Genomic DNA, 55,807 nt, shown 5'->3' on the forward strand with positions numbered 1-55,807 from the left:
AGGGGGGAGGGAGGAGGAGCAGAGGAGGAAAGGGAGGAGGGAGGAGAGGAGGGAGGAGCAGAGGAGACAGTGCTGGAGGTGTCTTCCTCTCCTCAGACGGAGATGTAGAGCGGCTGCGCGCAGGCTGGGCGCTATAAGCGCGCGGAGTTGCTGCGCGCAGACAGAGGCGTCTGTGCGCACGTGAGTGTGACAACAGCTGCGCGGAGCTGTGACTGTGACTGAACCGTGAGGCGGGAAAAGTCCTGCGCAGACGTGTCGGCATGCTTCACCCGGACAACCGCGCGCCCGGAGGCGGCGTCGCGCGCAGCTCTGACCCCCGCGCGTGACGCTGAATGGACCCGATGCGACTCGTCGACCCCCGGCACCTCCCGCAACTGATGCCCCTGGAGGACCGGGAGCCCACCGCGGCGACGGGCACCCTGGGGCCCCGCAACTCCACGCCGGCCGCGGGAGGAGAGGCCCCGCAGCACCACGCCGTGCCCTGGGTGGCCACCCTGCTGGCCGGTGTCCTCATCGCGACCATCGTGGTGGATGTTATCGGGAACCTGCTGGTCATCGTCTCTGTGTTCAGGAACAGGAAGCTCAGGAAAGCAGGTACACGTGACCTCCCGGTAGATGCTCGTCAGCAGGATTTCTTTGAGTTTTTGGAACTTTGTGATTCCAGAACAGATGTGACCAGATGTTCGGTTACATCAGTGAATGTCTCTCTAAGAGTTCCCAGCATGAATCGTTTTATTTCTGTTCAATTTTATTGATTTCATTTATTGAACTCTTTTCTGCTTGAATAATACTACTTTTCTTTGCAGGTTGGTTGTTTTATATTTTTGTGCTGCAGACATTTTCCAAGTTTTCCAAGATAAATAAACTCTAGCTTTGCATTTTGCATGTATTTCTTTTGATTTTAAATCATCTTTTGTGTCATTTGTTCTGTTTTATTAGATATTTCAGTCACCTGTGAAGCGCCTATAACCTGCATGAAAAGCTAATAAAGTTTAATTGGCTGATGGATCCAATGATGAGATGAAAGCACTTCTCTTTGCTCCTGTGTTTGTCTGTGAGCACATAGGAATTTAATCATTTGGGAGTTAAAAATGAGTGGATTGATCCATTGGTCCATTTTTCTGAGGGCGATGGCTCCGACATGCTTTCATGTTTGTGTAGTTCAGTATGTTTGCGTGATATTTTGATGATATCCTAACTGATAAATCTTATAAAAACCATAAAACAGTCATAATCGTGCAGTTACTTGGTTATTGTAATATGCCTGCAAGAATATTTAGAGAAATAAAAAGAGCATGTGGTACCCCGGAGCCCTCACAGAAGCCACTCTAACATCAGCCTGAGAGGTTGATGAGTTCCTTTAATGGCTCTTTTGTTGTGAAAGTCTTGAAGAGTCTGAAGTTTGGCTCTCAGGCACTGATGAGCTGTTGCAGAGGATCAAACTCTCCGAGACTCCCCGACACGTTTGAGGTGTGAGAAAAACGAAGCGCTGGCAGCCTGACAGCTGACTCACTGTGATCGAGGAGTAAAACTCTGACAGCGACACACACTTCAGAAGCACCTGAGCACCTCCTGCTCATCAAACACGCCATCATCATCACAGGTTCTGATAAAGCACTCACACTCCTTCACTGCACTTTTCAACACTCACATATTTCCCCATGAGTTATTTGGCAGTTTTCACATTCTGGTGATGCATGACGTCCAGCAAGACCTCAGGAGAGTTAGTCCAGGCAGGAAAATCAATTCATCGGGGTTTCAATCAAAAACAGCTCAGATGTGAGAGGAGGTGAAGTCTGCTCTTAACACAGTTTGTGTTAGTCAGAGGAACAGCTCACAGACAACAGGTTTACATTAAACATGGTCGTTCATTTCATCGTGTTGAGCTTAAGAACTTTACTGAAGCAACAGTTTAAAAACCCGATGCATGAATGTGAAGCGTGCTCAGACTTGCTGCACCTGCTCGTAGTCTCTCCTCACAGCGATACGCAGCACAGGTCAGGGTGCTGGAGATCAACACATTTTACACAAACTGCGCCGCACCGCTGTTTAACCTCCAGAAAAATAAATTATGAAGAAAGTAACGCATACTTTACTTAGTCATTGCAGAAAGTAATTAGATTGCTTTTGCAGTAACAGTCTAACACTGAACTTTTTGCTTGTGGCCACACGTCCTGCTGCGTTTGTACGGCTCTGATGTCGTGTTGATGGACTGTTCTTTCAGGCCTGAGCTCAGTTAAATCTCCAGTGTCACATTTTTCTCCCTTGCTGCAAAAAACCAGAAGCAGTCATCACTCCAGTTAAAAAATGTGCATTGTTTTTGTCTGAAATGTGGCATGAAACAGCTCGCTTCATCATTTCCACCATCATTTCTTAATGTCTGGTAATAAAAGGCATTTATCACAACAGCATTTCTATGGATGAGGCTCCACGTGGACGTCCTCAATCTTTAAAATGTAATCTAAACTAATCAAAACCTGTCTTTGAACCTTCGTCTCTCAAGTCGGCCGATTTCATAATTTCGTTTAGCAGTTTTCATGGTGCTGTTCAAACTGTCAGCTGATCTGAGAGAGCATTACTACCTTTTTGTTAGTATTATCATGGACACCGTATCGTTACTACTCGATCACACAGGAAGACTGGAACAGATGAAGTTTAGTTTGAGATGGTTGAAGTAACCTGCTGCATCTGAGGTTTTTTTCTCTTTGTTGAAGGATCAGAGCGGTTAAAGTGTGAGCACTGCCACTGTGGTGGGTTTTCATCCTGCTGAGAAACTCCAGATAACAAAAAGACTTTCTTTTTCCAGTCTTTTTAAAATTCACACAAAGGTTGGTATAATTGCACATTTGAGAAATTATACCTTATAGAAGCTGGTAGATCTATAATGTCCACTTTACACTGTATAGCTAATTGATTACAAGATCATTCTGTACCCTCATCTTGTTTTTCTGTACTTCAAATAAGACCTCTGCACTGATCATCTTCTTTTAGAGGGTTATGATAAAATAATGCGACAAAATGCAGAAAAAGAGAGCGTTGTCTACAGATGTGAGCACACCTGTTAATGATCGATCCATCATTAACCCTCCAAACAGAACAAGTGTATCTGCTATGCAGCAAATATGAAAACAAAGAGCTACAGTTCCTCTAGTGTCCAGCAGAGGCAGCAGCAGAGAGTCAGTCGCATCTGGTGTTTAAGACGTCATTAGCTGTTTCTGGGTCCAAACTTTGCTTCAGGTCCCTAAATCAAACGAACACTGCAGCATCACTAAGAGTGAGATCACTGTATAAATTCTTGACTGTTTAAATGATCGGTGTGGCTGCTCTACCAGGTGTAACAGTAAAGTTTAACATCCAAGCATCCATGAAAACAGAATTTCTGAAGTTTAACGGAGTTAGAATTTAGCAGGAAGTTAGCTCACTTGTTTCCATCTAAAGATGATATACCATGTTCTGACTGAGGGATTTCTGTAAGATTAAAACGTACAGCTCTGTTATCACTTCAGACAGAAATGAAGACAGAAAACTAAACAGCAGTGACGTTAGTAGGGTTACTGAAGCTGCACTAGCTGGTATATAATGATGTGCTATGCGGTGGCTAGCTACACAGCTATGTTAGCATAATATAAACAGACTGAAGCTGGAGGATGAGCGCTAACTTTTTTCTACTCGATAAAAGTTAACGTGAGTGTTCCCAATGGTTAGGGACAAATGCATTCACATGGCAGGATGCTGTAAAGAGACCAAACTTCAGTCAGGAAAAACAACTGAGATAATCCATCCACAATACGAGGTTAGCCATTAATATACTCCTGCATGGGCTGGGATGTAGTTACATTGTAAGGGTTTAAAAGCTGAGCTTTAAAATGAATAGTGGTAATAAAACCCGAGAAAGGTAAACAGTGATTACTGACTTCAAGATACAAATCATTAAAACATGTTAAAAACACAACAGCCTTAATAAATGTAGAGTAGTCTGGACTCGGAAGCAGGATTCATACGTCATCACTTAAAAAACGGATAGACTCCCATGTAAAAATAAACGTATTTACAGCCTGATACACAAACTGTTTTAGTTTCTATAGATAATTTCCCCTTTCATAACACCTGTATGAGGAAGGATGTTTTTAAAATTCCCCTTTTGCATTATTAGGGGTGTGGCCTCTTTTTTACTTACAGGTAAAAGGCAATACAGAAAGCAGTAGCTGCTAGGTGTCTGCTAGGTTCCAACTGGATTTGGAACTGGACCTTTGGACTATGTTTCGTGCTGTTGGAGCATTTTTGGAGCATTTTAGTGCAACTATCAGACCAATAATATGGCTGCAGGAAGGTTACTGTGGTAACAGACTGTCCAAGACATCTGAGCTACAGTTTTGGTCAAATTAGCTCAAAACTGTGATCTCCATCCTCTCATCCAAATACCATACCCACAATTCCATAGGATCAGTAACCTGGAGCCTTTCTTGAGTTGTTGTTGCCTTTTTAGGTTGAAACAATGAAATTAACCACCTGTGTTTGTAAGTAAGGCCTCAGTCAAACATGCCTAGAAACCAGACAGCCCCTGGCAACTTATGGGTTCTAGGGAAAAATGTGTCTTCCCCAACTGTGTTGGTGAGTGGTTGTGAGTCACAAGGAGAGTGATGCACTGAAAACCTCATTGTGATCGTGCCACACTCACCTGTAGTTTGTATCAAAGACACCGTCTTGTCTGCCAGCTTACTAAATAGCCACAGAGCAATAGTGAATCTTGGACAAAAAAATGTGCAAACTGGGAACACTGCAAAACATTGCAGAAAAGTTGTTTCCTTCACAAAAAATATGAGCGGCTGCAGAAACCTGCTAGGGACCAAAGCAGCTGAGAGGAGGTTTACAGCAAAACATTGTATATGTCTTTGTGACTGCTGCCAGAATATGGCAGCGACCCCTCACTAACCACCAAATGTGGGAAATAAACATTTTTCCCTAGTGACTGGAGGTTGCCAGACTGTTGCCAGCTGGTCTTCAGGCCTGTGTAAGGTTTAAACAGGCACGTCTACATTTATCTGAAGAAGGTGTTCTGAAGATTAAAGATCTATTGGCATGTTATGAAGGGGTTCCAGAGGGCTCCATTCTTGGGCCAATTTATGCTTTTTTAACAACCAGCCTGATAAAAAAAATGCTTTATTCTCTCTCTCAAAAGTCAATGTTAGTAATTTTCATTTAAAGACCCTCCCATTTCACATACACCGACATCCAAAAAGTGCCAACCCAAAAGTTGGCTTCATTAACCTCAAGAGTTATTCCTTCTGTCTATCCCTAAAGCTTGCACTTAAACTGAAACTGGGTGTTTCCTCCACCTGGAATTATCTCTGTGAGCTGCTTGTGCCAAATGTTCATTTTAAGTGACCTGTAGTCTGTAAATATTCTGTCTGATCTTTTGATGCATGCTCAATCATCAAGGTAAGGAAGTCCCAAAAGGTTGATTCTGTTCATCTCAACGTTTTTAGTGGGAGAAATGTTTAGTCACTCATTCAAGTGACTTCTGCAGGTTTCCCCAACCTTATAAACAGTACATTTGCACATTAATAGATTCAAAATTCAAAACGTTTATTGTCATGTGTACAAAGAAAAGCATTTCTCTATGCAATGAAATTCTTTCTCTGCTGTCCACACACAGATGCCTGTTAATATGTACAAATAGAACTAGAACAAATAAAATACAAACAGTATGAATAAATAAATGGAGACAAAAATTGAAACATATAAATAGATTTATATGCAAAAGAGCTATGAGCTTAATATGCTGGTTTGATATGTAAGATGATGTGATGTGCAAAGGTTATTTTTACTGTTAAAATAGGTCAGCTGTTCAAGAGTCTGATAGCAGTGGCGAAGAAGGAGTTGTTCAGTCGGGATGTTCTGGACATTTCTGCCCTCAGGACAAAGGTTTAGAAGTGTGAACAGTCCGTGTTCGGGGTGTGTGGGGTCTTTGAGGATGGAGTTCAATTCAATTCAATTCAATTTTATTTATATAGCGCCAAATCACAACAAAAGTCACCTCAAGGTGCTTCATAGATACAGAGAAAACCCCAACAATCATATGACCCCCTATGAGCAAGCACTTTGGCGACAGTGGGAAGGAAAAACTCCCTTTTAACAGGAAGAAACCTCCGGCAGAACCAGGCTCAGGGAGGGGCAGCTATCTGCTGCGACCGGTTGGGGTGAGAGTCACCTCTCCTCTGGACTCTGCGATGGTATATGCTCTGCAGAGAGGGCAGCGGGGTGATCTTCTCCGTGGTTGTTATCACTCTCTGCAGGCGTTTGCAGTCCATAGCAGTAGTGCTGCCGGACCATGCACTGATGCAGCTGGTCAGTGTGCTCTCCACAATGAAGCTGTAGAACCTGCTGAGGATCTTGGCCAACATACCAAATTTTCTCAGCTTCCTCAAGACATACAGCCGCTGCTGAGCCTTCTTGACCAGCTGTGTGGTGTTCAGTGTCCAGGTGAGGTCCTCAGTGATGTAGACGCCCAGGTATCTAAAGCTGCTCACCCTCTCCACCTCAAAGCCCCGGATAAACAGCGGCTGGTGAGGTCTTGTGTCCACTATCATCTCTTTTGTCTTATCAGTGTTGAGGGTGAGGTTGTTGTCCTCACACCATGACACCAGACCGGCCACCTCTCTCAAATAAGCCACTTCGTCCCCCCCAGTGATGTAACCAATCCCTGCTGTGTTGTCCGCGAACTTCAGTATGGTGTTATCCCTATTGGGGGCGACACAGTCGTGGGTGTACAGGATGTAGAACATGGGACTGAGGACCAACCCTGTGGAACGCCAGTGTTTGTAATAATGCTGGCTGAAGTCCTTTTGCCGATCTTGACGGACTGGGGCCTGCCAGTCAAAAAGTCCTGTAGCCAGTCACAAAGGGTGGGGTGTAGGCTGAGTGTTGCCAGCTTGTGAGTGAGTTTGTGTGGGATGACTGTATTGAAGGCGGAGCTGTATTCAACAAAAAGTACCCTGATATTAATATGCAAATTGTGATGACCACTGATCAAAGACCATTGATGTATGTCATCTACATACCTGGGTAAGATAACAGAGGCCTCTTTTCCACTTCTTCCAAATTGGCCACAGTGGGTGAAACTGGGAAACCCATGTTTCCGTCTGTAGTACTGACCCTTTTATGTGAAATATGTGGAAAGAGGACCCAGTTCCAAAAGCGAACACACTTGGTCTGTGCTGAAAATGTGGTCTTGTTGCTAAGGTTGGGGTCATCCTGTCACCTCTTACGAGCTACCTCCAACGCTTCAGTGACTGGAACACAAGTGAAGAGAGATGTAACATCGTATGAGACCATTGTTTCATCTGCCTCCACAATGACATCTCTCACCTTCTTAACAAAATCCAAGGTGTTCTGGATGTGGTGTTCAGAGCTGCCTACCAATGGGTTAAGCATCGAAGCCAGAAATGAGTTGATCATACAGACAATTGGTCTTAAGGTGCACCCTGTTTATGTAACTTTAGTAAACAATAGACTTGGTGTAGATTCTCCTGGGTATAACCTGTGGTATGAGGTCCAGTCAGTGGCATTGTCTTGTTCTATTTCAGACAATTTATCATCCTCTTCCTGTAACCACTTCCTGGGTCTCCTTTCAGGGCCTCATAAGTATCTTTGTCACTGAGCAGCAAAATTTTCTCATGAACCTACCCTTGTCTGCCAGAGGGATGGTAATGTTGTTGTCATTACTAAGTGATGTGAGCGCCTTCCTCTCTTCCATGCTTGATGCTGGATACTGGGGGCTTTGCATTGCTGAGACAGGCCAAAACCTTTGTCCGTAGTTGCTCTGCTTCCACGTCTGCAATGTTGTTTCAAATTAATGTTTCTGTGGCTGTGATCAGTCCACTAGCGGGATTTGTCTCTGCTTGGGTGAGTTGTCTGTCAGACATATTTTTCACCCACTTGTCCACACTTCTCTGTGTGGCATCCATCTTTCTTCTGGCTGCTGAGAACACTCTTTGTATTTTGCTGGTGTTTCTGATGCTCAGCAAGTCAAACTTTCTTTGTTGCCTGGTCTTAGACTATGTCCACACTAGCCCAGATAGATTTGAAAACAGTGTTTTCGTCTGAAAATGCTCCGCGTCCACACTAGCGTTTTCAGTCGTTTTCACAGAGTTGTCCGTCCACATTGAAACGGCTGAAAATGCTTACGTTCCAGTACTGCGCATGCAAGAAGAACAAGAAGATTCGGCCTGCCTCATTTCTGTCTGCCATTTATTTACTTTCCGGCTCGTTGAAACGTCGCAGCAAAAGGTTGGGGAAAAGCACCGAGTTTTTTAAATGGAAAAACAATGAGGTGGAGTTGTTGCTGCAAGAAACACAAAAGTACAAAGTTGCCAAAGCGAGTGAGAATTAAATAATTTGAAGAAAAGGAACATGTACAAACTGATATTAATCTTTAATAGGGCTGTCAAAATTGAAAGCAAACAAAACAACTGCTGTATAATACCCTCCGCTATCTTTGTTTAACCCTCTCAGGCTCAAATTAAACTTTTTGTTGCTAATTCAATTCAATTCAATTCAAATTCTTTATTATTCCACAAGGGGAAATTAGTTTAGCAGCAGGATAAAAATAAACAGAACAATACTATAAAATAATAATAACAATAATAATGATAGAAAGTTCAAGGACAATTATTTGCCATTAAGGAGACAAGACGCAGTAGGGATAAAAGAGACCTGGAGTCTTTTAGTCCTCCTCAGAGGTACTCTAAAACGGCGGCCGGAAGGCAACAACTCAAACTCACTGTGAAGTGGATGGTTCACACAATTAATAATAGAATGAGCCTTTCTAAGCCCATTTCTATTGTAAATGGCCAAAAGTCCATCTTGCCAGTGCCCTGAAATTTTGCTAGCAGTTTTTACCAGAAGTAAAAAGAACAGTCTTTGTTGAACTTTTTTAGTAGTGGCATCAGCATGAGATTCAAAACACAGTTTATGGTCAAGTACCACACCTAGATATTTATAACTCTCAACAATCCCAATATCGGCAGTTTTAATGATAGTGGGTGATGAGCTATAAGAGGACTTCCTTAAACCAATAATCATGTCTTTAGTTTTAGACACATTAAGTGAAAGGAAGGACTCATCACACCAATTCACAAAATCATCTACAACCTGTCCATGGCCTGACTCATCCCCCACTAGAAGACTGACGATTACTGTGTCGTCAGCAAACTTCAGGATGTGTCTGTTCGTGAAATTGCTGCGACACTCATTTGTGTACAGAATGCACGACCAAGTCCTGCAGTGGTACTTCTGAGTAAAAAAAACTCATAAAATATGTATGTGGGGTAATCAGGTTGTTAGTTTTTAACTGTTTCAAATCGGCAGCGCCTGCCTTGAGAGGGTTAATTGGTCACATGACTGCATCACATGACTGAAATGCATCATCGTTTTCGAAAGTCTGCGTTTTCGAGTGTCCACACTGCGATGGGACAGCTTCGTTTTGAAATGTATGCGTTTTCGAGTGTCCACACTGCGATGGGACAGCTTCGTTTTGAAATGTATGCGTTTTCAAGAGCATTTTCAAAACCATGCGTTTTTCCTTGGGGAAAGCGTCGTCTCAGTGTGGACAGGAGGCCAAAACGGAGAGAAAACTATGCGTTTTCAAACGAAAAGGCATTAATGTGGATGTAGCCTTAGACTTTTCATGCTGTGCTAGACGAGCCTTCTCAGTGAATTTGAACACCTTTTGAAAAGTATTCTTATTTATTTATTCGCCCAGCTTCACCCAGGGTGGAGTGTGCCTGTGGCTTCTCTTCAGCTTCCTCCTACAGTCCAAACACAGGCCTGTGACCTTACCCCAGATTCTGAATCAGCTGTAGGTGCGAATGGTTGCCTGTCCACAGTGGATGGATGTATGGATGTATGGATCGATTACATATATCTCACGTACAGATGCATGATTACAGTCAGTCTCTCTCTGCTAATTCTCTTTGCTTTGCTTCAATGTTTAAACTGACAGAATGAGACTGAGCACAAAAATACTAAAATAATCTGCTGTGGAAGTCGAACTTCCAGCTCGAGGAGGAGATCTGATTCCTCTTTGTGTGTTTTGAATGCATCTCATGCTTTGGTGGCCATTCCAAATTGAATTGCGCCCTGTGGAGTTTTACTTTTCTCCACTAAAACACAGTTCAAGGATCTTATTTAGAAGCATTGTAAGACTTTGTGAAGCTGCCCCTAACTGACCTCACCGCCCATTCCCACATAGCAAGGAGGTCTGCCCCGGATCTGGTATCAAGTCAACACTGCTGGCTGACTTCTGGCATGATAAGACGTATGTCATCCCGATATGGCCCAGGTAGGCCTGGCATAGATGGCACTGTCTATGTGATGCCATATCTGGCTCGATTGTGGTTTGGGTCATGTGGCCCAGGCTCATAGAAAACAGGTCTTCCCTGGATCTGGCATCAAGCTGGCACTTCTGACTGACCGGTGTCATGGCAGGGTGTATGTCAACCAGATGTGGGCCAGGTCTGGCAATGATGGCACTATTTATGTTCCTATTTTCCTATTTTAGTTAGGAGACCCAAATGCCATGTTGCAATACTAAACTGCTATGGTAGGCAACGTTTCAAAGGCAGGTTTGACAGGTTTGTGAATGTATACTTTATCCAAAACCTAGCGACGGTTTACTGTTTACCACTGGGTGGCTGTAGCTCAGGAGGTAGAGCAGGTCACGTGCTAATCGGAAGGTTAGCGGTGTGTCAAGAGTGTGAATGTGTGGGAAGCACACAGTTTAGAGAAAGTGTGTGAATGTTGTATAGAGTACTTTGAGTAATCTGGGTACCTAGGAAAGTGTTATATAAGAGTCAGTCCATTCACTGTCTAAACAGAGTTTTGTCATGTTACTTTTGCACTGTTTTGCATGTTCTGACAACTGGCAAACATTCCCACCTACGGACAATTTAGAGTTTGCAGTTAACCTACCCCCACTAACTGCATGTCTTTGCACTGTGGGAGGAAGCCCGAGAACCCGGAGAGAACCGGGGAAGAACGGGCAGGGGAAGAACATGCAAACTCCACACAGAAAGACCCCGGCCTAATGGTGGACTCAAACTCAGTACCTTTTTGCTGTGAGGCAACAGTGCTAACCACCATGCCGCCCTTGTTTGAATTAGCGGCTAAATAAACACTGGGATGATTATCCAAGATCATTCTTTGTCACCTTCCAGTTATTCCATAACACTTGATCTCCAGAACATCACCTTGCTGTGGTGAAAAGTTATTAAACCAACACATTCTGTTGATCCCTGAGCCGGGGTTGTAATGATAAAAGTTGGAAATCTGGACGAATTATTCACCTCTGTCATTTATTCTTCTCACTGCCTCCTCAGATATCTGATCACTCATCCTCCCTCCTCTTCCTCCCCTTCCTCCCTTCTCTTCAGTAGCCTCATCTTCTTAATTTTCTTCTCGGTTCTTCTCCTGCATGTCCATTTTTCTCCTCTCTCCTGCCTTTCTTGGCCTTTTCACTTGATTCATCCTCTCCAACTTTTCGTCTTTCTCCCTCTCTCCACAGTGTCCTTTTTTCCTTCCTTTTCAATGATTCTCCTCTTCATTGCTCTTTTCTTTCCTCCTCCTGTCCCATCAGGTCTCTTATCGCTCAGATTTTCTCCTCTCGACTGCATCCTTCTCTTCTCTCCTGAGGGTAAATGATTCACCTCTTTTCTCCATTTTTTTGCTCTCCCTCTCCATCTACCCTGATCACTGGTGTTACACTTCATCACGTCGCCATCACCACATCTACACAAGCCCGACAGACTACCTTCATTCCTAACCTGCAAACTCTTCTTTCAGCTGCTCGTGCTGAAAAAGAAGCAGAGATTTTATATGTAAAGTAATTTCAGAGTTGGGCTGCTCTGCTCAGGTCTCAGAGGGACTGTTTAAACATGGGTGGAAGCGCAGTGTATCAGCGTCGATGGTTACTGGCTGACTGCCCAAACTCTACCTGTTCAGCTCATTTTCTGGCTCTAAAACTGTGCGCTGTGTCCAGCAATCAATTTGATTGAGTCACACTGTCCTGCTTGATCTCAGGTTCAGAACATCAGCAGAGCTCAAACTTTTCTGAGAACAGTCCCATTGGGCCGGAGCAAACCACACAAAGCTGCTTCATTCATGAATCTCATACATCTGCCCTTCATTAGCACTGCAGACGCAAATGCTCATCTCAAATATTCACGAGTAACAGCTCCAGTACAAAATGCTCTTACTGCAGGAAAAACACGTGGACGCATCTGCAAGTTCACTCACAGGTTTCAGAAGAAACTCTCTGACGTGCTTTTTTATAGGCTAGCCTGGAGGTTAGCCTCACCCTGGATTCATTAGCAAAAACAACTCAATTGGATTTTGCATTATTGCTAAAAAATGCTCTGTGGATAAAAATTTTCAGGATATGTTTGTTCAGGGCGGTTAGGCTAACTTTAGGCTGTGGTCACATGACTTCCATGATGCTAAGTTTCTTTTTTCTTTTTTTTTTTTGTGTCCCGTTTGGATCTTTAGCCATCAGAATTGTTGTCTTAAGGCCAAGAAAGATGCCAAGTGGATTTATTTTACCAAGTGGATCATCATGGCCTTGCCATATTGGTCCATTTGATTGACCTTTATTATAATTATGTATTTATTTTACAAACGGGACAGATGCTAAGTTTCATCTCATTAAGCCTCCTACTCTCTGGGATTTGCAAAACCTTTATGAGTCCGGTATTTAATAGACATGCGCACAAATACCATGACCATGCACAGTGTTGGGGTTCAAATCGCCCAGCTTCACCCAGGGTGGAGTGTGCATGTGGCTTCTCTTCAGCTTCCTCCTACAGTCCAAACACAGGCCTGTGACCTTACCCCAGATTCTGAATCAGCTGTAGGTGCGAATGGTTGCCTGTCCACAGTGGATGGATGGATGGATGTATGGATCGATTACATATATCTCACGTACAGATGCATGATTACAGTCAGTCTCTCTCTGCTAATTCTCTTTGCTTTGCTTCAATGTTTAAACTGACAGAATGAGACGGAGCACAAAAATACTAAAATAATCTGCTGTGGAAGTCGAACTTCCAGCTCGAGGAGGAGATCTGATTCCTCTTTGTGTGTTTTGAATGCATCTCATGCTTTGGTGGCCATTCCAAATTGAATTGCGCCCTGTGGAGTTTTACTTTTCTCCACTAAAACACAGTTCAAGGATCTTTACTACACAGCAAATAAAATGTTATTTTTTATGCTCAAGCTAGCAACGCTTAAGTAGAGTAAATTTGGAATGGAGTCAGGGCTATGCCAGGTTTTCTGCTTCCTTCAGACCTCTAATGTGACCATGAGCTGTGGTCATACAGCTGTGAGGATACAAAGAGCTAGAAACGAATCCTCTAAAAGGTGTCCTGGCTCATCCTCAAAGGCCAGGTGAGGAGCTCTGTCAGAGCCGGCTGACTTGCTGGACACCTCCTTCCCAGATAGCAAAATTGGTATGACCCAGATCTGGCCCACACAATGTGCTTACAAATGGCTCACATACTGCAAAGAATGACGGCCCTTTGGTGGCCCAGATCTGGTTTGCAAGAGGTGGCCCACACATGGGCCAGTACAAAGCCAGTTGCAGACATACTGGTGGTCCTGTGCTGGCCCATCTGTGGATCACCTCTGGCAAACCTGGTCTGGGCCACCAAAGGGCCGTCATTCTTTGCGGTATGTGGGCCATGTGTAAGTTGTGTGCAGCCACGGGCCAGTTGCAGACAAACTGCTGGCCCTGTGCTGGCCCAGAACAGTTTCAGCTCTGGCCCCAGATGTCAGCCTAATGTGTACTTTAATCAAGCCATGTAATAACAACATGTGCCCAAACGTAATAGTGCAAAAGTAACATGACAAAACTCCATTCAGACAGTCAATGGACTGATTCTTTTATAGTGCTTTTTCACTCTGTCAGATTACTTAAAGAGCTCTATACAACATGCCGCAGTCACACACTTTCTCTAAACTGCATGCTTCCTGACTGTATTCATACTCTTGACATACAGACTGGAGGAGGCAGGGATTGAACCACTAACCTTCTAATCAGCAGGTGTCCTGCTCTACCTCCTGAGCTACAGCCACTCTGCGGCAAACCCGTCAAACCTGCATTTGAAACGTTAGCTACTATAGCAGTATAGTATTGCAACATGGCATTTGGGTCTCCTAACTAAAATAGGAAAATAGGAACATAAATATTGCCATCAATGCCAGACCTGGCCCACATCTGGTTGACATACACCCTGCCATGACACTGGTCAGTCAGAAGTGCCAGCTTGATGCTGGATCCAGGGAAGACCTGTTTTCTATGTGGGTTAGTGAGGTGTTTCATGTCCTGCTGGGAGGAGCTGGATGTGTCTCCAGTTATTGTGCTTCCAGTCGTTGCCTGCATCTCGATTTCTGATCACCCGAGTGGAGGTGGGCTTTTTCTTGTTGCTAGTTTTTGGCTTCTGATCTGGATTTCAAATGCATGTGTCATATCACCCTGGATGTGCATGAGACACAGGAGCCAGACTTGCTGGTGCAATAAAAATATGTTAAATTTGTAAGAAACAATGATAGGTTCATCTAGCATAAACCTATTGCTGGAATGCCAAGACAATTCTACTACAATGGCAAAAACAAGACGCAAGTCACTAGAGCTCTTTGTGTTGCTCGTGCACGAGGGAGAGAACCGTGACGAGCACTGTTCCTGACGCTCGAACCTCAGTCACTCTCAGTTAGCTCCCCCGTAGCACTGCTCTTTATTGTGATTACATGAATATGCATAGTCTCATTAACATATGACGTCTTACATAGGCATACATGTGAACAAAGAGTACTGTTTGTGTGTATGTGTAGGTATGCGTGTGTGTATGTATATGACCCTGTGACTCCCCAAAGCTGGTGCTAGGAGCCCAGCGGTCCACCTAAACAAAGGGCTCTTATACTTAAGCAGATACAGAGTAGGTGTCCTCCCATAGTATAAATCAGAAAGAGAAGGTACGACCTCTCTCATGACCCTAGGATGTGTGTGCATGCCAGAACACTCTGGAAGGCACACAGAGTCTTTGCAGACTGCTAAGGATCAGACCTCTATCATTATGCAATCGATTATATACCTCTAACCATATATGAGTATATATTTCTAAGCATAAATGACAATCCAACAATATAAACCTAACAAACAACATTTCTTTTGCGTCATTTTAATATTTTGACAATTTTAGCATTTTATGAGTCACTTAAATGATTTAATAAATGAGTAATCAATCTGCCTTCTTCTCATGAATTGTCTGCACAGGACCACAGTTACTTTAAAAAAAAATCAGCTCTGAAACAACAGCACAACACTTCATCCTGAAGTCTGTAATACTCAGATATTTAAACATATGTTAATGGTCAGCGTGTGCTCACAGATGGAGTTTGGCCAGTTTTAAGAGTTTTCAGAGTTGGGATGGTGGGAAGATCCTCTGAATCATGACAAGCAAAGCTGAGCTGATGGCTTTTTATATAAATGTATATATATAGATATATATATGCTGATGATATATGTAGTGGCAATTCCTTTGTTTGACAAGTCAAACATACCAAAATCAAAAGTCCACAAGCCACTGCTGCACTGAGATATTGTTTTGTACGCAGGCAAAAGAAGTCCATTGTCCAAACTTGAAAACTGCGTTTTGATGGTTTATTTATCCAGTTTGGCAAGCAATAACAAGATCCAATGTTTTTGTTACCTCCTGCTGCTTCTCCTGCGCTGATAAAAAACCATTGGCCCACCCCAGTGCATGCTGGTCCTATACCAGTTGCTTTATTTATAGAAAACAAAATGGCCCTACAGCTCTTCCTGACCAATTTAACAAATTAACATCAAACAAACTTTGAAACAAAATATTAACCAACAAATAACTTATAAATAAACCCCAAAATATAAGTAAACTAACAACAAACTTTAACTAATTTCAAAATAATAAAAAATAAGAACAAATAGCTCCAACACTCCGGCCCCTAATTGTGCATACAATCACAATTACTTTAAAGTCCCAAAAGGAGGAGCTATTCCCTTAAGCAGGTCCTTAATCTTTGCGAATGATCTTCTTCACGATGAGGCTTCCAGTAGCAAAAGAAGTTTTGTCACTGGCCTTTCCAAAACACTGGTCTTTGTTTGTAGTCTCACAGAACGCACCAAGCCTTTTGCATCCTGGTTTACACTTAAGACCTTCGCCATCATCCACGATCCTCTTGGTGCTGTAGCGTCTGCAATTAAAACTACATCTCCAGGTATAAGACATCTTTTAGTCCTCATCCATTTTTGTCTTTCTTGCATCAGAGGTAGGTACTCAGAAAGCCATCTCTTCCAGAACAACTCTGCCATGTACTGTACCTGTTTCCACCTTTTCCTGACATACACATCACTTGGATCAAACAGTCCTGGTGGTAAAACTGGTTTATTTTTCAGCAACAACAAGTGATTGGGTGTCAGTGCTTCAAGATCATTTGAGTCATCTGAAACTCTAGTAATGGGTCTGTCGTTCAATATAGCTTCAACCTCACAGAAGACTGTTTGGAGTCCTTCATCATCCAAAACTTGCTCTTTGAGAACTGAGGCTAAAATACTCTTTATTGAACGAATGAGGCGCTCCCACACACCGCCTTGGTGAGAAGCTGCTGGGATGTTAAAGTTCCATTTCATGCCATCTTGAACAAAAGCCTTTTGAATTTTAGCATGGTCCAGCTCAGTCAAACTTTCTTTCAACTCTCGATTCGCCCCAACAAAATTTGTAGCATTATCAGATCTGATGGTCGAAACTGGGCCTCGTCTACAGATGAACCTCCGCACAGCATTTATACAGGAGTCTGTATCAAGTGTACATGCAATCTCCAGATGTACTGCACGACTGGTGAAACAAGTAAAAAGAACTCCATACCTTTTAAGGAGACTTCGTCCTCTTTTAACACTTATAGGTCCAAAATAGTCCACTCCAACATTTGTGAATGGAGCTGTGTCTGGCAGGACTCTCTCTTCAGGCAGATCCGCCATCTTTTGTTCAACAAACTTTCCTCTGTTGCGTCTACACGTGATACAACGAGAGATGATTTTCCTGGCAGCAGAATTTGCATTCAATATCCAGTATTTTTGTCTTAGTTTTGACAGCATGTGTGCTCTTCCTGCATGTCCCAACCTTTGATGGATATGGCATAAAATCAGTGTTGACACATGCATATCTTTTGTCAAAATTGCAGGATGCTTTACTTCCATAGGCATGGCTGCTTTATTCAATCGGCCACCCACTCTGAGGATTCCTGCATCCAACACTGGATCAAGTTTGTAAAGACAACTTCCCTTGGAGACTCCTTTGAGGCCATTGCTGATTAAAGCCATTTCAGTTTTAAATTTCTGTTGTTGCGCATATTGAATAATAGCTTGTTCTGCCTTTGCCAAATCTTCTAAAGTCAGATTTCCTTTCTTCAAAGTGGTCTTAAATCTTTCCATTCTTATCTCCACTTCTTTCTGACTTTCCAGATCATTCTTATTCAAACCTGCAGCAAGCAACTCTATCCTCTTCTGCGCCAGCAACACCAAGGCCTCTTTCAGCTTTAAAAGCCAGGCTACAGAGATTTTAAGTTTTGCCCAAGACGAGAAGTAATGGATAAGATAGTTGGTAGGATTTTGTAATTCCTTCACAATGACATTCATTGTCAGGTCCCTTTTGACCTCTGGGTCATCTGCAGAAATTACACTGTACTCCACATCCAGTTTAGGCCATTCCCTTTCTGACTTGTAGAGAAATTCTGGCCCTTTTATCCATCTTCTACATTTGAGAAAATCCCCAGCACTCATGCCTCTGGATGCATCATCTGCAGGATTCTCCTTGGAAGAAACATATCTCCACTGATTCACATCGGTTGCTTCTCGAATGACAGCAATTCTGTTTGCAACAAAAGTATTAAATCTTCTGCTTTCATTGGAGATGTATTTCAGTACTGTTGTACTATCAGTCCAAAAAACTGATTTTTCCAACCTTATCTGCAGCTCTTTTTGCAGAAGCATATTCACTCGAACTGCAAGAACTGCAGCCGTCAATTCCAGCCTGGGAATTGTAGTTTGCTTGAGAGGAGCAACTCTAGCCTTCCCCAGGATAAAAGCAACATGCGTGATGTTATTCTTTTCCAACTTTAAATATGACACGGTTCCATAACCATCTTGACTTGCATCGGAAAAATGATGAAGTTGTGCCTTATCTGGTCTTCCAAAACAACTTGGTTTAATGCAACGTTCCACTTTGAACTTTGAAATCAGCTGGAGATCCTCCAGCCAATCACGCCACCGCTGGGAAAGTGAGTGGGGAATAACTTCATCCCACTTCAAATTTTGTCGGCAAAGCTCTTGTAGCAACAGTTTAGCTGGCATACTGAAGGGAGACAAGATTCCCAAAGGATCATACAGTGAGCTGACCACAGACAAAATGCCCCTTCTAGTTGTTGGACGGTCCTGCAGGGAGGTTCTGAACTGGAACTTGTCTGTTTCTATGCACCACTGTAAACCCAGTGCTCTCTCAACTGGAAGTTGATCTGTGTCCAAATCCAGAGCCTTAATTTCCTTCGCTCTTCTTTCCTCTGGGATTGACATGAGCACTGCGCGACTGTTGCTGATCCATTTTGAAAGCTTAAATCCTCCTTTAGCGCAGATATCTGTCAGCCTTTTCACCATGTGCACTGCCTCCTCTTCTGAAGCAACAGATTTCAAACAATCATCCACATAAAAGTTTCTTTTGACTGTATCAACCACTTCAGCTGGAAACTGTTGTGCATTGTCATCTGCAGTTCTCTGTAGAGCATAATTTGCACAGCTTGGTGAAGATACTGCTCCAAACAAATGCACCTTCATCCGGTATTCCTGTGCCGACCTTGTACTGTCGCCATGTTGCCACCACAGGAAACGGAGAAAGTTGACGTGTTTTTCTGAGACGTGAACTTGGTGAAACATGGAATCAATGTCTGCCATTAATGCAACAGGCTCTTGTCTAAATCTGATCAGAACTCCAACCAGCGAGCTTGTGAGATCAGGTCCCTGTAGAAGCTGGCTGTTCAATGATGCTCCTTTATAAGTTGTTCCACAGTCAAATACAACTCTTAACTTGCCCTTTGTGGGATGATACACTCCGTGATGAGGGATGTACCACACCTTTCCATCGTCTTTGTGCAACTCATCTGCAGACACAAGCTCGGCATATCCTTGTTCAAGCATGTTGTTTACACATTCAGTGTATTCATCCTTATAATGAGCATCCTTTTCAAATCTCCGTCTGAGACTCTGGAGACGCTGCTCCGCGACACAGAGGTTATTTGGCAAGCTGGGACCTTCTCTCCTGAAAGGCAAATCAATGTGATAATGATTTCCAAAAAGTTTTATTGAACTACTAACAATATCCATGAAACACATATCCTCTCTGGACATTTCAGTCTGCTCCTCTGAGGATCTTTCATTAAAATCATGATTGTACTGTTTAATCAACATTTCTTCAAGACGCTCAACAGAAATCCTATTGGCTGTTACAGCAGTGCAGTTGTTTTTATTTCCACTGTTACTTCCAGTGCGCAGGGGACCATTTATGACCCAGCCAACTTTTGTTTTTACAGCATAAGGTCCACCCTCCACACTGTTTATCACCTTCCATGGCTCTAAAACATTGGAAGCATCAGTGCCTATCAGTAGCTCCACCTCTGCATCAATGTTGTGAAGTTTAACATGTTTAAGATGAGGCCACTGATCGATGTCACCTTGCTGGGGAATATTGACTGTAGAAACTGGCATGGTCTTTTGAGTCAAAACATCTGGCAATGGCATGAAATCATTTGCTTCCAAACCAGACACTTCCAAACCAAACAGAACTTGTGCACTTACAATCCTATCTTGACTCATTGTTCTCAAAAGGATATTGGTCTTTTTACCTTTTAGATTCAGTCTTTTTGCCAGGGTTTCTGTACAGAATGTACCTGAACTTCCAGAATCCAAAAATGCATAGGTTTGCACGATTTTATTGCTCTTTTGGCTCTTAACTTGAACTGGAACTATAGGAAAAACTGCATCAACTTCATGACCGGCCCCAATATGCCCACATGTCTGAGTGGTTGCAGTTGACAAGGTGACATTAGAGCTTGTCATCTGTTGAGTTTGTTCTGAGGGTGCACCTGGATCTTTTCGCTCTATATGAAGAACCCCTGGGTGCTTTTGGTGACACACATTGCAATCCAAACGACTCCTACAGTCTTTGCTTGTGTGACCAACTTTTAAACAACCAAAACAAATTCCCCTTTCCTTGATAAAAGTCAACTTATCCCGATGCATTTTTGCTTTAAACTGCTTACAATTCTCTAGTAAATGATTGCTGTGTGAACAAAACAAACAACTGTGCAGAACAGTGGGATTTGTTCTGCTTCCAGTTGATTGAGCTTTGACTCCTGGAACTGTACTGACATTAGTGGCAAAACTACTTCCCTTTTTTCTTTGCTTGGTGGAACTTGAAACTTTAAAGCTGCTTCCAGATTGCGAGTCTTGGATGTTGCCAAACACTGGATCTGATGCTACTTTCACCTGTTTTATTATGAAGGCAACCAGATCAGTGAACACTGCTCTGTGACCATTTTGTTCCTGCAGTTCATAGGCAACCACTCTCCATTTTTCCCTCAATTTGTATGGAAGTTTCATAACAATCATTCTCATATTTGAGGGCAAATCCAACTCCTTCATATAAACAACTTGCTGTGTTAGATTCGAACATCCTTGAAGAAAAAGAGAGAATGACTGTAGACCTTTCACATCCTCACTTTTAATAGGTGCCCAAGTCACAATCCTCTCCATATATGCAGAGGCAATTTTATTTTCGTTCCCAAAATGTTCTTCAAGAAGATATTTGGCTGTGGAATAGCCCTGCTCAGGAGGTAAATGCTGACAACTATGCACCAAGTCTTTAGGCTGCCCCCTAGTGAACTGCTCTAAAAAAATGCAAACAGTCGCTCCAGTTGTCAGTTTTAGCTTCCACTCCATTTTCAAAGGCATTCATAAATGATCTGTACTGTAAAGGGTCTCCATCAAACATAGGGATGTTTCTGGCTGGGAGGACAGAAGATAAATTTTGTTTTACAAGCAAATTAGTGATGTCATTTTGTTTTTGCATAATATTGACAATCTCCTTCGTGCAATTCTCAGTCAAAGTAGGAGACTGAGGCTGTGTTTGCTGCGTCACTTGAGCTGAATCATCCACCTGATGTTGGCTTTGACTTTGTCTAGGTATGATTACTTGTGATTCAGATGCAGAATTTGTACCAGAGTAATCTCTTTTTGCCAGAACAAATGTATCAGCACAAGGATTTAAACTAGGCGCTTCTTGTACGTGCCCTCTTTCAAAATAAGAGTTCATTCCATCAGAACGCTCAGAGCTACAAACTGAGTTTATTTTTAAGACACGGAGCTTTGCATTGGTTGCTGCCAGCTCTGTTTCCAAGGATAATTTCTCCTTTTCTTTTCTCAATTTTTCCTCTTGCGCTTCAATAGAATGTTTTTTCTTTAATGCAGCGAGTCGCTCCATGAGCGCTGCTTTGTCAGCCGCAGCTTTAATGCGTGCGGAAGATGTTGATGACATTCGACTTTGCTGTGACAAGGTTTTTGAAGGTGGCTTTACACTTGAGATATTAGAGACACTGTCTTCAGGATTTATTTCATCCACACTTTCAACAGCTTGATCATTAAGAGCAGTATTGCTTTGTTCAGTATACGGCTCGCCTGCTTCCTGCAACCAAACCTTTACTTTGTCCATAAAAACAGAGAATGCTGTCACCTTAGACTGAAAATGTGCGCTTTGCCTTTTCACTTCATCTTCAGGCAGTGGCAAACTTAAAAAGGATTCTTGCAAAGCATTTGCATCTTGATAGCATTTAATAAACTTCCCAAATTCAGAAGACACTTCCTTAACGTTCTCATGTGAAGTCATTAAAGCGGAAATTTTTCCCATGTACTTAGATGCTTGCTTACACATTGAACTCCGCTTTTCTTGGCATGTCTTTATATACAAATCCAAACCTTTTGGTGTAAATTTGATGCTTCTTTTCTCTGCTTGCATCTGAGTGTCATCCTCTTGTTTACTCTTAATATCCGACATTTTATTGTCCTCTTGGATTATTTCAAACATTATAAAGATGCACAGCACACTGAGAATCCATAGCATAGGGAACAAACATGACATCCATTTACCTGCTGATTGCAGCGTACAAACATTTCCACAGAGGGCGTTGGCATGTTTCAATTAGCGATCGAATTATGCACCAATTTAGTACATCAAAACTCAGTTCATCAGTCTTTGTAGTGAAATAATGTCTTTAAACTCCAATAGCTTCACCGTTTTCCTTTACGGCTTAAAACAATATTATCACTCACCAGTTTTGATGAACGAGTGACATGTTGATCCAGGCCTCAACATCAAATCTGTCGGGAGTACTCACAGATAATCCAGTAAGGCTTTTATTCGAGTTCGACGGTGATCCTTGAAATCCATATATCCAACATATCCATTAATGAAGGATTATTCCTTTGTCCACGGGCAGGTTTTTTACTTTCTGTAGTGGCAATTCCTTTGTTTGACAAGTCAAACATACCAAAATCAAAAGTCCACAAGCCACTGCTGCACTGAGATATTGTTTTGTACGCAGGCAAAAGAAGTCCATTGTCCAAACTTGAAAACTGCGTTTTGATGGTTTATTTATCCAGTTTGGCAAGCAATAACAAGATCCAATGTTTTTGTTACCTCCTGCTGCTTCTCCTGCGCTGATAAAAAACCATTGGCCCACCCCAGTGCATGCTGGTCCTATACCAGTTGCTTTATTTATAGAAAACAAAATGGCCCTACAGCTCTTCCTGACCAATTTAACAAATTAACATCAAACAAACTTTGAAACAAAATATTAACCAACAAATAACTTATAAATAAACCCCAAAATATAAGTAAACTAACAACAAACTTTAACTAATTTCAAAATAAGAAAAAATAAGAACAAATAGCTCCAACAATATACATGCACACTGGGGGCTAAAGTATTTCAAGTACTTCACTATGTCGTCTTTTTTGTGTTTGTCACAGTGAGGAAGAGGTAGTGCAGATCAGCGGAAAGCATTTTAATAAAGTTCAGATTAATAATGTGATTTATGCTCTGCTGAGTTTATCAGACACACAATCTGTCTTTTCAGTTCTACAGAAAATGATCATTAAACACAACATGAGGAATTATCGTATTTTTTGGACCATAAGGCTGCCTGACTCCGTGGTATAATTCTCAAACACATACCCTAAAGCAGATGACTCGTAAGCTGGAAAGGAAATGGCGTGTCACAAATTTAGAGGATCATCATTTAGCCTGGAGAAATAGTTTGTTGCTTTATAAGAAAGTCCTCCGCAAAGCCAGAACATCTTACTATTCGTCACTAATTGAAGAAAATAAGAACAACCCCAGGTTTCTCTTCAGCACTGTAGCCAGGCTGACAAAAAGTCAGAGCTCTTTTGAGCCAACCATCCCTTTAACGTTAACTAGTAATAACTTCATGAACTTCTTCACAAATAAATTTTTTATCATTAGAGAAAAAATTACCAATAATCATCTCACAGATGTAATATTATCTACAGCTACTCTTAGTACCATTGATGTTAAGTTAGACTCTTTTTCTCCAATTGATCTTTCTGAGTTAACTTCCATAATTACTTCCTCCAAACCATCAACGTGTCTTTTAGACCCCATTCCTACAAAACTGCTCAAAGAAGTCCTGCCATTAATTAATTCTTCGATCTTAAATATGATCAACCTATCTCTAATAATCGGCTATGTACCACAGGCCTTCAAGGTGGCTGTAGTTAAACCTTTACTCAAAAAGCCATCTCTAGACCCAGTAGTCTTAGCTAATTATAGGCCAATCTCCAACCTTCCTTTCATATCAAAAATCCTTGAAAGAGTAGTTGTCAAACAGCTAACAGATCATCTGCATAGGAATGGCTTATTTGAAGAGTTTCAGTCAGGTTTCAGAGCTCATCACAGCACAGCTTTAGTGAAGGTTACAAATGATCTTCTTATGGCCTCTGACAGTGGACTCATCTCTGTGCTTGTCCTGCTAGACCTTAGTGCAGCATTTGATACTGTTGACCATAATATCCTATTAGAGCGATTAGAACATGCTGTAGGTATTACAGGTACTGTGCTGCAGTGGTTTGTATCATATCCATCTAATAGGCTCCAGTTTGTACATGTAAATGGAGAGTCCTCTTCACACACTGAGGTTAATTATGGTGTTCCACAGGGTTCAGTGCTAGGACCAATTCTGTTTACATTATACATGCTTCCCCTAGGCAGCATCATTAGAAGACATAGCATAAATTTTCACTGCTATGCAGATGACACCCAGCTCTATCTATCTATGAAGCCAGATAACACACACCAATTAGTCAAACTGCAGGAATGTCTTAAAGACATAAAGACCTCGATGGCCGCTAACTTTCTGCTTCTTAATTCAGATAAAACTGAGGTTATTTTACTTGGTCCTGAAAATCTTAGAAATATGGTATCTAACCAGATTCTTACTCTGAATGGCATTACCTTGGCCTCCAGTAACACTGTGAGGAACCTTGGAGTCATTTTTGACCAGGATATGTCCTTCAACGCACATATTAAACAAATATGTAAGACTGCGTTCTTCCATTTGCGCATCATCTCTAAAGTTAGAAATATCCTGTCTCAGAGAGATGCTGAAAAACTAGTTCTTGCATTTATTACTTCCAGGCTGGACTACTGTAATTCATTATTATCAGGAAGTCCAAAAAACTCGCTGAAAAGCCTTCAGCTAATCCAAAATGCTGCAGCAAGAGTACTGACAGGGACTAGAAAAAGAGAGCAGATTTCTCCTGTTTTGGCTTCCCTTCATTGGCTTCCTGTTAAATCCAGAATTGAATTCAAAATCCTGCTCCTCACATACAAGGTCTTAAATAATTAGGCCCCATCTTATCTTAATGACCTTGTAGTAGCATATCACCCTATTAGAGCAAACCAGCTTCCAGTTTGGATTCGGGAGACAGACACTATCTCTACTTTTAAGATTAGGCTTAAAACTTTCCTTTTTGCTAAAGCATATAGTTAGGGCTGTACCAGGTGACCCTAAATCCTTCCTTAGTTATGCTGCAATAGACGTAGGCTGCCGGGGATTCCCATGATGCATTGAGTTTTTCCTTCCCAGTCACTAAAACTAAAACATTTTTTGAGAGATTTTTGAGCGCCATGTACCACATAAATTTGGTTCGAGGTCAGTAAGCACAACCAGAATTCATACATAAGGCGCACAGATTATAAAGTGCACTGTCTATAATGTGGAAAATACAGTACTGTGTGTTAAAGGAGGTTAGATGTGATCAATCGATTATGGAGCATTCACAGGCCAGCTGTCAGCATGTAAAGGAGTGACTGTGTGCTGCTGTCGGCAGGACTGCTGTCCAATAATCAGTCTTAAACTGGCAGACACAAGCACATGTTTTCACAGGAAATCTTTATTAAATTAAGCATAATTAGCTTGTATGGACTGTTCCCGATAATGAGACAGTCTCATGGGGGTATTTAAACTGATGGACTTTAAAGCTTCAGCTTCTTAATCTCATCACAAACATAATGGGAGGAGCCATAGTTAATTTCCATATTTTCCTCTCCTTGCCATTCTGATTCTGGTTACCTGCAGACTGTAACTGCACCCCACCGGTGAGCCTTCACAAAGTCCAGGGTCATACTGAGATCACAGCCTAACCAGTGGACAGGTGTCAGATCACTCACCGTGTCACCGGTTTTCATACAGAAAACAGAAATGGAACTTTTGATCTGTACCAGAACCCCTGGGCATATGATAAATAGGCATTATCCTGTGTTTTTTTCCTTTCACAGTAAAAGTTTTTGACATCTATAATGTGCAATTGTTGTATTTAAAAAAGTCTTCAATGACCATTTCTTATATAGCTGCTCTTGTTTTGATTTTTAGACACAGAAAGTCGATCTGTTTCTTTGTGCACATTCATCCGTCCATCAACCGTCCGACCATTCATCCAACCGTCCATCCATCCAACATCTGTCCAACTCTCCATCCATCCATCCATCCAACCGTCCATTCATCCAACCGTCCATCCATCCACCTATCCATCCAACCGTCCGTCCATTCATCCAACTGTCCATCCTAGCTGTAAGATTAATGTACTTCACATTTCATGTGTGAAACGGTCTGCTGTGTGTTGTTGGGTGTTCTATAGAAAGGGTTAAAATGTGGTTCCAGGCTCGGAGGGTCAGTGACCGTCAGCATCAGGGTTCACCTGAAGTCTCACATCTGAACAGTTATAGTGTTCAGATGTGAGATGTTCCATAGTGATTTACACCTTACAGTTTTTCTCCATTGGTTTGGCTCATTTCTTGAAACAGAAATTACATTCTCAAAACTCTAAGATCATTTGGCAAAACACTCTTACAGTTTAGCACAACACTATAGCTCACCTGCAAAAGCTCATATCTCTTCCAAAACTGTTCACTCAGGCTTCAATCTAAATCCCTTTCTCATTTAAACAGTCAGTGTCTCCAAAATGGCAAAGATCCTTCTCAATAGTTTTATTCACACGCAAAGAAAGTTTCATACATATGTAAAAAGAAAATTTACATTACAGTAGTAAATTATATGAACACAAAATCAAAAAACAAGGACTTATTCAGTGGTCGCTGTACTCATTCTCCTGCTCTTGTCCACTGTCTTCACCCTCCTGATTATTTACACGCTGTTGTCCGTCTGGCCACAGATTCTCGTCCACATCACAGTGGATACTTTCTCTTGCAATGCAGTGAGGGAAGAAACGGTGTGCATGCCGCAACCATCCCCTGCATTGATCTCCTGTAATGTCGTCACACGCTGTGTCCATAGCATGGAGCAGGGGCGCTGATCCTGAGCATGATGCTCATACACTCTCCACCTCCAAGCAGAAAAAAAACTCCTCTATCGGATTGAGGAAAGGAGAGTAAGGTGGTAGGAACCCCATGACCATTCTTGGATGCGTTGCAAACCAGCCCCTAATGAGTGGGCTATGGTGGAAATTGACATTGTCCCACACAATTACATAAATGGGTAGGTGAGACCCTATGAGACCTCTCTCATTTTCAGGGATTAAATCGGTATAAAGGCGATCCAAGAAGATGAGGAGCTTGTATGTGTTGTATGGGCCAAGACTGGAGATGTGAGTGGCCACACCATTTTCAGAAATGGCAGCACACATAGTTATATTGCCCCCTCGCTGACCTGGGACATCCACTGTGGCCCGGTGGCCAATAATATTACGGTCTTCGGCCCTTGGCCAGGTTGAAGCCAGCTTCATCCACGAACACCAGGATGTGAGGGGTCTCATGTCCTTCCAATGCCATTATTCTCTAAAATAGAGTAAATTTTAGAGAATTAGAGTAAATAACATAAAAATCAGTCATACAAAAGAGTCATATACTACAGTTAGACAATTACATGTTCTCCCCCACAGGTTCAATATACTACAGGCCACTACTCCAGTGGTTCTAAGCTAGTGATAGGCCTATGAGGAAGTACGTACTGCCACGGTATGATGGTGCCTGTGTTTGGCTTTGCCGCTGCCGGGTGCAGTTTGTCACGCTCTTTCGTCGTGCTGTTTGTCTCTGCTCTGCTGTTTTCTATTTGTATCAATGATGTACTGGCTGCCTTGGTTTATGATCGTTTGATGCTGTTATCCATCCGATCTTCAATGATGGTTCAAGATGTCTCATCCTCCTCCTTTGGCACTTTCCATCCTCCGCACTTTCCTCCGCACTCCTTTGGCACTTTCCATCCTCCTCCAGTGGCTGGATCCTCGGCAAGCGTCCTCAGCGTTCCCCGCAAACCACGGAGGAGAAGAGGAAGAAGAGCAGGTATCCAGGTGAAGCTTAGGCTTTTCTGGCGGCGGGGTCTGACTGGAAAGCGATGTCGAGCGTGCTTTGTTACCTATGCTCAGAACAGCTCCATGGAGAGGAATTTGTTTTCCACGTCCCTGCTTGGATATGCAGGGCCCGGCTCTCCGAGACCGTGCTGCCTCAGAAGGGTTCATCCAGACTCTCCTGCTGACTGGCTTTTCATCCCCTCGGTGAGTGGAATCTATGAGCGTGAAGGCTCAAACCCCGAGTATTTACGTCCTTTAACTCGAGCCTCTGCCAAAAATGATGCTTCCACCTGAACATGGCGCTTTTTAATGCCCGATCATTGACTAATAAATCGTTCGTTCTTAACAATTTTATATCTTCTAAAAAACTGGACTTCTTATTTCTGACCGAGACCTGGCAGCGGGACTTGGACTATTCGTCTCTCATTGAAATGTGCCCGAACGGCTATTCCGTCATCAGCCAGCCTCGGGGATCTGGTCAGGGAGGAGGTCTCGCAGTGGCATTTCAGGGCCGTTTCAACTGCCGCTCAGTGAAAGTTGGACACTTTCTTTCCTTTGAATTACAGCTTATTAAAATCGGAAGTAAGGATCCTTTCTATTGTGCTGTGGTGTACCGTCCACCCGGCCCAAATAGCTTTTTTTTATCGGAGTTTAGCGACTTCCTGTCCTCTACTATGAGGTTGTCCAGACTGCTTTTAGTTGGGGATTTTAACATACATGTTGATGATGACTCCGACCTTTTTGCCAGAGGTTTTATCAACATTATGGATTCTTTTCATTTTACCCAGCATGTGTCAGGCCCCACACATAACAAAGGACACACGCTGGACCTTGTTTTTACTTTGGGTTTGAATATTGATTCTATTTGTTCTGAGGACATTTTTATCTCTGATCATCACTGTATTCTTTTTAACATGTCTTTTCATGAGCCTTTGTCTCCTGTTCACCGGACAATTATCTCGCGCATCATAAATTCCTCCACAGCGGAGAATTTCTCGGATGCTTTTAATTTAACATTATTCCCGCAAAACGGCGTTGATTTCTTAACAGATCTATTTAATAACCATTGTTTTTCGATTTTAGATGAAATCTGTCCGGTTAAAATGAGACCCGTTTCTGTTTCCAAGTCCTTACCCTGGCTAAACGACAACATCCGCTCCATAAAACGTGATTGTCGTAAAGCTGAGCGCTTATGGAGGAAAACTCATTTAAATGTTCATCTCCTTTACTTAAAGGATCTTTTAGCCTCTTTTAACAATGCAATTAGAGATGCGAGGGCTGCTTATTTTTCTCATCTGGTTGCAAAGAGCAGAGGTAATGCTAAGGTATTATTTGACACTATTACTGATATTATTACTCCTGCTCCACCTGCTGCCATTATTTCTTCTAATGAAGACTGTGAAACATTTCTTTCTTTCTTTCTAGAAAAAATTAGTAATGTAAGGAAAAAATTGCCCCCATCAGCATCTGCATTGTCAGTTCCTACGCCAGCTCGGCCTGTCGTTTTAGAAAGCTTTTTACCCATCTCACTATCAGAGCTGGAAAAAATAGTTAATGCAACAAAAGCATCCTCCTGTTCACTCGACATTTTTCCCGCATCGTTATTCAAAAATGTCTTCCACTCTATTGGTCCCTGTGTGCTCACCATAGTTAACACCTCACCGGGATCTGGTAAAGTCCCTTCTTATTTTAAAACTACTGTTATATGCCCCCTGTTAAAAAAGCCTATGCTGGACCCATCTCTCACTAGCAATTACAGACCAATCTCAAAAATACCGTTAATTGCTAAGATACTAGAGAAGGTTGTGGCTAAGCAGCTTGCAGCAGTCTTAGACAAACATAATATCTTTGACAAATTCCAGTCTGGCTTTCGTAGAGCTCATTCTACTGAAACAGCCCTTCTTAGAGTTTCCAATGACATTCTGATGCAAAACGATGCAGGAAAGTGTTCTGTACTCCTAATGTTGGACCTCATGTCAGCCTTTGACACCATTGACCATTATATTTTGCTTGAAACGCTGAAATACTGGGCTGGTGTATCTGGGTCTGCCTTAGAGTGGTTCTCCTCGTATCTCTATGAACAATACTTTTCTGTGGCGGTCTCTAAGTACAGGTCATCTTCCACGTCCCTGTCCTATGGTGTGCCACAAGGTTCTGTGCTGGGGCCCTTATTGTTTTTAATATATCTACTTCCTCTCCAGCATATTTTGAGCCCCTTTGAGGACATTTGCTACCACTGCTACGCAGACGACATCCAGCTATATATATCTTTTAAACCTGAAGATGTTTCTAAGCTGCAGATTCTAAATGTGTGCTTAGAAACCATCAAAGGTTGGATGGCTGACAACTTCCTCCAATTTAATGAAGAAAAGACTGAAGTCTTTGTATGTGCTCCAGACAGACATGTACCTAACATAATGAATGCTCTTGGTCCTCTTTCAACATATGTGAAATCGTCTATCAGGAACCTAGGGGTAACCTTTGATTCTGCTCTTACCCTGGATGCCCACGTCAAATCTCTGGTTCGGTCATGCTTCTATCATTTAAGAAACATTTCTAAATTGAGCCCCATAGTATCTCATACTGAACTGGAGATTGTTATTCATGCATTCATTTCATCACGATTGGACTACTGTAATTCACTGTTTACATGTCTAAACAAAAACTCCCTTGAGCGTATGCAGATTGTCCAAAATGCTGCAGCAAGGCTTCTGACAAAAACATCAAAATACTCTCATGTAACACCATTGCTTATACAGCTGCACTGGCTCCCCGTTGAATTCAGAGTCCATTTTAAGATTCTGGTTCTGACATTTAAGGCTCTTCAAGAACAAGCACCAGCGTACATCATCGAACTTTTACAGCCCTATGCCCCTAGTAGGTCCCTGAGGTCTTGTGATCAGGGCCTACTTGTTATTCAGTATACAAGGCTGAAAACCAAGGGTGATAGAGATTTTGCTACTGTGACTGTGGAATTCTCTTCCTCAGAACTTAAGATCTGCAGACTCAGTGATTACTTTTAAAAAACAGCTAAAAACACATCTTTTTAAAATTACATTTTGTTAACTTTTGACTGTTTTTGTTTTTTACCTTGTAAAGCACTTTGTGATCTTTTATCTAGAAATGTGCTATATAAATAAAATTTTACTTACTTACTTACTTACTTACTGCAGGGGTATTTGATAGAAAGGGGAGTGGGAAATACTGATGACTTACTGAGATGTTACAGTAAAACCGACAGTATTAGATAGATTTGATTGGGAGACAGCACGGTGGCACGGTGGTTAGCACTGTTGCCACACAGCAAGAAGGTCCTGAGTTCAATTCCACCATCAGGCTGGGGTCTTTCTGTGTGGAGTTTGCATGTTCTCCCTGTGTTTGCATGGGTTCCCTCCGGGTACTCTGGCTTCCTCCCACTGTCCAAAGACATGCAACTTGTGGGGATAGGTTAATTGATTAATCCAAATTGCCCATAGGTGTGAATGTGCGAGTGAATGTGAGTGCGAATGGTTGTCTGTCCCTGTGTGTTGGCCCTGCGACAGATTGGCGACCTGTCCAGGGTGTACCCCGCCTCTCGCCCTATGACAGCTGGGATAGGCTCCGGCGCCCCCCGCGCCCCTGAAAAGGATAAGCGGAAGCGAATGGATGGCGAATGGATGATTGGGAGACAACAAAATAAGGATTATAATGAGATTTGTATCATACAGTAAACTGCAGTTTTCTGTTGAAATTGTTGAAGTCAGATGAAGCAAATACTGATTCTGAAATCAGGTAAAGGAGGTATTGAAACCAAATAAGTGAACTACTGCTTACTGTGATTACAGGTAAGGTTATAATGAGAGACAACCAGTAACTGACTTACATTTACATACTGGTAGCGCAGCTCCTTCACTCTGTCAGAGTCCTCTCAAATGGTACCCTGTAGATTTGTTTCATTGTCATCTGATGCTTCTTCAAAACCCGGTCTATTGCGGAGATGCTTATTGTGTTCATATTCTGGAATATATGATTGTCCTGAAGGATGGCATCACGGATCTGTCTCAATGTGCTGGCATTATTTGCCATCACCATGTTACAAATCTCTCTTTCCTGCTGTTCATTGAGCAGTTTTCCTCTGCCACCCATGTGAGGTTGTCGTCCAATCCTACACAAAGAACAGAATATAGTAAGTTACCAGTGTAATTGTATTATTGTTTTACTCACAGTAACTTCATCACAATCCTAATGCAACATTGCACAGTGACTGGAATACTACTCTAAACGGTATAAATTATGTAATTCCATAGTTTACAGTAATTTGTTCAATATATTTTTTGTCATATTTAGTATCAAAACATTCCACTAGTCCTCTCCACCTGCTAGTATAGACCTACTACTGTAGGCAGATGCACACAAAATCTCTACAGTAAGTTATACATTTTTTGCCTCACGCACAGTGCCCTGTCCTATACAACATATAATTCCATCATAGATTACATAGAGTGCATACCCGTTTTCCCTGCGAAAGGTGTGGATGATGGAGGAGACTGTAGAGCGAGGCACATTAGGCTGCACTCGACGACCTGCCTCTGCCATTGTGAGACCATGGTTTATGACATGGTCTATAATTGTGGCCCGAATTTCATTTGGGACAGCACAGTGTCTTCGCGCACCTCGGCCTCTTCCCCCTATTCCTCCACCACGCATTCTCAGTCCTCCTCCTCTTCTTCTTCTTCTTCCTCCTCCTCCTCTTCCTTGAGGAAGAACTTCCCCTTGTCCGTTTGCTTGGCCTTGTCTATCCATGTTCAGAGATCGGAATGGCAGCACACAATCATGGAACACACCTGTGTGTGACACTCCCCCACGTTAGTCTAGTTTCACCTGACTGTCAATGACTGTCATCAATTTATTATTCAAAGAAATTCATATATGGTATTCATGGTATTATGTTCTTGACCAATTTTGACAATTGAACAGACAGTTGTGCATGCGAGTACTTATACAATGAAATCATGCTGACATGTTTTGGAGAGAATGATCATTAGACTGAGAATCAACTAATCAGTTTAGATCTACAAGATCTATTCATTTGGAAAATGTGCTAAATGTGGGCTAACTGTATAACTGTAGGCTACTTGTACTTAATCATTTGCAAAGATGCACTGAGACAATTGAGACATGTACTAAGGCATTTGCCATTTGATAAAATGAATGAGAAATGCCATTCTGTTGTGAGCATTTGCCAAGAGGTTTGGAGGTTTGTCCATGTTATTTTGAGAATGTAATTTCTGTTTCAATAAATGAGCCAAACCAATGGAGAAAAACTGAAATAAAATAATTCAGCACATGTTGTGAGTTGTTTGGGGTTAAAAGACAGTGATGAAGTTTTTGTGTTGAGACCAAATCTGCAGAAACTAAAAGAAAAAAAAATCAAACAGATGTTTTCAAGAAGTTTGGCCCAGAGTCATTCACATTACAGCAAAGCCATGAAATTAACTTGAAACTCCGTTACAGTTAATTCTTAATGTAGAGCAGTCCCTGCGCTGCGTTCAGTTTTCACTCCTCGTCAGGCTGCAGCTCAGATTACATTTTATTATTTAATTATTGTTCTGAATCGGTGAGATTAAGAGCGTCAATAGCTTAGCCTGACTGTTCTGAAATCATCTGCGAGCAAATCCTTGCTTAGAGTTGCTGTGTTGATCAGACAGAGCGTTTGCAGCTGTGCTTTCTGTGCTGAACAGAAACAAAACTGAACGCATCTACAACCGACCTCCATCACTCAGCATTCGCTTGAGGATGTCAGCTCGAGTACTTTTGTTCCAGCTGCATAAATCAGGCCACGTATGGATTGCTACAGATGTGCTAGCTTTCTCATGGCACGTCTCGCTGAGCTCGAGTCTGCCGTAGGTTTCTTCCTGTCAAAAGGAAGTTTTTCCTTCCCACTGTTGCCAAGTACAAAATAAGACTGAATCAAATTCCAACATCCAAACAGAGGACTGATGAGATTAATGTGGCTAATGAACACTTACGTGTGGCAGCAGTCAGCCAACAGTGCTCACAGGATCATCAGGGCCACAGTATTAATCTGTAATGCCATCCATATAAGTTCAGCTTTAGAGCAAAGACGTCACACTTTAAATGTATTATTAATAAATGTAGTTGTCTTTATTGAGTCAGAGCAGATGTGGATGTCAGGACAGCAGCAGCAGGTGGCAGGAAGCTTAACGAGCCTCTCTTCCTCTCTTACATCGTGTCTCGAGGCTCACCTGATCCTGGCTACTTGCCCCATCTCAGCTCGCCGCTGCCGCCTCTAACCTGCCCAAGGATTCAGACGCTCGCTGAGCCGCCAGCACTCATGATTTATTCGATGTAATTTCCTGTAAACTGCTCCGACACTTTCTCATCGGGCGTAATTCTGTGTGCTCAAGCTCTCGGTGAGGCAGAGGAGGCAGAGCTGCTGCTGGAGGCAGAGCCTGACTCTGGAAATAAATTGGTTTTATAAAAATACCCGCTGTGTTTGTTTGTACCGTGGGAGGAGGTTTAAAGGGGACTCTTTCTGTGGATTGGGGAGGTCACTGTTTGGATCCTGTGTGGTTCTCAAGGTGGCAGGAATGCTGGCTGGCTTCTTCCTCTACATCCAGATGTTGGCTCTGTTATTGCCACCCACTTGTAGAGATTTGCAATTTCATTTTGCAGAATAGGCACAAACAGATGCGGCTATCAGAACAGTTAGTTAGTTAAAGCCATTAGTTTAAACTGATCAATTTAAACTGTTCTGAGTTTTAACCTCAGTGTGGACATGAATGAGTTGTTCAGCATGTATTGCTGAGTAACTGACTTTAGCTGTGCTGGTTTATCCTCCTGTGCTCTGCATCCTCGCTAACAGCCACTTCACTAATTGCTGAGTCCATTCAGTGATCAAAGGCTGAGAAACTTTGCCGTCCACGCGCTTGCAGCACCAAGGATGCTCTGCTGATGCAAAGCTTCAAGGCAGCGAGCATCAGCCTCGATGTAGCTTCAAACAGCACTCTAAACATTGCTCCTCTCCCCTTTCCACCAAAGCAAGTTCTTATTAATTCATTTCAGAGAAAGGAGGAGTTCGTTAACACCTCACCCTCAGTCCTTCTTGAGGTAATTAAAATGAATGTGTTTGTTCAGCTGCACTAGTGAAATATCCAGTGTATGTCCAGTGGTGATGCATGTTGTGAATCTTAGAGAGCTAATTTCTTGACAGCATGTAGGTCAGTGGCAAAATATATTGGAGTGCAGTTACTCGAGTACAGTACTGAAGTTACTGATGTTCTGATGTTTCCTGCCTTTATTTCACTATATGCCCTTTATTTTTTCCTTTTAGCCAAAGAAATGGCAAAATCATCATCTTATTTTGAACATTTCTTTCACTGCAAACCAGCTAGCGCTGGTCCTTCCTGCCCCGTGCCCTTCAGGCCGGCTGCTCAGGTTCACAGTCAGCTGCTGGATGATATTTGGCCTCATTACACCACAAATTCAGTGTAATGTTGTGGTAAAGATCATCAAATAACCAGACACTTTAAAATGTGTGTATTTTCTGACAGCAGCATTGGTATCTTGTGCTGGTTGATGAGTTTTTACTCCATCAGTCATAAGACATGCATTTTAGGGTGAATGGTGAGTTTAAGGTGGCTGGAATATTAGCCCAGTGACAGCTGGGATAGGCTTCGCCTGTCTGGTGACTCTGAGCAGTTCACAACATGGATGGACGGATGCTTAGTGAGGCAACAAAATAAAAATGTATCAAGACATTAAAGAATAGAAGAAACTCTAACTCTTTCCTCTTTACTGACAAGTTTTGACACCTCTTTAAATATCAATAAAGTCGTGTTTTGACGACCATCAGAATAATTTGTGGGTTTTTCCACAGGCACAGACCACCGTTGCTAACTTCCAATGCACACTCAGTCGTTTTGTTCTATGAGCAGGCCTGAAATATGACAGACACCTCTCAGGCCCGAAAAGAGAAACAACGGTTAGTGCTAGCAGGCTTTCAAAGGGTAAAGAGTTAAACAACAGATGGACAGACAAATGGAAAAGTTTTTCAAAGCTGTAGACGGCTGCACTGTTCTTATAATGGTAAATGGACTGATTCTTATATAGCGCTTTTCTACTCTCTCAGAGCACTCAAAACGCTCTATACAACATGCCACATTCACCCAATCACACACATTCTCACAAGCACTTTATCTATACTTAGTGCTATCTAATTACATTCACACACATTCATACTCCGATGGACGCATCGGAGAGCAACTTGGGGTTAGTATCTTGCCCAAGGATACTTGACATGCAGACTGGAGGAGCCAAGGATCGAACCACCAACCTTCCGATCAGTAGGTGACCTGCTCTACCTCCTGAGCTACAGCCACCCCAATTTCAGATTCATTTTATAATCTGCCCCTGAATATGATCCAGTTTCCAAACACCGCTCTTTAAATATTCCATTGACAGAAAAATATCTTTTACTTACAGTCTGAACCCTGGTTTCTGTCTGGAGCCCAAGGCAGTGTCTTCTGTTTCATTTCAGCAAGGTGAACCGAGATCAAAAAGAGACAGACGCCTCCCTGTGTTCAATATGATGGTTGCTGGATCAACAAACAGGTGTATGCACGATTGATCAGATACAAGTTTTATTTGCTGCGTGACTTTTACAGCACGTGCCGCATGTGCTACTTCAAGGAAACATCACGTGGTAAATGAGGTGCAGAGAGATGCTGTTTGTGAAGCAGCACAGTCACATCTGCGCTTCTTCCTACAGCACATTAAAACCCTCAGGTGGAGTCCTGATGACTTCACAGAGGGCTCTTTGAGGGACGAAGCTCCCTCGTGGGGTCGTCTGCCGTTCGTCTCGGTCATTCACTTACAAACACTGGGACATATGGACACTGGGCAGTTCCCACTCTGCTCCCTCTGCAGAGCTGATGGTCTGATTAGATTTTGGTCCCACCAGCTGCATATGTTTGCATTTCAATGTGGAAAAACCAATATCTCTGAAAGTATCAGAACATCTCAGCAGGTCCAGGAGGCAAAGATCACTCCACACTGATAGAAATCTCTGAGCTGATTAGGACACGTTTGTATTAATGAGCAGGCTCATTAGCATTGTGGACTGTGCTTCATTTATCATCTGAGTTGGAGAGTCTCAGTGTTTGTCTTTATCTGATAAAAATCACCGACTACACTGTTAGAAGTCCAGTGTCTTAAAACCTTGGGGACTTTTAAAAAGCAAAATGATGGCCGAGGGGCTCTACTCGCTGATGCTGTAGTGACCTGTCAGTGAAGTAGGCGGGCCTTAAACTGTGTTAGGTAGTTAAGGTCATTGGTTGGTTCCCAATCCATTATTGGATATTGGTCACTTTTGATTAATTGAGTTCTTCTTGTCGTTGTTATAATGGAGGCCAACCAAAGCATTGCTGGTCTTCCTCGGGACCTTGTTCCTTCTGGTCTTCCAACCATGATGTCCTTTTCCAATAACTGTTGTTTTCCTGTGCAAATGTACTGAGTTCTAGCTTCATTATTTGCCCTCCACAGGCATTGTTGGCTTTATTTCTTCCAACATTGATTTGTCAGTCTTTGGGCATCCATGGTACTGATAAAATCTGTCTCAAGTTCCACATTTCAGAAACACTGATTCATTGACTGTCCTGTTTTCTTTTTTCAGCTTTCACAGCTCTGGGTGAGCGTAGAGAAAATAAAACTGTACTATAGATTTGAAGACTTTATCCAGTGACTTCATCGTTGCTCTAACATTGCGATTTTTCTTTTGATTTCAAATGATTAATTATTGATCTTGGCAGATTAAAGTTCTTGACCTTTTCTTTTTCATCGTTATCTATGTGGAAGCTGCCATCTTTGTAGTTTTCAGTCATCAGGATTTTGGTTTAAGACATGAGGGCTGTGTCCCAATTCAGGGTCTGCACGCTTGAAGTACGCATTTTAAGTGCGATTACGTCACCGCCACGCGACGACGGCTGTCCCAATTTGAAGTGTACTTCAAATGCATACTCCAAATGCGCCGTCGATTTCCCCAAATATCAAGCGTGGTCCGGTGCACGCTTCGTGGTCCCATATATTCCACAATTCATAGCACGGCGGTGGGTGTGGATCATTTTGCCGCAAAATACGGCAGAAGGGAGCGGCCGAAAAGTGAACTGTCAAAAGTAAGTACTGAATATGACGTCACTTATTTATGTGCGAATGTTTAATAACGAAGAACATTAAAACATTACTGTTGGCCACATGTCGGCAAAGTTGTGTGACATTAGTGATGACTTTCAGCCTCTACATATTATACATATATATATATATATATATATATATATATATATATAATATAATCTGACAATACTATAATATTGGCCATATTATATTTACATTACCACAGTGAGATGACTTTAGTCTCATGAACAACAAGAGCTAATTTTTATTTATTAACTACTCTTGACATAACTGTTCAGTGCAGAAATGAAGCCCAACTATCATGTTTTACAGTCCCGTGGCCTCAGCCTCAGATACTCAACTAATTAAAGTGATGTCATGACAAAAATGAATGACCAACAAAACATTTTTTCTCCTTCATTTATGTCACACAATCTTGCGTTTCTTGCGGTTAGTATCATGGTTGCTAGGCAACCTGAACAGCGCAACGAAGGCTAGACCGTCCCATTTCACAAGCCTCTCACTTCCGCACTTCTCGTACTTATAGTACGCACCGTACGTGGTACGCGTAGTGCGCGTAGTGCGCGTACTTCAAGCGTGCAGACCCTGAATTGAGACACAGCCATGGAGTAGCACAGACAGAAGGTTCACACATCCAGAGGGTCATACAGCCAGGCTTCTTTTGGAAACTAGAGGTGTCGCCCCCTTCTGGTCATTAGAAAGAATACAGGTTTAACTCTGCGCTTTAGACCAAGTACCTGTTTCTGAGGTGTTCTTCAGTTTTGCATTCATGCACAAGGATCCCAAATATTAGACAGCAGGCAGAAACACATCTGCAAGTCTGCTCCTTTGAGTACTTGTCTTTGTTTCATTATACCACAGAGCAGCCACATTATTGGAGAGATAATTAAAAATATCTCCAACAGGACGTCCGACATCCTTTTCTCCTCACCTATTACCAACCAACACAGAGCCAGGTAACACAACAGTAGGGGCATTGCAAAGGGCAAACACAGTAATAAAGACAGAGCCAGCTACTAATTGTCACGGTCTGCGGCGGGCGGACTGTGTGTGGGAGTGTGAGGTTTCAGGTGCAGACATAGATGAGGAGACAGTACTGAACTTGAAACGAAAAGCGAGCCCTTATCAACGATGCATATGACGGAGACAACTATGAACAGGACTCTGTGCTGGAACAACAAAGACAATACAGGGGAGAGTAACACTAACTACAATGAACAAAGAACACCAGACTCTTCCAAAATAAAACAGGAAACACAAAGACATAGCACGAACTTGACAACAAGAGCCATACAGACATGAAACATGACAGGTAGATGCACGGACCAGGGAGAGATGACAAAAGGGACTAAGAAACCAAGGACTAAACTGCAAACTAGAAAACAACTAGATGTGTTACACTACAACATGGGGATACAAAAATATGCATTAGAACTCAAACACTGGGCCACATGGCCCAGTACCGTGACACTAATACTTATTGAGTGGCAATTAACGAGGCCGTGACTGTTCTCGTAGCTGCAGATCTTTGCTAACTTTCCCTCTGTGACCTGCAACAGATGCAGAGTCGCCTTCCAGAATATTGACAGAGCATCGCTGTAATGAGGATGGTGATAAATACTGAATGACGAGAGGAGACGGTGTCATTAAAGCCACCTCCATCGACAGCCCTGCTCCCACTGCACGCTCTGTGATATAAGCTTTGAGCCTGCAAGTCAACTTTTGTAACTGGGAGGTTGAGGATGACACGGCTTGGAGTTTCTGCTTCCACTATCAATCAGAAATCCCAGTCGTCTTTCTTTGTCAAACCGTTCACTGTAAATAACCAAACTGAACGTCCATTTAAAGAAAGCTTGACAGGACATTTGAACCGGAACAGAAAATCTCTTTAGCTTAACTTTGATGCACGACGGTAACCTCGAACCCACTCACTGTTCAACCATTCTCTTTGCATGGGGCAGCCAATCAGAAGAAAAGTACACTTAAAGGAGGGAGGAGCTTAAACAGCTCATTTCAGATACGCTGCCAAACTGAACAAACCACCGCTTCATCAGCGTCGATAAACAGAATAAATAACAGAACAGAAATAGCACTGAGCAGCATTTTCTTCAGCTAAATTGCTGCTTGTGTGAGTGAAGCCACAGGTAGCACTCCCGTGTGTTTGTTTTTGGTCATATGAGCCGGGACGGGATGTGGAAAAGTATTAAATTACTCCCAACCAGCAGCTGGTTTTGGGTGGACGGCTTTGGGAAAAACTTTAGAGAGTAGAAGTCGGCTGATGTGCAGACTAACCCAGCTTCATTACATTTGGGGGTAAACAGTCTGTATGTGAGATAGGAAACTTGGCAGTAATAATAATGCTGCTCAGAGGCAGGACAGTTTAATGCAGGGAGTTTGGTACAATGGCTTCAGCCATGGGAAAATATAATTGAAATGCAGCACGATTCACTCGGGGCGGCAGGTAAATGTTAAACTCTTAAATCAGGCCCTCAAACTTCATTTCCTCGTGTGGGAGAAAGACCTTTACAGTACATCAGCAAGCCCCAGCTTTCTTATTGTCGGAGAAGTCGGCCGAGCAAGGAGCTGATAAATTGGAATAAAATTTATCAGTTGCAACTGTGGCTCAAAACTGATGTTTATGCCTCTGCTGGGAGCAACAGCCCATTATTGGGAGATTTCTTTTGACAAGTTCTATATGGAAGTGCGCAAGAGCAGCTCGGGACAGCTGTATTAATTTGCCTGAATGATGGTGGAGCTATTAAAGCAGCAGTGATGAGGTTTGGAGAGCCTTATGATGCAGATGCTATTAAAGGGAAGTTTACAGGGAATGTGATCTCACAGAAAGTTGGACTTCGTGCTTTTCTTCTTCTTCTTCTTCCTCCGCAGACATCTTGATATGTTCAGCTTTTACTCTGAAAGAATTCACTTCTTTCCTTTAATGTTGTGCTGACTAGCAGATATAGTGACGGCTTAAACAATGAAGCCCAGAAACTACTCAGCTTCTGTTTTTTCCCCTTAAACAACTTTGAAAATGAAAAATGACAAGTGTCGCACTAGTACTATAAGGTAGTGCACCACTGCCATTGGACATTTTGTACATAACTGATATTCCCCAGTGTCTTTTACACAGTGGAGTTATTTCACAGCCTAGAAAGTAGAGTGGTCTGAAACCCTACAACATGTCGAAAAGACACTACTGTATCATCACTGTCACAGGGGGAGGGGCAACAAAGGAAATGTTGGAGAAGTTTGTGGTAGATGGAAGAACTTTGTTTTACTTTAATACAAAGAAAACTCCAACGACTACTCGCAGTCTGAGAGCGAAGTGCTCTAATGGGGTGATATGGTACTATAAGGTCATTAAGATAAGATGGGGCCTGATTATATAAGATGTGATGAGCAGGATTTTAAATTCTGGATTTAACAGGGAGCCCATGAAGGGAAGCCAATATAGGATAAATATTCTTTCTTGTCCCTGTCAGTACTCTTACTGCAGCATTTTGGATTAACTGAAGGCTTTTCAGGGAGTTTTTAGGACATCCTGATAATAATGAATTACAGTAGTCCAGCCTAGAATTAGTAAATGCATTAACTAGTTTGTCAGCGTCACTCTTAGACAGGATATTTCTAACTTTAGAGATACTGCGAAAATGGAAGAAAGCAGTCCTACAATATGATTCAAACCACTGCAGTGCAGTACCCTGTGTTTCAATCTTTGTAGTAAATCTCTTAGTATAGCCCAAACTCAGTCTAAGTACTTCTTACTAATGTAATGCCCAGACCAGACTCAAATGCTTGTGTGATTCCACGTGTGTGTCTGCCACCGCGTCTGAAAAGTAACACTAAGGTGTGTCCACAAGTGTGATGAAGGGTAAAATATGATGACGAGTGCTACAGGTATCAGCATGTGATGAGTTGGTAGTGAGAATGCGTCGATCTGACTTATCTAGCTAACGACCTGCCTGAAAGATTTTTGGACTAACTCCCATTTATACTGACAGCTTGTCATCCTCCTCTTGCTCTACAGGAAACGCCTTTGTTGTGAGCCTGGCCTTTGCTGACTTGGTGGTTGCCATCTATCCCTACCCGCTGGTGCTCACTGCCATTTTCAACGATGGTTGGATTGCCGGCTACATCCACTGTCAGATCAGTGGCTTCCTCATGGGCCTCAGCGTAATTGGCTCCATCTTTAACATCACGGGCATCGCCATCAACCGCTACTGCTACATCTGCCACAGCCTCAAGTATGACAAGCTCTTCTCCAACAGCAACACCATGTGCTATGTTGTGCTCGTCTGGGCGCTCACCATCCTCGCCATCGTCCCCAACTGGTTTGTGGAGTCGCTGCAGTACGACCCGCGGGTTTACTCCTGCACCTTCGCCCAGTCCGTCAGTTCACTGTACACCATCGCCGTGGTGGTGGTGCACTTCATCTTGCCCATTGGCATTGTCAGCTACTGCTACCTGCGTATCTGGATTCTGGTCATCCAGGTGAGGCGGCGGGTCAAGCCAGACTCGAGACCTAAAATCAAGCCACACGACCTCCGCAACTTCCTCACTATGTTTGTGGTGTTCGTGCTCTTCGCTGTTTGCTGGGCGCCGCTGAACCTGATTGGCCTGGCGGTGGCAGTGGACTCCACGCTGGGCCGTGCCATCCCAGAGTGGCTGTTCACAGCCAGCTACTTCATGGCGTATTTTAACAGCTGCCTCAATGCCGTCGTCTACGGTGTCCTGAACCATAACTTCAGGAAGGAGTACAAGAGGATCGTCCTCATCATCTTCAAGTTCCACTGCTGAGATGGAATACTTGGAAATGCAGAGATTTTTATCTTTAATGACATGAAAGATAGAAAGAACTTTACCCTGACAGGAAAATAAAATAGGACTGATGAAATGGAAAGAAAGCAAATAAAGGTACAGTGGAAGGAGGACAACAAGAGCACTGAGTGGGAGAGAAAAATAGGAGCGTTTTAATAGCTGCAGGAGGAGAGATGAAGAGCAGACAAAGTGAAATAAATGTTGCCACACTGAGAGTTATCAGTGATGCCTTCAGGGAAACAAGGAGACTAAAAATGCAGAGAGCAAGGGAGAGGCCAGAACTTGGGAAGCACTCCTAACTGGGGAATGTGTTTCATCCTGACTTTCTTGGGTAATGAAGTCGTGACTTAATGTTCAGATGAGAACATAATTCATTGTGTTTAATTAGCAACATAATTAAGTTAAATGTGGGGTCACTGAGTTGAATAGCATCCTCTGTGAATTAGATTCAAGGCAGAGCTCTGACACTGTGATTTTTTTTAAAGAGGTCGACGCTGTTCCTGTTCCTACGAAGTACGAAGATAACGACGAAGATGACAAATCGGCTTTGAGGAGAATGAAGACGCATTATATACTTTTAAAATTGCAAAATCATTTAAGGTGCGACACATTTTTGAACAGGCTGCGAGAGACTCTGTGTGTTCACAACAACGATTGGGATATTTTACTTGTAATATTACTAATCTAAGTAAGAAGGTAGCAAACTCTCACTGAGGACAGAGGGGGACGATAGAGGACTTGTCCAGTGACTTCAGCTTTGGACTAAGAATCCCAGTCTGAAGCATAAAAGTACTCCATGATATGGGTCTGGTTCCTGCAAGACTGGTCCTAACTAAAACTTGATATTTGTTAAGACCAGCCCAACTTAAACCTAGTCTTAACTAAGGTGTCCATGCGTCTATGACTGCAGAGTGATAGAAATGTTGCAGAGTTCACCTGTTTTTACCAACCAGCTGTTGTGTAATCTAATCCAATAAAAACAGCTGTTCAGTGACTTCATTGTCATTCAGCTCTAATAACGAGCCCCAAAATTTACATGAAGTCTGAAAAGTTGCTGTACAGTTAAAAGACAGGAACGCTTTTTCAAGTAGCTCATCATAAAACATTAACAGCATCACTTACAAAATCCATCACTTCTAGCAGCCCTGGTTTGGGTTTCTGCTTTATGGTTTTCTGTATCACAGAGTTCCCTGCACTCAGCTGGTGGCAGTCATGACATCAATGGAATCACATGTATGCAAATGTTTACCACTTAGAAGGTGCTCAGGTCACCTGCAAATGGTTTAATCACCAAGTCCTTTTAGAAAGGAGCATTATAAGCAGCTACCTGTGCGTTTGTCTCAGGCCCCGAACCTTGGCTCCACTGCCTTCGACTGCAGCTGGCAGTCCTGGTTCTGCTCAGCTTAGCAGCTCACTTCTCCACCTGCGGCATTTTCTGACTCTACATCTCACAGAGAAGAAGAAAAACTACCATGGACAGCTGCAGTTCAAGGCAGTGAACAACGATCCATTAAAAATGCAAATAAAAAATACTAAAATAAAGTACCCCGTGTATTCGTGGGGTTGTTAGTAACCCGTTAAAGTCTTTGTGGGGGAAACACTATGCTGTGCTTTTATACTGATACAGTAATAATTACTCTGACTTCCAGTTCTAGCTGGGAGATGACGCATGGATGACCGACACACGCTTAAAGCTCTGAGATCCCAACAAAAAACTCAGTGCAAGATCGAGTCTGAGAAGTGCCACACTTCACCACATCCACCTGTGTGAGTCGTGCATCCACAGTCTTAGTGCCCAGATTCCTGCAAAAAACATGTGTCAGAAAATGGTGAAACAAACATGTGCAAGAGTGCAAAACATCCCCACACCTGCTGCCAGGGCACTTAGGAGGCTACAAGCTTTTTTGACTTTGTGAGGCCTAAAAGTTAAAAGTGTCATTAATCAAAATCCACTTTTAATTTAAAGCAGCAAAGGGTTCTTTCTCTGTCGTTCTGCTGTTAAGTGTAACTTTGCAATGATGCTTTCAGGACTCAAACATTTAGTTTGACCGGACAGTGTGATGTATATGGAGAGGGGCGGGGGGTACAATATGCTCTAGAGAGGCTGACTCTGAGACTGTCTCCCTTCATTGCATCATCACCTTCCTCTTCCTGAGAATGAGTGGCACAGGTGTGCCACAGCCTCTCTGCATGTCCTGCACGGTGTCTCCGTGTGCAACCCTCTGCAAACACAGACGGAGACAAAAGGATGAAAGCACAGTGTCTGTTTACTGCTGTGTCCTCCCACAGGACCACAGCCAGTCTGAGCTCAGCAACCTGAGACTATCGGTGTTCCCTCACAGTCGCATGAGTGCATCTGCTGTACACATCGAGTCTGAACACAAGCCGAGCATCAGAGAAACAGGCACGAGTGATTAAATCATGGTAACGGTATTCTGAACACGTCACTGTGCTTCATACTGCTGGGGAGCTGAAGATGAATGTTGCATATGTATGAATAAGCTGTGATAATCTGCCTGTGCTTTGGTCCTATTTTAATGAGCTCACTGTGTGTGTGTGTGTGTGTGTGTGTGTGTGTGTGTGTGTGTGTGTGTGTGTGTGTGTGTGTGTGTGTGTGTGTGTGTGTGTGTGCATGCGAGCGTGCATGCATGTTTAAGGGTCCACTGAGGACCCTTCGATGGCACCAGGGACAGCTGTTGGAGGGACAGCGTGTTTGTGCGTGTTTTGTTTGTTTTTTGTGCCAAGATGTTGCCGGTTCAAAGTCAGTCAAGGTCTGAAGTTTAAAGCCAAATGTTCCTGTGTTCACGTCTTGTAAGCGCAGGCAGGTAATTTACAGGTAAAACAAGGGCATCTGACAAATAATCTGAACTCACAGGAAATCTTCAGCGAGCTGCTGTGAGTCTTCACATCTGCCCAAGAAACAGAGAAAATAAATTTACCAAGAATTAAGTACATTAATTGAAGACCAACAGGAGTTTAGACTAGTTTAACATAACAACGTCTTGTTCTTTTTGACACCATGTAAAAAGAAGCCGTCCTCCCCGTCCTCGGTGCAGATCTGGGACCTGTGGGATTGATCATATCTCTGCTGCCTCTGCGTTGCTAGTTTTATTTACTTTATCAACCTCCAAAGATGAAGCTAAGATAATAAATAGTAATATGAAGGGAAGCAGTTACTCTCAGATGAAGCTGGAGTAATCTAACCAGCTTCCACAGACACTTACAGCGAGTCTGAGAGGTGAAGCTAATGTAAAAACCTAAATTCCTTCTAATGACAACCAGCTGGCTGTTGGCAGGACACCCGTGGATCGATGCTGGATCGGATTGGGATCTGGGGAATCTGCAGTTATAGACTCCAACACGACTGTGAATAAAAGAAAGAAGCACAGATGACATAAATGAATAAAGTGGAATTCATCAATACTCATGTTTGGAAGATAGCGCAGCTCGATGAGGACAGCGGCAGGTTTAATTGGCCCACTGAGGGTTTAAAGAAGCACAGTTATTGGCTTTCTTTTTTTTTTTACCTGAATTACCTGCAGCTGTGTACATCTAAAGACGTATTTCTCTTATTTTTTGTGCTAAAAATCAATTAAGCTTGCTGTTGTTTGTGTGTTTGGATCAGTTTTAAACAAAAAGAATGGATGTAAAGGCCGAGCGGCAGCCGGTTGCTCTGAATGACAATGTTCTTGTTTTCCTTTCATACGCTGTTTTGCACATTGCCGTGGAGAATGTTTCCTCTGAATGTTTGTAATGTCGATGAAACAAAAGAAACCGAGCAACACCTGAAATCCATGTCTTAATAAAAGAACTTTCAGTGTGAGCCGCTGGCCTCCTCGCTTTATTTCACACAGAAACAGCACGCTCACAGAGACACTGATCCGGTCTATCGTTATGTTCATGAAGGTTTAACTCTGGTTTCCTCACACGCTGCTGCTCTGTCTGCAGCCACCGCACTCATTTTATTATTTCTTCTTCTCTTATAAAGTCAATCTCTCTCTCCTGCTGGTACACCTGTCCACATTTGTGACTGATTACAAGTTCTGCCTCTTTCAAATGAACACATCATAGCTCAACTGATAACTCATAGCTAAGTTATCGAGTTGATAACAACCTCTGCGATTGATCGATGAGTTGGTGCGATCAGTTGGTAACTGATCGCAGTCTGAACAACCTCAGATCCATCTGCTGGTTCCAAACTTTAATTGCTTTAAAATACCGGTCAATATTTAAAAGCTGATGCAGGTCAAATACATACAGGTTACTGAGCGCTCATCAGCAGTTAAAAAGTTGCTGTTACTGTGGTGACAGACCAAAAGAAAGCACTTCCCTCCACATTTCTTTGTGTGATTTCAGTCGAGCCACACTGACAGCTATCTGTCTCTCTGCACTTCAACACGCGGCCCATCACCACATCACCCTGTGTAATCTCAGGTCTGTTGCTGTGGCAACAGGAAGATCAGAAGGGTGACCTGTCAGTTTGGAGGAGCTGTCGCCGTGAGCAATGCCGGCAGTCAGCTATCACCTCCCCGCCAGGAGGACAGGTGAAGGAAAAAAATCAAAGAGAAGATGGAGAGATAAAAGGAAGTGAGATAAGCAGGAGGAAGTAACGGGGTGAGGTGTGAGTGGAAATAAATGCCGGCAGCACAGGTGAGTTGAAAACAGCAGCCACACCTGTAAGATTCAAATCTGAAGCACAGCAAACTGAGAACCTGAAAACACCTGGAGCACAGCTGGAGCTGATGCAATGTGAGCGAAACTTGGGTTTCCAACAACAGAGATGACATGTTTCATCAGACCCCTCTCCCCATCCCTGCTTCAGCCGGCTAACGAAGCTCTCATGTTACCTCATAGAGCATTCAAGTTCTCACGATGCCGTCGGCTGTGATCTTGAATTTTAATGCACTGACCCCCGGATGCAGAAAGTGCTCCTCAGCTTCACAAGGTTAGATCATTATTGGACTCAGGAGAGGCGCCCGCTGATGAACAGCGAGCAGCTGAAGGATCCTTGCATGTCAGCACACACACTGAATCAAAACTGACCTCGCTGACGGTCACGTTGCCCAAGTTCAGTTTTACTAGGTTTGAATAAATCAGAAACAGAATGACGGCTGGGTAACGAGGACCTGATCCTCATCAAGGTCTCGTGTATGACCGGCAGCTTGAGCTCACACAGAGAACACGTGACCCTGTAAACAACGCATCCTGTACCGAACTATTTCTTAGATCTATTTATTACAAACACAGCAGTGATTCCTCCAATATTTATCCATCTCCTTACACTTACACACTTCAGGGTCAAGGTTAGGCTGGAGCCCATGTTAGCTGTCACAGGGCAAGAGGCAGCTATACCTGGACAGGTACCAACCTGTCACAGAGACAGACAGCTATCACACTCACGCCTACAGACAATGAGCATGTTTGTGGACTGTGGGAGGAAGAACTTAGCCAGCCGGACTATCCAACATTATTACACCAGAGGTGGACGTCAACATGGCATCATTGGGACAGTCACTCAATGTCATCAGACCAGAGTGCTTAATCTGGCTGTCAGTCAGCTGTTCACCTCAGCTGTGGAGCCACTGCCTGTATTTACTCTGTAAAACTCTGTGAAAGGAGTCAAGCACACCAGTGTATGGGTCAGAGCTCTGACCAATCACAGTCATACTCAGGTGAGCTGTTGAGGACATGCTGAACTGTCGCTGGTGTGGCTTTTTTATCCCTGCTAGTTTCTATTAGCAGCTAACAAACAGTAGCTAACAGTGTTAGCTACTGTTAGCTACTAGTAGCCGGGTTAGCTAACTTTGTTGAACTCTTCATGGATAAACTGTAATGAATGAATTTCTGGGACACCTGAGCCAAACTTAGCCGGCCACCTTGTGTGCTTTTGCTCAGCTGGTGAAGTGGAGCTGTTGAGAATCAGTCAAGTCAATCAGCTTTATTCGCCACATGCAGGTTGCCCTGCAGTGGAATGGACCCGCCCCTCGACCTTACACCCAACACAGACATCACATGGGGATACAGGTCGGAGATCGGTAGCATTACAGAAAACCACTGAAATATACACTACAATGGGAAAGTAAAAGAGGAAAAAAAGAGACCTCTACTCATGCTGGGCTCCTGGGAGGACAGCATGAGAACAGGAAACAAAAAAACTCCTCTACACAGAAAGCACATAAATGTCCACAGCACAACATTATGGAGCACGTGACAAGCTACAGGGTTGGGTAGGGGTGAGGAGTAATCCTAAGCAAACACAGCAGCCATCCTGCACTGCGCCACCATTCCAGCGCGGGCCCAGACCTGCTGTGTTTGGAGGGAGGTGGAGGGAACAAGCATCGAAGGCGTTTGGAAAGGGAGGGGGGGATAAGTGAGTGCTTATCAGTGTATGTGTGTGCGTGTCCAGAGTTCAGCTGAGACAGTGTCCTTTGCCCTGCCAGGCTAAGTAAACAGTCTTCCAGCCAACCCAGGTGGCCTTGCATGGAATGGGAAGAACAGTCTAAACACAGTCGTTATCAGGGTGTTTTTGTTCAGCTCCAGCCTTGATCCCATAGCTGGCGCCGAAGGGATAGCCGCATTATGATGGTGGTTTTCTTTAGTGCGAACAACTCATGAGAATTTCAAAGCTGTTTTTAACAGTCCAACACTGGACTCTCAATCTCCCGTTGGAGAGCCGCGGGCTTCTCCATGATGTTATCAAACTTACGCTTCGTGGTCTTGTCATTCTTGTGCTCAAAAAGCAGATTCAGAGAACTCACGACCGCAGTGAGCTTCTCCAAGATGTGATCCAATTTGCGCTCAGAGGTCTTATTCACGGCAGCCGTAAGCTTCTCCAAGATCTTATCCATGCTGCACTTAATGAGCCCATTCTGAGAAGTCACGCCTCGTCCCATTGTTTCAATCCCAGCGGGCAGCCTTGTGGGGGTTTGAACAGCCGGTTCCGCTTTCTTAATTCTTCGATAAGCCAGGGCCAAGCCAGCTCCGATCAGCAAGAACCCTGTTATCATGGTTCCAAATAGGTAGAGATCTTCAGCATCTTCGATCGACAGTCCTGCCAGGCACACGATTCTCCATTTCTGCCACCCGTCCATCGTGTATCCGGCAGGGAAAGTGCCACCCGGACACTCAGGCTCACCTGAGCCCAGACTTCTTGTTGAAAAAGGGTGTCAATAGCATTCAGGGACCAGTTGATCAAATCCATAATTCTCTTTTAGGTTTTAGAGAACAGACTGTGAGAGGGTGTTCCAGGGAAAAGTAATACAAAAAACATGAGACTAGACAAGGACATAAGAGGCTAAGCAGGGAAGATAAGGGAGAGGAGGAGAATTTCAATTTCAATTTTATTTATATAGCGCCAAATCACAACAAATGTCGCCTCAAGGCGCTTCATAGATACAGAGAAAAGCCCAACAATCATATGACCCCCTATGAGCAAGCACTTTGGCGACAGTGGGAAGGAAAAACTCCCTTTTAACAGGAAGAAACCTCCGGCAGAACCAGGCTCAGGGAGGGGCGGCCATCTGCTGCGACCGGTTGGGGTGAGAGAAGGAAGACAGGATAAAAGACATGCTGTGGAAGAGAGACAGAGATTAATAACAGATATGATTCAATACAGAGAGGTCTGTTAATACATAGTGAGTGAGAAAGGTGACTGGAAAGGAAAAACTCAATGCATCATGGGAATCCCCCGGCAGCCTACATCTATTGCAGCATAACTAAGGGAGGATTCAGGGTCACCTGGTCCAGCCCTAACTATATGCTTTAGCAAAAAGGAAAGTTTTAAGCCTAATCTTAAAAGTAGAGATAGTGTCTGTCTCCCGAATCCAAACTGGAAGCTGGTTCCACAAAAGAGGGGCCTGAAAACTGAAGGCTCTCCCTCCCATTCTACTTTTAAATACTCTAGGAACAACAAGTAGGCCTGCAGAGTGGGAGCGAAGTGCTCTAATAGGGTAATATGGTACTACAAGGTCATTAAGATAAGATGGGGCCTGATTATTTAAGACCTTGTATGTGAAGAGCAGGATTTTGAATTCAATTCTGGATTTAACAGGAAGCCAATGAAGGGAAGCCAAAACAGGAGAAATATGCTCTCTCTTTCTAGTCCCTGTCAGTACTCTTGCTGCAGCATTTTGGATTAACTGAAGGCTTTTCAGTGAGTTTTTTGGACATCCTGATAATAATGAATTGCAGTAGTCCAGCCTGGAAGTAATAAATGCATGAACTAGTTTTTCAGCATCACTCTGAGACAGGATATTTCTAATTTTAGAGGTGTTGCGCAAATGGAAGAACGCAGTCCTCATACAGAGGAGAAAAGTGCGACCGCCTTCGCCAAGAGCCAAACGAGAAAAAAACCCAACAAAAAACCCCCACATCTGTAAAGACAGTAACAAATTTTTAAAAGCTTGTACTTCAGTAACTCCTCATTAATCAGGAACTATGGATTAAAGTACTGTAGTGTACTGTAATACTGAAAAAAATGTAAGAAGAACTTCAGATCCTGAGTGTGTGAGGACAGAAGAATCAGCCTTATTTCAATATTGAGGGATAAAATTTATATGTGAGTTTGATGGTTCTGTTGTCTTTGTGATTACAGGAGCTGCCCTCAGATTCAGACCTCAGCACCACCCAGTGACAGCAGACAGATCATCCAACATGTTCACTGCAAAATGAACTGATGAAGTACCACACATGCTGTAGTCAAAGCTGCAGCTGTTTTATTGATAAAGTAAAGACAAAAAACCAAAAGGATTAATCACTCATGTAACTGTGTCACTATATATCAGCATTAACAGGACCTCAGTTTTGTGTTTCACAAAGCTGCTGATCTCAGACCTGCACAGCTTCCGTTTTAAACACTTGATGTACTCAGCTGCATGAAGAGCATATGAGATTTTCTCTAACACAATTAAATAAAACCTGATGAAGGTCAAAGGTCGTCACTTGTATGTTGAACTACAAACTTGTCATCTGGAATTTTTTCACTTTTTTTTTTTTTTTTACACATAGTGTGTTATTTACCATAAAGTGATTCAGAGTTATTCATACCAGAGTAACCAGAGAGGATCACATATTTTTTTAAATATATAACTTTCTACAGGACTGAATATAATATCTTTATGTAAAAGTCTGGAGCCTCTGGGGAGTATCTGAGTATTTATAACATTACACAAACCAAAGGTCTCATCACAGTGTTGATGAAATGCTGGGTTTATCCATCTCCTGTGGCGGGCCTACGGAGGAGTGCTGAAGATTTCCCTGTGAGGGAGCTGCTGGTGAATATCATGAGTCCTGCTTGATCAATGCGATGAGCTTCAGTGTTCCTGGTGTTTCTTAAATGATGCCTCTTACAGCGGGTCAACAGAACTTATGGCACAGGACAGCTGTGATGAAAGAAAGGGAAGAAGTTTCTCCAAACCTCTGGACCCAGGAAACCCAGCTTGGTCCTGATGGCCTCCCTCACTAGTTTCTCTCCAGGGTGAATGTAGCTGTTGATATAATATGGACTCTATTTAGGGTTGCCAACTCCCTGAGAAATAAATAAGGGACACCTCGTGGCCAGGGCCGGGCAACCCAGTTGTCTTCACCCTTCCCAGTGTGGTGAATTTTTTAGCTCTTTTTTTGTGTGTGAAATTATTTTTTTAACCATTTGACTTGAATTAGATTTAAGTAGATGCGTATTCTTTGTGATATCAAGACATGGGAAACAAAAATCATTTAGGCATTTATTTTTAGCTCAAAATGACAACATTAACACAATAAAACAGGTCTCTTTCTTAAATGCTTAACTTTTGAGAATAAAAGTAAATCTTTCTTTAAAAGAACTCTGTCCTGCTTAACTTAAAATTATATAAATTAATAGAAAACAATAGAAAGAAAAATATTCTTGTAACAGTGCACATTTAGTGCATTTAGTGCAATTGGCTTCAGTAGAGGCATTATTTCAGCTTTTGCTCCCGTTTGTAAACCCACTTGTTCCCATGATTACGCATCATAACTCATCATCATTATTCATCTATGTATTACTTTTATGTATTACTCATCTATTTGTTGTAATCATCTATCCTTGCAGTTGTTTATTACACAAAATAAATTATATTATCACACTTCTGGCCACATAGCGCTGATATTCACTGCACATGCCCATTTTAACCTTAACCAGAGGGTTTAAAAACAAACAAACCAGTGTTTACATACCATATCTGCTTCTGCCGTGGCCTGGTGGACAAAAATTGGTTAAGGGTTCCCCGAGCTTTCACGCCCCTCATGTTCTTCATGTGCCCACCATTAGAAGCATGCCTATGGAAAAAGTGCGCCGGGACACAGTGCAGTGCGCTTTATAGGTGTTATCGTGCACTTTTCCAGCCAGGTGTTTTCCTTTTCCCATTCTTCCCTGTACTTTTGCAGCCTTTTTTTCTTTCTCTGAGAGGAACAAACATTGCTGGTCTAATGCTGGGCTTACGCTGTGCGATTTGTGGCCCATTTTGAGCCGATTTTTGAGTCGTGCGACCAATTTGGTGATCGGCCCGATTTTGGCCTTCATCGTGCATGTGTAACGAGAAGCGATTAACACCTCACGACCAGCTCCCGATCATCAATCGCTCGTGAGGGTGTCACCGCAGCCGCTCAAACTGCTCACGCGCAAACACGTAAACGTCGGTGAAAAAGACGGAGCAGCACGGCTGTGCAGCGTGTGATCTGGACACAAGCGATGGAGGCACAACTTGTAGAACTTTGGAAAGCTCATCCGAGCCTTTTCGATGTGGCATCACCAAATTATCACGACGACCACAACAACCGTGAAAATAGTTGGATTTACATCGCTGCTCAATCACAGCTGCCTGATCAATGTTTTTCATTAGCAATTTAGCAAAGTTGATGGTGGCGTGTGTCTGTGTGAGTGAAAGACAGAGACTGAGAGCGAGCGACAGATTTTCTGTTATAACCTTCATTTTATGGAGGCACAGTGTGAGCACTCGGGTCGCATCAGAGCATCAGGCGGTATAGTGTGAGACCCTGCATCGACCTACGAACTTATAACCCATGGGAGCCAATCGTGCAGTTTGAAAATTGCACAGTGTTTGCCCAGCTTCAGGTGTACTGTCGTCTGAGACTTGCACCGCGGTGTCGGCGTTTGTTTCCCTGTTGGCCATGCTTTTTGTTGTGGTCATCTGTTGTCTTCCGGTATTTTCTCCGCAAGCGACCTTTCCTCAACCAATGAGATGAGCGGTAATCTGAATTGTCATACTCGAATTGTCATAAGTGTGCTGTCAGCTCACTGCTCACAAAGCAGGAGCGGGGCTGGGAATTATGTTTTCAAACAAAGCGTTAATTACATTAAAACTTATAGACTACTTTTGATTCTCACTGTATTACGGGACAAAGTGCGTCCCTTTTCAGCTCAATACGGGACGTGTACTTTTGTTTCTAAATACGGGACGATTCCGTTTTTTAAGGGACGGTTGGCAACCCTAACTCTATTATTACAGTTTTTCTCCATTGGTTTGGCTCATTTCTTGAAACAGAAATTACATTCTCAAAACTCTAAGATCATTTGGCAAAACACTCTTACAGTTTAGCACAACACTATAGCTCACCTGCAAAAGCTCATATCTCTTCCAAAACTGTTCACTCAGGCTTCAATCTAAATCCCTTTCTCATTTAAACAGTCAGTGTCTCCAAAATGGCAAAGATCCTTCTCAATAGCTTTGGCTCATTTCTCGACACAGATCGGACATTCTCATCATTCTTGGTGCTTTTGTCAAAATAAACCTGGATGGTTGATCACAACAACATGGTCCACCTGCAAAAGCTCATATCTCCCCTAAACAGTTCACTCATGTGTCAAAACTACATTTCTTTCTAATCTGAATAGTCAGTGCCCCCAAAATGCATCGTCCCTTTGGCATTGTGTGAGTACTGCCATACAGAATGTTTAGATGTTTTGTCAGTATGGCATAGGACCACCAATATACAACAGAAAAGAGTAGCCTCCAAGGTTTGACATCACAGATTGCACTCACACTACCAAGGAAATGATAACCATTTTTTATTCACACGCAAAGAAAGTTTCATACATATGTAAAAAGAAAATGTACATTACAGTAGTAAATTGTATGAACACAAAATCAAAAAACAAGGACTTTTTCAGTGTTCGCTGTACTCATTCTCCCGCTGCACAGTGACTGGAATACTTCTCTAAACTGTATAAATTATGTAATTCCATAGTTTACAGTAATTTGTTCAATATATTTCTTGTCATATTTAGTATCAAAACATTCCACTAGTCCTCTCCACCTGCTAGTATAGACCTACCACTGTAGGCAGATGCACACAAAATCTCTACAGTAAGTTATACATTTTTTGCCTCACGCACAGTGCCCTGTCCTATACAACATATAATTCCATCATAGATTACATAGAGTACATACCTGTTTTCCCTGCGAAAGGTTTGGATGATGGAGGAGACTGTAGAGCGAGGCACATTAGGCTGCACTCGACAACCTGCCTCTGCCATTGTGAGACCATGGTTTATGACATGGTCTATAATTGTGGCCCGAATTTCATTCGGGACAGCACAGTGTCTTCGTGCTCCTCGGCCTCCTCTTCCCCCTATTCCTCTCAGTCCTCCTCTTCTTCTTCTTCTTCGTCCTCCTCTTCCTTGAGGAAGAACTTCCCCTTGTCCGTTTGCTTGGCCTTGTCTATCCATGTTCAGAGATCAGACTGGCTCTGGTCAAGCTCTATACATCTGTGTTTGGCAGCACACAATCATGGAACACACCTGTGTG

General features: G+C 42.8%; 1 protein-coding gene across 1 annotated transcript; it reads left to right on the forward strand.

The window, feature by feature from the left end:
* The first annotated feature begins 332 nt into the window (after positions 1-332).
* On the forward strand, positions 333-43,263 carry mtnr1al (melatonin receptor type 1A like). The gene is made up of 2 exons (XM_006797664.2): positions 333-594; positions 42,232-43,263. The coding sequence occupies exons 1-2, from the start codon at positions 333-335 to the stop codon at positions 42,999-43,001; spliced, it is 1,032 nt and encodes a 343-aa protein (XP_006797727.1). The 3' UTR covers positions 43,002-43,263.
* The last annotated feature ends 12,544 nt before the right edge of the window (positions 43,264-55,807 follow it).

The sequence above is a fragment of the Neolamprologus brichardi genome, chromosome 2 (assembly GCF_056152115.1).
Source record: "Neolamprologus brichardi isolate AB-2024 chromosome 2, ASM5615211v1, whole genome shotgun sequence".
Classification (NCBI taxonomy): domain Eukaryota; kingdom Metazoa; phylum Chordata; class Actinopteri; order Cichliformes; family Cichlidae; genus Neolamprologus; species Neolamprologus brichardi.

Bases quoted from the DNA above. Each gene is read 5' to 3' on its own strand.
- mtnr1al (XM_006797664.2), top strand. From the start codon at position 333: ATGGACCCGATGCGACTCGTCGACCCCCGGCACCTCCCGCAACTGATG. The intron at 595-42,231 runs GTACACGTGACC...CTTGCTCTACAG, and splicing joins CAGGAAGCTCAGGAAAGCAG to GAAACGCCTTTGTTGTGAGC.